The 60,948-nt window shown below is 43.2% G+C and overlaps 1 protein-coding gene and 1 pseudogene across 3 annotated transcripts; one reads left to right on the forward strand and one right to left on the reverse strand.

Moving 5' to 3' along the window:
- Positions 1 to 4,618: 4,618 nt before the first annotated feature.
- LOC119054349 (40S ribosomal protein S15a-like) lies at positions 4,619 to 5,022 on the forward strand (annotated as a pseudogene).
- A 25,393-nt stretch (positions 5,023 to 30,415) lies between these two features.
- Positions 30,416 to 60,104, reverse strand: MRPL22 (mitochondrial ribosomal protein L22). 3 transcript variants are annotated; one of them, XM_037152273.2, is made up of 7 exons: positions 60,039 to 60,104; positions 59,915 to 59,957; positions 46,636 to 46,771; positions 39,932 to 39,997; positions 39,078 to 39,155; positions 37,442 to 37,511; positions 30,416 to 30,708 (listed from the first exon to the last, which is right to left on the reverse strand). In XM_037152273.2, exons 1-7 carry the CDS (start codon positions 60,064 to 60,066, stop codon positions 30,497 to 30,499), a joined length of 633 nt encoding a protein of 210 aa, XP_037008168.1. In that variant the 5' UTR covers positions 60,067 to 60,104; the 3' UTR covers positions 30,416 to 30,496. The 3 variants fall into 3 exon arrangements, with proteins under 3 accessions (XP_037008168.1, XP_037008169.1, XP_037008170.1); XM_037152274.2 differs by lacking the exons at positions 59,915 to 59,957; positions 60,039 to 60,104 and adding an exon at positions 59,958 to 60,017; XM_037152275.2 differs by lacking the exons at positions 59,915 to 59,957; positions 60,039 to 60,104 and adding an exon at positions 56,583 to 56,665.
- Between the last annotated feature and the right edge of the window lie 844 nt (positions 60,105 to 60,948).

A 60,948-nucleotide genomic window follows, 5' to 3' on the forward strand; every position in this document is an offset into this window, starting at 1 on the left:
ATTTATTTTGTTCATGGAGGAGGAGACAAGATTTTACTGCAACAAAGCCAGTAACAAAGAAGATTTACCTTAGATCCGAGTCTTGGGCAGAATCGGTGCTGGAGAAGGATGCAGGAGCAAGGAGAGAAAGCGGCCCTCTTCGCCCCAGGTCCCCCTGCCTCTTGCTCCTGCTGCAAAGTCGGAGTCAGGAGCTAAATGATCTCCGAGGTTTCCTAGAGCTACAAGACCTCCTCTCATTCCCCCGCCGCCCCCCACACCAGTACTCAAGTCATGCAGACCTCGATTCCAGTCCCAGCTCCACGAGCCTCCCTCATCTGTAAGGTGAGGGTGGTATTCATACCTCCTTCATAAACACCCTGAATCCCAACATGTCTCACTCCCTCCACTCTAGGGCCCCACTCAAGCCCAAATCCCTGAAATAACCCCCTAATCTCCTTTCCTCCATTGCTCCCGCTAGCCACACCCACTACCCGGCAGGCGCAGCGGCCGTATAAAATGCAAAATACTCGTAAGTCTTGTAACTGTCTTGCTCAAAATGCTTCAGTAGCCTCTCACCTGTACTACAGTTTAAAAATCTCCGTTGTGGTCTTCAAGGCCCTCCCTTGCCTGCTTCCCTTACACCCTCCCTCTTGATTCCTCCACACCAACCATGTGGGCCTTCTATTTCCGGAAACGTTTCACAGTGAGGATGGTAGATGCCATTGAATGAGCATGTGTACTGTGTGGTCGTCGCATTCAAAATGACTGAGCGAGTAGAGCAACGAATCCGTACCAAATTTTGCACTAAGTTTGAACATACCTCCATGGAAACTATCTGGATGATTCAGAGGGCCTCAGCTATGGACGACTGGTGAATGGCAGCTTCATCACAACAACATGCCTGTTCACGCATCACATCTCATGCAGAGTTTTTTGGTGAAACATCAAATCAACCAGGTGACTCAGCTCCCTACAGCCCAGATTTGGTGCCCTGTGACTTCCCTCTTTTCCCCAAAAGCACCTTTGAAAGGGAAGAGATTTCATGATGAGATTCAGGAAAATATGAAGGGTCAGTTGATGGCAATAGGGAGAATTGTATGAGGTCCCAAGGTGTCTACCTTGAAGGGGACTGAGGTATCATTGTCTTATGTATGATGTTTCTTGTATTTTCTTCAATAAATGTCTCTATTTTTCATATTACCTGGCTGGATATCTTCTGCGCAGACCTCATACGTCATATAGATGGTGCTTCATAAATACTAGTAGAATGAATGAACGAATGAATGAGACCACGTAAGTTTTGGCCAAGACTACTAATTGTTCTCCATATCCACCATCCCCTCCTTCCTTTCAGTAATTAAAACCACAGGGTGTAGTTGGACACATTACTACCCACCTGAAGGCTCAGTTTTCCAGACTCTCTTGCAGCTACACGTGCCAATTTGACTAGGTTTGGGCCAACTAAGGTTGCCAGATAAGACACAGAATGCCAAGTTTACAGAATGTCAGATAAACAACCAATTTTTAGTATAGTATACCCAAAATTAAAATTCCTTTAATTGTTTTAGTATAAGTATGCCCCATTCAGAAGAAAAAACTATTGGATTTTGTTTACATGCGCAGAGTGAAGCATAGTCACAGTGTGGAATTAAACAAAAACCAGTAAGATTTTTGGTTCTCCCAACTTTGGTTCCCAGCTCCCTGGAGACACTCTGGAGTTCCGTAACTCACAGCTTTGAGCTCTTGAAATAATCTCGCGTCTGGAAACTCAGGGAGAAGAGGAGGAACCCAGAGTCCCTCCGCACGGGGGCTGCCACTGGTCAGCCGCGGGGCAGGGAGAAGTCCCACGATCTCTGTGGAAAGTCCTTCCTCCACACCCGCCACGCTGCCGCCTGGAGCCCGCCTGCCCACACCTTCACATGGCTGGCCCTCGCCCTTCCTGGGGTCTCTGCTCCAATGCCATCTCTTCAGAGGGGTCTCCCATGACCACTCCATCTAAAAGAGAAGCCCCCGTCACCCTCCATCCCCTGGCTGGCATTGTTTTTCTCTATGGCAACTGCCGTGTCCTACTTGTTGTTGTGTCTACTGGCCCATGTTCTGCCTTCCTACATGAAAGGTCAGCTCCAGGAGGACAGGGAATCGTGTCTGGTGTTCACTGCTCTACCACCAGCATCTCAAACGATGCCCAGCAGTGAATAGGTTCTGGATAAATATTTTTAATAAATGAATAAAAGCTAGATATAGACATGGATATAGAATAGATATGAATATACAGATAGATATATTGGTGTCACCAACAAGTCAGACAGGCTTTACCAATGACTTTCTTCCACAGTGACAAGTGACAGGACCTCTATATGCATTATGAGGCTGATGTTTTGCTAGAGAAAAAGCCTTTTAGCACAAGGCTTGACTCTCAGGTGACAAGGAAACCTATGCCAGGTAAGTGTAATGCTTCTACAGAATGTCAGGACTAAAGGGATCTGAAGTCCAAGCCCCTGCTGAGAAAACAGGGCCCAGGGAGGTGACGGGGGTCATGTTACAGCAGCAACTGATGCTGCAAAGCACTTGTTAGTGCAGGAAACACCTTTTGTTCACAGCCTTTTCTCTCATCTGATCCTCACAATTCCACTGGACAAGTGGTGGTAATACTGATAGCATTATAATTATATTGAAATGTAATCTATTAGCCTCCTGAACTGTGCTCTTAAAAGTGGCTAAGCTCTGGCTGCTGTGGCTCAGTGGATTGAGCCCTGACCTGCAAACCAAAAAGTCTCTGGTTCGATTCCCAGTCAGGGCACAGGCCTGGATTATGGGCCAGGTCACCAGGTGGGGGCATGCGAGAGGCAACGGACTCATGATTCTTTGGCACATTAATGCTTCTCTCCCTTTCTTTCTCCCTCCCTTCTTCTCTCTCTAAAAATAAATAAAATCTTTTTAAAAAACAGTTAAGATGGTAACTTTTATGTGTATTTTATCACAATTAAAAATAAAAATTTCATATACATAAAATCTGTGGCTAATATTCCCATATTTAACAGCCACTACTCTATTTTACACAGGAACCAAATAAAGCTCAGAGAAGCTGTCACTCACGGAGAAGGTGGCCTCAACATCGAGACTCCTGAGACCCGCTCTGGGCCTGCTCCCCAGGGAGAGGGCACCTTCACCCCACAAGCCTGCCAACAGCCAAGTCCAGCTACAAGATCAGTGTCCCGAGTTTTCCAAGCAGTCCCCTAATAAGCCTAATCCAGCACAGCTGCTCCAGCAGCCTGGCTGCAGAGACCTGCCTTTTCCTTGACACTGTGCCGAGGGGTAGCTGCTCCAACCAGACGACAGTGCAGTACAGACCATGTGTCATTTACACTCACTTTGGTGACAATTAATTTGCTTGGGGATCAAGGGTGTTCAGTGGTTAGATTAACACACAAAGAAAAACTAAATGAAAGCTTTGCTGGATAGAGCAATCTTGGTTGTAGGTCTTTAGATTTCATGACTTGAAATATTTCTTTCCAGCCCCTTCTTGCCTGTAAGGTCTCTTTTGAGAAATCATCTGACAGTCTGATGGGGACTCCTTTGTAGGTGACTGTCCCCTTAGCTCTTGCTGCTTCTAGGATTCTCTCCTTCATTTTAATCTTGGCTAATGTAATGATGATGTGCCTTGGTGTGTTCCTTCTTGGGTCCAACTTCTTTGGGACTCTCTGAGCTTCCTGGATTTCCTGGAAGTCTATTTCCTTTGCCAGATCGGGGAAATTCTCCTTTATTATTTGTTCAAATAAGTTTTCCACTGGTGGCTGTTCCTTTCCCCCTTCTGGTACCCCTATAATTCAGATGTTGGAGCGTTTAAAGATGTCCTGGAGGTTCCCAAGACTCTCCTCATTTTTTTGAATTCTTGCTTCTTCACTCTTTTCTGTCCAGCAAAACTTTCATTTAGAATGGAAGGACAGATAAAGTGCTTCTCAGATAAGATCAAATTCAAGGAGTTCATCATCACCAAGCCCTTATTATATGAAATGTTAAAGGGACTTATCTAATAAAAAGAAGTTAAAAAAACATGAACAGTGAAAGAACAGCAAACTCACAGTTATTAACAACCACACCTAAAACAAAAGCAAACTAAGTGGACAGCTATATCAGGAGCGGAAACATAGAAATGGAGATCACAAGGAGGGTTAGCAACAGGGGAGTGGGAGGAGGAGAAGGGGGGAGAAGGTACAGAAAATAAGTATCATAGACAGTAGATAGAAAATAGATGGGGGGGGGCAAGAATAGTATGGGAAATATAGAATCTAAAGAACTTGGCAATTAGTTTCTCTCCCTCTCTCCTTCTCTTCCCCTCAATAAATAAATAAAATCTTTTAAAAAATTATTTAAAAAAAATAAAGAACTTGAGACACATGGTCATAAACTAAAGGTGGGTAATGGTGGGGATGGGGGGGTAGGGTGGAGGGGAATGAAGGAGGGAATAGAACAACTGTAATGGCATAATCAATTTTAAAAAATTTAAAAAATTTTTTAAAAACAACAACAAAAAAAGAAAAACTAAACATTCGTGTCCTTTATCTCTTCGTTTCTCGACAGGTTAAGACCTATCAGTGACTACATGATATTCTCATTGAGCCTCTTCCCACCATCTGCCCATGCCGCCATAATGGTGCGCGTGAATGTCCTGGCTGCTGCTCTCAAGAGTATCAACAATGCTGGAAAGAGAGGCCAACGCCAGGTTCTCATCAGCCCATGCTCCAGAGTCGTCGTCCAGTTTCTAACTGTGATGATGAAGCATGGCTGCACAGGCGAATTTGAAAGTATTGGTGACCACAGAGCTAGGAAAATCACTGTGATCCTCACAGGCAGGTGGAACAAGCGTGGAGTGATCAGCCCCAGATTTGGTGTGCAACTCAAAGACCTAGAAAAATGGCAGAACAACTGGCTTCCATCCCGTCAGTTTGGTTTCATTGTACTGACGACCTCAGCGGGCATCATGGACCATGAGGAAGCAAGACGGAAACACACAGGGGGAGAATCCTGGGATTCTTTTTCTAGGGATGTAATACATATGTGCAAATAAAATGCCTCAATGGGAAAAAAAGATATTCTTATTGACAGTGTTTATCTATTCGACTTGCCTCCAAATTACACTTGAGAAACAAGAACATACCACAGTATTTTTGTACAGAAGTGGTGACCACAAGGGCTGGATATTAAAGAAAAACTTCCTGGCTTGAGATCCTAGTACAGCAACAACTCGGTACAATGTGACACGAAGAATCTGGCCCAAAGGGGTCAGAGCTCAGTAAAGCCCTCTGGGAAAAATGCATCTGGGTTCCTGAGTCCCTGTTTAATAGTAACACTGTGCTGGGGATGCAGAAGGGTTTGGTCTCCTGCACCACCTTTGCGCAAATGCCCAAAGCACTGTTCCGAGAAAGAGTCGGAGACCTGATTAGAAGAGTTCCAGTCATAGCATGGAGCAAATTACAATTTCCCTTCCTTGTCCTCCACCAGCTTCCCCACTTCACTTAGGCCATGCCTATCTCGATCAGTGGGCTGCCCAGGGTTACTTCAATATCAGGCTTCTCGGGGTAGGGCAGCATAAAGGTTAACTTTAGAACAGAGACCTGCGTTGGAATCTTAGCTCCATCATTTGCCACTTGTATGATCTTGGGAAGTTACCCAACATCCCTGGTCTTGTTTTCTTATCTCAAAAAAAAAAAAAAAAGGTGGGGGGATAATAATACCGCCTACCTCATACAACTGTTGTGTGAATTAAATGAGATATGTGCCAAGCAGTGACTTGTGCAGTGCTTGGTGCAAGCGCTCAATCAATGGGCCATTTCTAAACACCCACAATGCCTGCCTCGGCATTAATTACACAATACACTTCCACTTAGTGGTTATCTCCAGGTGATAGAATGGGTGATCTTTTAGTTGTTTTTATTGTATTTTATTAATAGTAGGAAGTGTTTATCGAGCACATATTATGTGCGAGGCCCTGTTGCAAGTGTCTTCTGTGTCTTATAATCCTCATGGAGTCCAATCATTCCACGGGTGGGAGGGGCGGGAACACCCAGGTCGGGTGGCTCTGGCACTTGCCCCTCTTAGCGGCTCTCGGCTCACTGCCTCTGCCAAGGAGTAGCTGTTACTTAAAACAATTTAAGATGCTAACTACATGCTTGTTGAGTGACTGTCAACTCCCATCCTAATCTGTAACAACCTCAAGATTGGGGAATTGAAACATCTTTTAATTCAGACTGAAATTTTTATTGAGAGCAGGGTGTTAGGCACTGGGCTGGACACTGGGAAATGCAATAGAAGTGGTGCCTCCCTTCCGGGTCTCGTAGATGTGGAAGGTGAATTAGCATCGCTCGTGGCTCACATTTGTTTAGTGCGCACCATGTGCTAAAAGCTTTATCTCATTTAGTCCTCAGAGCAAATCGATGAGATGGGTACAATGAATATCCCATTGTGCCAGTGAGAAAACAAAGTCTTCAAATGGTAATACCTTGCTCAGGCTTCCAAAAAAGCAGCAGCTGTACAGGCCAAGTGCCACGTGCTGCCACGGGAATGATTTCTGTCCCTTTCCTTTCTCCACTGTCTTAAAAAGCCGGTCACCTGCTAAGTGCTGGCAACACTCCTGGCAAAGTGAATACCAACTTTTGAATACACTCCCATCACTAAACACCAGTGCGTTTACCAGACAGTAAACTCTACACGCACACACTCACAGAGCCAGTGAGCTCTGAAGACTCCCTCTCCGAGTTTGCGACCTCTCCTCACATCTTCCCCACCAGCGGCCAGCACTTGGAGATGGCCTGAAGCCCAGAAGACACCGCTGCCTTCCTGTTCTCGCTTGCTAATTCTCAACTGCACCATGTTCTATATTACATCTGATTTATGGCCTAACAGGGCTCAGTCTAGCCCACAACCTTGACCTTGTAAAATGCACAGGGGAGTGGGGGGAGAATTTACTAATGACGGTGCTCATCTTAATGCACTGTAGGGAATTTTTTAAGTGGAAAAAGCTCAAGAAGCAGGGATACTGCAAACAGCCAATTAGGAATAACAATTGTGGGACGGCCCACTGCAGTTGATCTTCCAGCTCCTTGGGTTTCATCTAATTAAATCTTTCATTTCCACCAGGCAGCGTGCAATGCAAGCCTGTGTCTGCCTTTGTCAGCAGGAGATAATCAATAGGAGAAATGTGGATGCATTTCAGCATTTATTAGCAGCTCAATTGGAAATTGTTTTATTTTAATAACATCCTTGCCTTCTTTCTGTTCAGGGTAAATCGACAGCTTTGATGAATAAGAGACAACAGAAAACTGGTTTATATTATCCCATTAAGAGTAAAGAAATCAGAGAATGAAAGGGAGCTGTGAGAGAAATTGAAAAACACTTTAAAGCTGCATTTTCTTTGTTCAAACAAAACAAAAATGCCTTCCATTCGCTTTAAAAGATCATCAAACCTATCTGATTTCAGCTAGATATATCTTCCAAGGCCATACCAATAAATTCCCTCTTTTGGAGGTTTTCCACCACTTCTATTTGCAGCTCATACTTAGTTAATCTTGGTTAATTTCCACTGGAGCCGCAATATGGAATAGAGAGAACCAGGTACGAGATGAAGTTTGTTCACCAGAAGTGAACTCCAACGCCCAAACGCTCACAACCCCATAGGGTAGGCATGCTGGCGGAGGCTGGACACCTAAAGAACAAACACAGGACACACCGATAAGGCACTTACAAGAACCCACTCTGGGATTTCCACTGACCTGCGGGCCAGAGAGACCTCTCTTTGGAAATCCTGCCTGGTAGAGCTGAGCATTTAGTTGACAGCACCATGGGATTATCTCTTATCCAAAAATCAGACTGTTTTGCCCCAGTGCGATACCACTTCACACCCATCAGGTTGGCAATTATCAACTAAATAAATGAGAAGTGTTGGTGAGTATGTGGAAAAACTGGGACCCTGGGCACTGGGGGGTTGGGGGGAGGGTGGGATATAAAATGATACAGCCATGGTGGAAAACAGTCTGATGGTCCTTCATAAAACTAAACATGGAATTACCATATAACCCAGCAATTCCACTTCTGGGCACATCATACCCAAAAGAAGTATAAGCAGGGGCTTGAACAAATATTTGTACCCCAAGTTCATAACAATTATTCACAACAGCCAAAATGTGGAAGCGACACAATGTCCATCAATGGATGAATGAATTTTAAAAAGGGGTGTGTACAAACAATGAAACGCGCTTCAGCCTTTGAAAGGAAACCAACGCGTGCGTGAATGAACTCTGCAGACACCGAAGGTGCTGAGTGAAATAAGCCAGCCGGATTAGCTGAGGTACCTAGCCGGAGCAGTCACATTCACGGAGACGGGAAGTCAAGTGGTGGCTGCAGGAGCTGGGGCAGGGGGAAGCGTAGCGTGAGCATCTAATGGGCACAGAGCTTCAGATGGGAAAGATGAAGAAGTTCTGGAGGTGGATGGCGGTGATGGTGGCGCGGCGATCTGAGTGTATGTACCACCACACAAGCGTACATTTTAAAATGGCTAAAACAGTCAATTTTATGTTATATATGTTTGACACACACACAAATCTGAGTATTTCAACCCCCAGGTATGGTTACCCACTGGTATTTCCCATCCGAGCACACAGTGCATCCATTCATCCAGCAGCCCAAGCCAGACACCCGGCACCAGCCCTGACACCTGCCCACTTCAGAGACCCCCACTCCCAAACGAATGCCCAGTCCACTTCCTCCCAGGCCCTGCCCTCTTCTCTTACCTGAATTCTCAAAGGACCTCCTATTTAGTTTCCCCAGTCAGCTCAGGACACACACCCCCCCCCCCCGAGGCCATTCACCTCCAACAACCAAACCAGCTTTTACAGACACGAACCAGGTCCTGTTTTTCCCTGGCTTCAAAGCCTCCCCTTGCCCTTAGACTCAGACCTGGACTCCTCCCCAAGCCTACCTGTCCTGCAGCCAGAGGACCTCTCTAACTTCCCCTGGGCCATGTTCTCCCTCACTCTGTCCTTCCTCTAGCTCCTCAAATTAACTAGGTTCCATCCCCACGCAGGGCCTTTCCCCACAGCACCCCTTTCCCTGGAACATTCTCCCCTCGTTGCTGGCTGGGCTAAAGACTCCTTTACCATCAGGCCTCAGCACAAGTGGCACTTCCTTGAGGGCCCTTCTCGGATGCCACATTGCGAAGAGTCCCTCGGCTCTGTCTGGAGCACTCTCTTCTTTGTCTCCGGGGCACTCTTCACACTTCTGTGTCTGTGGATCCGCCCAACCCGAACCAGGAGACTGTCAGATCCCTGAGGTCGGTGCCTTGGTCAATATTCCCAGCGCTGAGGTCCAATACCTGGCCCAGGGTAGGTACTCATTTGTCTCAGGAATGAATAAGGAAAGGGATGCATGTTCTTTTAGGTCACAGAAACACTGACCTGCACCCAGACGGCCTCCACCTTTTCTGTTCTCAGGCGCCGGGGCTCTGATACCTCGCGGGGACCTGATGCCTGCTGCACCCACGCACCAGCTCACAACCACTCGGTGTTGGGCCTACCCACCCAAGGTCCCCCTGCAAAGGGCCTGGCTTTCCCTGAGACAGGAATAAGAGTGACGCTTTGTCAAAGACAAGGCGCTGTAATTGATTGAGTTGTTTCCTGAGATGATATAAATCCACTGACAAATGCCACAGCGCTGTTCAATCTCCTTGGTTTTCAACGCCATGCACCCTGCTGCGTGAGGAACAAATTCCTTGCAACAACCTGCGAGCGGCGACGTGGCTGGAATACAGAATTAGGTCTGCTGTTGCCAGGCTCCCCGGAGTGGTCCTGACCCCTTACCTCCGCAGCAGTGATGAAGCGGGGCTCCCTTGTGGTTCTTCCCCCTTCAGCAAACCGTCTTCCCGGAGGTCACGCTCCAACAAACGGTAACTCAGGTAATGACCAGTGCTACAGTGATTATTATTGTTATTATGGACTCTATTTTACTCTCATTTAATTAGTAATTATTTTAAATTACATGGCTGAAGAACTGCTACAATGGGTATTTCCTGGCAGTCAAGGGCTATTTCTCCAACCTTGCAGACATACGGGCAATTTTGAGTTCGGTGGTTAGAAACTGTAGTGGCGAATGCCTCTCGATGCCATATGGCACAGGCGGCAAACACAAGGCCCGCAGGCAGAATCTGGCCCTCCACCACCTTGTTTTATGCAGCCCAGCACCTTGTTTCTACCCGGTGGCAGCACCAAGCTCCTTGCCCCTAGTTAAGGGGAAGTTACATTTATACAGTCCTAAAATTACATTCCACCCTTTGAAGGCAACTGCGAGGCTGATGTGACCCCCACTGAAAATGAGTTAAACACCCCTGCCATACGGTGTCATCTAAGCTTAGTATCTTTTTACAAGTCTCACTTCTATCACCACTGAAGAGAAACACAGAACGCTATTTTCTCTCTCGACAGAGCTTCCCCACCAGCGTGTCCGTGAGTAACTGCGTGGAGGAACCCACCACCTCCCAGCACAGGCGGACCAGTTAGTTCCCTTCCGTGCACCGCAAAGAGGCTCACGGTGGCGGTGGACTCTTCATTGGCTCTACCCTGCGCACATCTTCTGTTGGGTGGCACCTAACAAATCTGGCACCAAACCCGGGTGAAATTGCAAACCTGTGTGGCCGGTGGGCACACATGCAGCAGCCTGGATAGCACCCTTTTATGTGTTTCAGTATTTTAGGAGTAGCCTCATTTCTACATTTAGGAGTAGCCTGCCTGATTTCTGCAAATGAATATGCTCTCTTCAGATCGCTGAACCCAGGGGACAGATAAGGAAGCGCTCAGTGCCAGACAATGACGACAGAATGTCAAAAGGACACAGGGACCCACTTGAAGCAGCTCCCACTGACCAAATCTGGGAGATTTTGCACATTAAAATAAATAGCGATCATAACAGATTACAATCGCTCAGTACTCAGTATCAGTAACCCATACTAATGGAAACAAATAAATGAGAAAGAAGAGAAAGCTCTTCTTTCTAGTAGAAAGAAAACTAATAAATGTAGGAATGATGGCAGTATGAGAAGTCACCCTTAGTCGACATTACAGTAGCAATTCAGCCAGTGGATGAATACAGCAGTAAAACAACAGTGGACGTTAAACTCTAGTAGGTGAACAGTTAACAAGGAGAGAGATATTTACATAGTCTTATCTATCTCCTCCCAAGACACTATTAATTACAAAAGGACTCCACAGTCACTTTACAGTAGAGACACCTGGCCCACCCCAACATAAGTGCCCCAGATTACAAACACTAGTAACCAAACACACATCATGTGCCACCACGTGGGGTGCGATGAAAAAATAAAAACACAGCATCCGGGACTTCCTGGCCGCAGTGTGCGTAACCTGAGTCTGTCCATGAGGAGAGAGATCAAGACCAAACTAAGGAAGGTTCTACAACATGGCTGGCCTACAACTGTCCACCGTGTCCAGGTCCACTATGTCCAGGCCACAAAACACCGACTCAGCAGCTCTACTTCTGTGCAAATACTCCAAAGAGGTTACAGCAAGGATGCAGGTACCTGTACACTCGTGTTCATAGATGCATCATTCACAGCAGCCAAGAGGTGGGGGCAACCCAAGTATCCAATGATGGCTGGATAGATAAACAAAACGTGGAATATACACACAATGGAACCTTACTCAGCCTTAAAAAAATTAAAAAATAAAACCCTCTGGCACATGCTATATGGATGAACCTTGAAGATACTCTGCTAAGTTAAATAAGCCAGTCACAAGAAAGGACAAATATTGCACGATTCTACTTGTATGAGGTACCCAGTGGTCACACTCACAGAAACAAAAAGTAGAATGCTGGTGGCCAGGGGCCGGGGTGAGGGAGAAATGGGGAGATGCTGTTTGAGTACAGAGTTTCACCCGGGGAAATGGAAAGCTCTGGAGATGGATGGTGGTGATGGTTGTACAAAGTGAATGTAATTAACGCCGCAGAGGTACACACTTAGAAATGGCTACAAAGGCTAAGCGTCATGTTGTATGTATTTTACCACTGTAAAGACAGGAATTCAAGCTTTCAAGTCAAACCTGGAACAGGGAGAAGGAGGTAATCTTTGGAGGTGATAAGTTAATGGCACTGATAGTGATGACAGTTTTATAGGTGTATTCTTATCTCCAAACGCATCAAGTTGTACATCAAATACCTACAGCTTTTTGGATGTCAATCATATCTCAATATAGCAGCTTAAACAAACCTCAGTTCCTATTGTGACTCTGCCACTTACTAGCTGTGTAACCCTGGGCAAATTACTTAATTTCTTTGAAACTCTGGTTTCTCATTTATAAAATAGAGACCATATTCAAGCTGAGGAGGAAGATAATATATTTAGCATATTACCTGGCACACTGTAGGCACTTGAAAAAATTAGCAAGACTATCAACACTTAGAGACATAAAATAACATACTGTGTGTGTTCAGAAAACTATAGCTAGTTTGGTATGGTTGGCGTATGTGGTGATTAGCAGTGACGCTAGAATGAAAACCAGGTCTTTTATGCCAAAATAAAGAGTTTAAACTTTGTCCTGAAGCTTGTGGAAGGTCACTGGAAGTTGTGAACAGTAGGGGAAATGTTAGAGAAGGTTGCAGAGAGAGGAGGGAAGAAAACACTAAGCTTCGGTTTTAGGGACTTAGACGTCTGTATATTTCACTCAGTAATGGGCTTTCTCCTCCCCATTAACACAGATAATTAACACCATAGGGAAACAAATCATTAAAGGGAATGCCACATTTAACACTCTTACTTTGCGCCCAACACTCAGAAGAGGGAACTGGATATAAGGTAACTAGTTGGCTGCACACCACAGTCAAGTTACATCCAAAAGAAACTCCAGAACGATGCTCTCTCCTCATCTCCCACTTGACTCACTGCATGGAGGGTACAGGGGCTTCTCGTGCTTCTGTGACTTAACCAAAGCTTCCCACTGCGTTCTCCATCTGTCCCCTGCCTGGTGCCAAGCTCTCTTCAGACCCTGAACAGCTGTGATGAGCAGGGCTGGGTCGGAAGAGTTTTGCTCAGAGTACGACCTGCACCACAAGGCTGGCCTGCGTCACACCACCTCATCTCGTTTAGGTTCTAATGTGGTCGTTTGCACCACCATCGGGGAACGCCATTCTCGGTAGCTGCTCCCCACTGATTTTTCTTTGCATCTATAAAGCTTCAGCTCTTATGTGAAATCTCAAGGTGATGAAAAGAGGCCAAAAGCGCATATTTCTCCTAGGAAAGCTGCATTCTTGATCTGGTTCTGCTCGGTCCCCTAAATGAGATTTATTTTTTATTTTACTAGGGGTTTTTTTCTGATTGCATAGGTAATACACATTCCACCTAGACAATAGTAAAAGTATAGAAAAACACAAAAATTAAAAATAAAAATTGCCCATAATCTTAAAATATTAGTATATATCCTACAGGGTCTTGTTTTCCCAGTTTTCTTTCTATGCATATCTGAGTTACTCACTTTTAAATTGTGCTCATGTTGTACACACTTAAAAACTTACCTGTTAAAAATTAGCTATTTCTACATACCAGAAAATATTCTTAGCACTCCACATGCTCGGTGACTAAGTGTACTGTCAACATATCCCTACTATGTCATTCAAATGATAAAAACCTGTTTCCATGGCTGCACAGCACAGCATCCCATCGCGTGCACCAGGACCGTGGTGGCCAACGTATGGGCTGTTCCCCGAACAAGCTGTGGGCCTGGTGCAGGGTGGAGTCTGCCTGGGGAAAGAGGAAGCACCCTTTCCAAGTTACACGGTGCTGCCGTTTTGGCTAGCGAATGCTCAGCATACAAAGGTAGCATAACCTAGCCAGCTTCCTGTCGTGAGAATGCTTTATTTCCAAATATCACGATTGCACAAAGATATTTGTGCACATCTTGTTAAATCAAAGAAGAGACCGTTTGTGAGGCTCTCATTAATGTTGCTGAACTTGCTCCCCTACAACTTCCCGATACCGGAGGTTTCCATTGCTTTTAATCCCGGACAAGTGAATGTGTGACAAGTGCACACCTCTAATGGGCAACTATTTGATGACTAGACAGAATGAGTATTTTTAAATGCTTTTTAGTAACACGTATTTCTTCCCTTAAAAATGGCCTACCCATATTCCTTGCCTGTTTTAGTATTGGGCTATTATTGGTTTTATTGATTTCAAGGGCTCTTTGTATTTAAAGAATGTTGACCCTTTATCTGCCATACATCTTAACAATATTTCCCCCAATTGCATATTGTATTTCAGTTCTGCTTTGATGTTTTAAAACCTGTACGTCATTTTTAACTTAGGAGTAGTCAAATCTGTCCACCTTCTCCCTCTATGGTTCCTGCCTTTACTTTGATATGTGCATGTCACATGGAATTCACCCATAGTTGTTTACATTCTTTATTAAACATCTTACCCTTTGACCTCAGTTCTTTTAAAGTGGCCTTGGTTTATAAGGCTCAGAGTCTGTTAACTGTGCTACATCAGGTGGCTGCTTTGGCTGAGCGCTCTGGACAGGAAGTGGGGACTTGGACGAGGAAAGGGCAGAGACTCATCTTTACCAAAGAACTTAGCCTTTCTGTGCCTAAACTGTGGGTGTAAAATGCAGGAAATTGCATTTGCATTCCAGTTTTACCTCTTTCTTTCTATTGGTCCTTATACGGAGGGCTGCACGGTTGATGGATAACAATAAAACGGATGTCCATATAATTGCCCTCCATATTACAGAGACAGAAAGAGAGGAAGACAGGCAGAGGGCAAAGGTGAAGAAGGGGCTGGGGAGGGAGGGGCTCCTGCAGTAGGCCCCTCCCCAGGGACACACCTCTCCTACCTCCTAGTAACCACCACCCTGACTTCCATGTTGCCTTTATGCTTTTATCTCCTACACATTCATCACCTCTATTTCCTGTGTATTTCTAAGTTTTTAATGGCTTTATTTTTTTCATTCATGCCTATTATCCATTTGCAATCTATCTTCCTATATGATGTAAGGAATCAAAAGTTATTTTTCCCCAAATGGCTTACCAATGATTTCAGCGCTATTTATAGCACCAAACTGTCTTTCTGAGCCTTTTTATTTAAATTTTTGGTCAGGTATTTTGAGATGCAATTCATCCTTTTAAGAGTGTAATTCTATAAATTCTGACAAGCACATCCAGTCATGTAGTTACCCACCACAACCAGACAAAGAATTTCCATCACTCCCAAAAGTCCCCGTGGGCCCTTTTGTAGTCGATTCTCCATTCCCACCTACCACCCCTGGCAACCTATACATAATTGTGCATTTTCCTGGTCATGCAGTACACAGTCTTTGGAGTCTGGCTTCTCTCACTCAGCATCGTGCTTCTGAGATCCACCCATGCCATAGTCGGACACTCACCCTTTCTGCTGGTGAGCAGCATTCTGCTGTGTGCAGGCACCATGATTTATAGAGTCACTCTTGCACCCCAAGCATAATGCTAGCTGCAGGTTTTCGTAGATGTCCTTTATCAGATTCAGGAAGTTCCAGTTTGCTGAGAGTTTGTTGGGGTTTTTTTTCTTAATATAAATGGATGTCCAATTATATCAAATGGTTTCCACTCACCTATTGAGCAGCTGCCCTGGGAGTAATAGCCTTTGCCACCCTAGAGACTTGAGGCTTTACTCTGCCGTCCAGGGGACAGTGCCCAGGACAGGGGCACCCACTGATCACTTTCAGGTCTGTGGGCCACGGAGTGTGCTGCCCTACCTCTAGCAGCTTAAGGCTTTTGATTTCTAAGCGGGAAGAATGCAGGGATTCCATGGCATCTTGGGTGCCCCACCACCATTGGTTGCCACCCCCCTTGCCTGTACTCACAAGTGGGCTGGTGAGAGCCTGTCTCCTGCCGTCCCAATAGTTCTGTGAGCACCTCCTAGTAGGAGTCTGAGGGTTGGGGGGACTGTGCAGCTGACCGTGAACTCTTTTTCTATCTCAGCTATTCCAGATCCCACATACGGATTTGGCTGGTGAGCTACAGTTTAGCTGACTTCTTCCTACCCATGTGGAGAATGGTGGGACCTCTGCTTGCTGCGCTCCGCTGGAGGGGAGACAGTCTGTGTAGCCCATCTCTCCTCTGGGGATCCCATCTCTCTTCGGAGTTAGATCACTCGGTTGCCTCACACTCATCTTTCTCATGGGCTCGAGAAAAGCAATGATTTTGTAGTTTATCATCTGCTCATTGTTAGGACAGGAACTATGTACTTAGCAGCTTTCCACATCCTAAGAAGAACCCTAAGAGCATTTCAGCTCCACCTTTATCCTATATCAAATGTATACTTGAACCTGTGCAGGGCTATTTTTATTCTTCCACAGGAATCATGCTGCTTTGATAATAAATCTTTCTTTCTGGCAGTGTAAGTCACCCCTCAATCTTTGAGAAATTCCTCAGCCTTTTATTAAGCTTCCCAGGTGACCTTAGAATTATATTGTCTAGTTAAAAAAAATACTTTTGACATTTTTATTAGAATCGAAATGGCTGAATTATTGAGTTGCGCCATCCAAGGATGTGGTATGCCTTACCACTGGTTTAAATCTTCAAGTTCCCCAATAAAGTTTTGCAGCTTTATTTATATGGGTCTTCCATACATTTCTTATGTCAAGTTTATCCCTAGCTATTTTATATCTTACTATTTTAATGCCTTTTTAAAATTGTATTTTCTGATCATTGTTAACTTAAGCATGTTTTGCATGCTGATTTTGTAACCAAGAGCTTTATTGAGCTCTCCTTTCCTGTAATAATTTTCCAGTTGATTTTCTTGGGTACCCAGATACACAATTATATGCAAGTGATAATCTGTCTCCTGCTTGCCAAAGATTTCTCTCTCGTTCCAGTTTGTCTTGCTGTGCTCACTGAACTCTGAGGACATTTGAAACGGCCATGAATGGGAGGCGTACCTGACTTCGGTGGGGACATCGGAGCGGTGCCAGCGAGTGTGACAATGCTTGAGGCCGATGCAACAAACCCGCGTACTGGACAAGCACTCCAATCCCCTTTTAGCTTGTACATGAGAAATGAAATAGCAGCCCCTAACGTTCAGAAACTGGCCAGGCACTTGCAGCTAGGCCGTGTTGTTCCTCATGCCGGACACACACCAACTCACAGAACGCTCATTCAGACAAGGTCACTCTGAGACCCTGATTAAGTGAGGTCAGGCAAGCCCACACCATGAGCTTGTTTGAGTGCAGACAAAAATAGGGTCACTGTGCCACCCAAAAACACCAAGCATTCCCCTCTCTTGGGAAAAATGAGTGACTGTTGCTTCTTTACCAGTTATGACTTTTTCCTCACCCTTGTTGGCCTTCCCAACATATGGTATTTACTGAGATACTCAATCACGGAATTCTCACCCCCCGCCCCACACTTTTGGACAGCATCCAGCCTACAGCAAATCCTTGCCTCCTTGGACGCTCCACAGATCAACCCATCAAAACCCAGATCCTGTAACAGGCGCAGACACCCTCTTGTTAAGACAATCCATAGTTCCCGGTGGCGGGTGTTCTCCCTCCGTGCAGCGGCAAACCCGATTTGTTCAACTACAGTCATGCTCGAGTGCTCGCTTCGGCGGCACATATACAGTCGTGCTCGTGGTGGTCTGTGGCTGTGGGAAACTGACGCGCTTCGAGAGTCTAGAAAACTAAAAAGTCCATTTCTAGATTCCCTTATAGCTCAGGTTCAGTCATACGAGCTTTCTGCCAATCATTTCTACCTATGCAAGGGTCAGATGAGGAAAAGAACAACATGAGGAGGCTATCACGGTTTGGGAGAGTATACAAGTAGATGCTAGCAAGCACAGCACAGAGGGATCTGGCCGTCTGGAGCAGCTAAGGTGGAACCCCAGTATCAAGCCCAGAGCATCGTGGTGGTCTTTCCATCAGAACGGTCCTGTATTAGTGAACAATTTTTATTTTTAGCTGTGTCATCCTGGCTGCACTGTTCTGGCTATGTAGCTCTAAAATCTAGTTCTTGGGCCCACTTGGAAGTCCTTTCCTTGATCTAACATTTTTAAATAATTCCCTTCCGCTTAAATTATCATATTTTGTACTGTAGAACACACACCCACATTTTTGTGTGCATTATACACAGGATTAAGTGATCATTATACCCATGTATAACGTGCATCCTTCTTTTTCCCTCAAAAATGTGGGCAAAAAGTACGCATTATACACAGCAAAATGTGGCCTTACAAGATGTTGTGACGAGAATCTTACTGCCTTAGTGTGGAGTCTTAGACGGAGGCACCACGGCAACAGGTAATGGGATGCCAACATGATGTAAGAGCGTCACTTCCAACTCTCAAATATTATTTAAGCTCATCTTCTGGCCACTTCTAACTCAGAACCACGTAGACAAGGGGATGCTGTGAAGTGTAGTTCCGAGTGAACCAAGTGGGCTATAGAATGATCTGGCACATTCCTCCACAGGATTCTTAAATTTTTCTGTATTTTTATGCCCTTTAAACATAACTATTGTATTTTTTAGTTTAATGTTTATTGTAATTTTTTTCCCATTACCATTTGGTCCCTTTATAACTCCTCCCCCCAGCAATCACCACACTGTGGTCCACGTCCATGAGTCCTTTTTGCTCAGTCCCTCGGCCCCCTGAACTCCCCCGCCTCAGCTGTCATCTGCTCTCCATCTATGAGTCTGTCCCCATTTCCCTTGTTAGTTCAGTGTGTTCATCAGATTCCACATATGAGTGAGGTCATATGGTATTTCTTAATTGGGCTCATAGGATCTGTCCATTTCAATTTATTTTCCAAAGAACCATGAGTTAGAAGTGTTCTGTTTTCAAGCAGATTATGCTTAAAGTTACTTACAGAATAAATTTCTGGTTTTAGGACAGTATAATTTTTAAAATTGGTCTATATAATTATTTGGGAGAATCTCTGAGATCTTTTTCATGATAAGCCTGGAATCAATCTTAGAAATTCTTACAGCCATTTGAAAAGCATAGGTATTCTCTGTCAGATAACTTGAAGTATTTATCACAGCTATTATACCATGTCAAAAACCCACTTCAAATCTCAATGACCTAAACAATAGAAACATTCTTCTTCGTGAGTCTACAGGTCAGTGTGTGGTAATTTTTCCTGTCTCCACAGGGCTCATTCATGCCTGGGTAGCTTGGGCTGGGTAGGCAGCTGTGCTGATGTAGGCGGGCTCCCATATCTTCAGTGGTTGGCTGGCTGTAAGCTGTGGGCACAGAGCTCTCATCCCCCTCCACAGCCTCTCGTCCCCCAGCAGGTTACCTGGGGCTTATTTACGATGTAGAAGCAGAGGTCCAAGAAAGAGGACGCAAGCAAGGCCTAGGCTGAAAACCTGCAAGCTGTTACTTCTGCCACATTCTAGAGGCTAAAAAAGTCACAAAGTCGACCCAAATTCAGGAAGTCAAAACAGACTCCACCTCTTAACTAGAAGAACTAGAAAGTTGTATTGCACAAAGCATACAAAGAGTGAAGACAGATAAACACATTTAAATCAGAATTTCTTACCCTGGGACCCAGTATGGATAGTTGGAAGTTATAGATGGCCCTCCGGAGGTTTAGAAATCTTCCCAAATTGACTGTAGAATGTGCTCCTCCATATGTGCAGAACAACTTTTAGGTTCACTTAAATCTCTTTCCCTTAAATTCCACTTTGTTTGATATTGATATTACTATCCCTTACTTCACAGAATGGACTTTTTACAAGTCTCCTTGAGCCATAAGTGAAAATAATAATTCAAAGATGGCAGTGGAGGCAGACATGACTCACCTCTTTGTACAACCACATCAAAATTACAACTAAAATACAGAACAACCATCATTCAGAACTATTAGAAATCAAATTGTGTGGTGGTCTGACAACTAAGAAACTACATGCATCCTGACTGAACTAGCAGGCTGGCAGCGTATCTGAGACTCCATCAACCTGACACTCTTTCCCCAGCCCTGGAGATCCCCTAAGACTCCACCCAAACCAACTTTGCTTTTTCCATGTGAATGGCTGGTCTTGGCTTGTGCCTCACAACTTCCTAAATCCTATCACACAAGCAAAAGCTGGCCTCAGTGAGCCCCAGGCCTGGCACCAGCAGTACCCAGCCTAGATTCACAGCTTGGCTTCCCCCGGGAATCTCCAAGACCGGCATAAGAAGCAGCCATCTCAGACTGCTTTATAGCTCAGGCAGGGTGTCCTGGGGCAGAATACAGGTCAGGCTGACCTTGGCCTGTACCGAATGGGAAACCCCAGGGCCAGCTACAGACCACACTGGAGCACCACCACCTGCCCCTGCACAGCTGATTCTCCACAGAGGATGGAGGTTGGCGGTCAGCGGTCCCAGCTAATCCTTGCAGCTAACTGGCCTGGGTAAATCCCTCCCAATCATCTACCAACAGCAACCAAAGTTCAACTACAAGAGTGTGTACTCAACCCACACGAAGAGCACACCTCAAGTACCCAGCTTGGGTGATAGGGGAGGCTATGCCACTGGACCCTATAGGACACCTACTACATTAGACCACATTACCAAGACATAAAGTCAAAGCTGCTCTATCTAATCACAGAAACAAATACAGGGAGGCTGCCAAAATGAGGAGACAAAGAAACATGGCCCAAATGTAAGAACAGATCAAAACTCCAGAAAGAGAACTAAAAATGCAGATAAGCACTCTATCAGATGAAAAACTCAAAACAATGGTTATAAGGATCCTCAAGGAACTTAATGAGGACCTCAACAGTGTAAAAAAGATCCAGTCAGAAATGAAGGATACACTAAGTGAAATAAAGAACAATTTCCAGGGGACTTCCGCCAAGATGGAGACGTAGGTGGAGGAACCACCTCACCTCTGTGCACAACCAAATCTAAGAACAACTATTTTTAACAGCAGTCACAACCAAGCCACACAGAAAATCGACAATACGGAGTCCAAAGGACAACTAGATACTCAGCTGTACCGGTACGAGGAGCGAGGCCAGCATCGGAGCAGGTTAGCAAGAAAAAATTCCCGGGGTGGTGCGCACAGGCAACCGAGGGCGCTGATCGCTAGCGAGCTGGCTGCCGGAGCGCACAGGGAAGAGGCGCGGTGGGTCTGTCGGTCGCGCGCATTTACGTGCGGAGAAACCAGTGAGAAGGGAAGCCGGCGCGGGGCAGCAGGCTCGCACAATTCCGATCGGATAAACAAGTCCCAGGCGTGTGGAGTGACTGGATGCGCTGGGCGAGCGGAGAGGACCGCCATTGCTCCCTCTCTGACCACGCCCCCACACACAGCGTCACAAACCAGCGACCTGGGTCTCCCCGTCCTGGTAAACAACTAAGGCTTCGCTCCGTTCACTTAACAGCACGAATAGACCAAAAATGGCTCTAGGACAACTCAGAGCCCCAGAACCAATAGACCTAAGTGATGAAGAAATAGCCAGTCTTTCAGATGCACAGTTCAAAACACTGGTTATCAGGATCCTTACAGAACTGGTTGATTTTAGTCACAAATTAGAGAAACATATGGAAGCTAAACTAATTGAAATGAATGGTGATACAAAGGATACCAATAGTAATGGAAAGAAAATTGGGACTCAAATCAAGGGGAGTGGACCAGAAGGAAGAAAAAAATGATCAAACAGAAAGGAATGAAGAAATAAGAATTCAGAAAAATGAGGAGAAGCTTAGGAACCTCCAGGACATCTTTAAACGTTCCAACATCCGAATTATAGGGGTACCAGAAGGGGGAAAGGCACAGCCACCAGTGGAAAACTTATTTGAACAAATAATAAAGGAGAATTTCCCCAAGATGGCAAAGGAAATAGACTTCCAAGAAATCCAGGAAGCTCAGAGAGTCCCAAAGAAGTTGGACTCAAGAAGGAACACACCAAGGCACATCATAATTACATTAGCCAAGATTAAAATGAAGGAGAGAATCCTAGAAGCAGCAAGAGCTAAGGGGACAGTCACCTACAAAGGAGTTCCCATCAGACTGTCAGCTGATTTCTCAAAAGAGACCTTACAGGCAAGAAGGGGCTGGAAAGAGGTATTCCAAGTCATGAAAACCAAAGATCTACAACCAAGATTGCTCTACCCAGCAAAATTTTCATTTAGAATGGAAGGACAGATAAAGTGCTTCTCAGATAAGACCAAATTCAAGGAGTTCATCATCACCAAGCCCTTATTATATGAAATGTTAAAGGGACTTACCTAAGAAAAAGAAGATAAAAAAGATGAACAATGAAAGGACAGCAAACTCACAGTTATTAACAACCACACCTAAAACAAAAGCAAACTAAGAGGACAGCTAGATCAGGAGCAGAACCATAGAAATGAAGATCTCATGGAGGGTTAGCAACAGGGGAGTGGGAGGAGGGGAAGGGGGGAGAAGGTACAGAAAATAAGTAGCATAGACAGTAGATAGAAAATAGATAGGGGGAGGGTAAGAATAGTAGGGGGAATACAGAATCTAAAGAATTTGAGACACGTGTTCATGAACTAAAGGGGGAAATGGTGGGGGAGGGGTATGCAGGGTGGAGGGGAATGGAGGGGGGAATAGAGCAAATGTAATGGCATAATCAATTAAAAAAAGTTAAAAAAAAAAAAGAACAATTTCCAGGGATACAATAGTAGAGTGGATAAAGCTGATAATCAAATCAATACTACAGAACATAAGGAAGCAAAAAGCAAGCAATCAGAACAACAAGAAGAAAAAAAGAATCCAAAAAATGAGGACAGTATAAGCAACCTCTGGTACAACTTCGAGAGGTCCAACATTCACATCATAGGGGTACCAGAAGGAGAAAATAAAGAGCAAGAAATTGGAAGTCTATTTGAAAAAATAATGAAAGAAAATTTCCCTAATTTGGTGAAGGAAACAGACATGCAAGTCCAGGAAGCACAGAGAGTCGCAAACAAGATGGATGCAAAGAGGCCCACTCCAAGGCACCTCAAATTAAAATGCCAAAGGTTAAAGATAAAGAGAGAATCTTAAAAGCAGCAAGATAAAAGAAGTTAGTTACCTACAGGGGAGTTCCCATAAGACTGTCAGGTGATTTCTCAAAAGAAAGGCTAGAAGAGATTGGCATTGACACTCTTGCAGGCTAGAAGGGATTGGCAAGAAATACTCAGTCATGAAAAGCAGGGACCTGCAGCCAAGAGTACTCTATCCAGCAAAGCTACCATTTAGAATCAAAAGACAGATAAAAAGCTTCTAGATAAGAAGAAACTAAAGGAGTTCATCATCACCAAACCATTATTGTATGAAATGTTAAAGGGACTTCTTTAAGAAAAAGATGAAAACTATGAACAATAAAACGGCAAAAAATATAAATCTATCAACAACTAAATCTAAAACACAAACTAAGCAACCAAGAAGAACAGAGACAGAATCACAGATACGGAGAGAATGCTTTGATGGTTGCCAGATGGGAGAGGTGTGTGGGAGAATGGGTGAAGAGGTGAGGGATTAAGTACAAATAGGTAGTCACAGAATAGCCATGGGGGTATAAAGTATAGTATAGGAAAAGGAGTAGCTGAAGAACTTATTCGCATGACCCATGGGCATGAACAATGAGGGAGTGGGGGGACGGAGAGGGGCAAAGGGGGAAATCAGGACAACTTTAATAGCATAATTAACAGAATATAAAAATAATTCATTCAAGTTTCCATTGGATGAACAAAATATTTTACTTCAGTGGACAAGTATGTTTCATTTACCAATATTTCTTCTCTCCCATCCAACATATCTGTAATTCTATGATATATCCTCCATTATATATTAACAGAATTTACAGTAGGCTTGTTTGACTTAAGAATAAGGCTAAATAAACTCTCGTGTAGAGATCTTACCCTAGAGAGTTACTTCAGAGACAGAGGCTTAAGAAGAGATGCCCATTCCTAGAAGTATTAATAGTATCACCCCTGCAACTTTCTCCTGCTTTGGGATCTGTCTGGAGGCTCACCTACTGCAAAAATATTTCCTGTTTTAAACACACGCATGTGAAGAACCCTGCTTCAATAACTAAAATTGTTATTCCAACCTCTGTATTAAAATGAAATGCATGGAAAAACTAGTTTTTTAATCACTTACAGAAAAATACGCCCATTTTATTCTGTGATGTTTGCAGTACACTTGACACGTCTTTCCCCTTGGGCTTACTGGGAACCTTGTAAAGTTTGACAGGTCGAAGTCAGCTCCCAAAAGAGCACATTCCCAAAGTGCTAAGACATGACTTCAAAATGCTAATCAACAGTATTTCTGGTCCAGCTTGTTTGGGGCTCTCTGAGCCTCCTGGACTTCCTGGAGGTTTATTTCCTTTGCCAGATTGGGGAAGTTCTCCTTCATTGTTTGTTCAATATGGAAATTGCTCAATAAATTATGAATAGAACTATCACATGATCAACTAATTTTATTTCTGGACAATTATATGAAGAATATGAAAAAACTGAACTTCCATCAAGATGAAGGCGTAGGTGGAAACACTGTGCCTTCTCGCACAACCAAGTTTAAAAACGACAGAGTTTTAGCAACAAAAACACAGCCAAAACACAAAAAATTGAACTATACAGAAGTCCGACAACATACAGAAATCTGACAACAACGAACCATTCAGCCAGACTGGTAAGAAGGGCGGAGCAAGCAGCGAAGCGGGTCAGGCAGGAAATATCCCCTGACCCAGACCCACACCCAGGTAGTCCCAGGCGGACCCAGTGAGAGTGCAAGGTGGCAGGCTGACCACGGTCACACATTCGAGTGCAGATAAACCAGCAAAGGAGCGAGCAGTGAGACAGACAGCGCAGAACCCTGCAGCAGCAGAGCAGACCGCCATTGCCCCTCTTTGACGCCGCCACCACATAAAATGTCACAACCCAGTGACTGAGTTGCCCCTCCCTGGTGAACATCCAAGGCTCCACTCCTCGTACATAACAGGTATAAACAGACCAAAACGTGGCTCAAGAAGAACTCAAAGCCCTAGAGCCCATAACTCTAAGTAACCAAGAAATAGCCAACCTATCAGATGCACAGTTCAAAACACTGGTGATCAGGATGCTCACAGAACTGGTCGATTTTAGTCACAAATTAGAGAAATGAAAGAAGGCTAAACTAATTGAAATGAAGGGAATTGCACAGGAAACCAATAATGATGGAAAGGAAACTGGGACTCAAATCAAGGGACTGAACCAGAAAGAAGAAAAAAATGACCAAACAGAAAAATATTAAGAAACAAGAATTCACAATCGTGGGGGGTTCGTCGCAGCGGAAGGGCAAGCAGGAGTCGGGCCGCAGGTTTACCTGGGCCCCGGGAGGGGTCGGGCTTCCAGGAAGAGCACCGGCGCTGGAGAGGATTGGCTGTACTCTGGCCCTCACCCTCTATAGTCTGATCCGTAGCTTTCTAGGAAAAGCGCGGGCAACTCTGGAGACTCCAGGGACCGGAGCCTAACACCCGGGAATTCACACATGAGATTGAGGCGCGGCTGACGCGTGTCAACAACTGAGAGAGCTGTACACTCTAAAACTCTTCTGGACTTCCGCCAAGATGGAGGTATAGGTGGATGTGCCGTGCCTTCTCACACAACCAAGTTTAGGGACAACTAAATATTAGCAACAGAAATCACAGCCAGAACACGGAAAATTGAACTTTTCGGAAGTCCGTTAACAACAAATTCTTCAGCCTGACCGGTAGGGGCGAAACCAGCGGCTGGTGGAGCGGGGTAGCACAGGAAGACTCGGTCAGACGGGCTCAGGCGCGGAATCCAGACGCGCGGAATCCAGGCGCAGGGTTGGACCTAGTGAGCGACCGAGCGAGTGACCAGGCGAGCGACCTCGGAGGAGACATCGGGGAAGCGGTGCTGCGTGTTGACTGTGGTCGCCTATTTGTGCGCGAGCGGACAGGCGAGGGAGTGGGCGGTTGGACCGGGCCCCAGCGTCCCCGCGGCAAGCGGCAGTAGAGGGCGCCGCCATTTCCCCGCTCTGACCACGCCCCCACATACAGCGTCACAACCCAGCGACCTGGGAGTCCAAGGCACCGCTTCTCACACTTAAAGGCCCAGAACAGACCAAAAATGTCGCAAGTTCTCAAAGTTCCTGAGCCCACAGACCTAAGTGATGAAGAAATAGCAAAACTCTCAGACGCACAGTTTAAAACACTGGTCATCAGGATCCTCACAGAACTGGTTGATTATAGCCACAAATTAGAGAAACATATGAAGGCGAAACTAATTGAAATGAATGGAATTGCACAGGAAACCAATAGCGATGAAAAGGAAACTGGGACTCAAATCAATGGAGTGGACCAGAAGAAAGCAAATAATGGCCAAACAGAAAAGAGTCAGGAAGCAAGAATTCAAAGAAATGAGGAGAGTCTTAGGAACCTCCAGGACATCTTTAAACGCTCCAATATCCAAATTATAGGGGTACCAGAAAGGGGAAAGGCACAGCCACCAGTGGAAAACTTATTTGCACAGGTAGTGGGGGAGAATTTCCCCAATCTGGCGGGGGAGGTGGACATCCAGGAGGTCCAGGAGGCTCGGGGAGTACCAAAGAAGTTGGACCCAAGAAGGAACACACCAAGGCACATCATAATTACATTAGCCAAAATTAAAATGAAGGAGAGAATCCTAGAAGCAGCAAGAGCTAAGGGGACAGTCACCTACAAATGAGTCCCCATCAGACTGTCAGCAGATTTCTCAAAAGAGACCTTACAGGCAAGAAGGGGCTGGAAAGAGGTATTCCAAGTCATGAAAACCAAAGACCTACAACCAAGATTGCTCTATCCAATAAAGCTTTCATTTAGAATGGAAGGACAGATAAAGTGCTTCTCAGATAAGATCAAATTCAAGGAGTTCATCATCATCAAGCTCTTATTATATGAAATGTTAAAGGGACTTATCTAAGAAAAAGAAGATAAAAATATGAACAGTGAAAGGACAGCAAACTCACAGTTATTAAGAACGACAGCAAACTAAGAGGACAGCTAGATCAGGAGTGGAACCATAGAAATGGAGATCACGTGGAAGGTTAGCAACGGGAGAGTGGGAGGAGGAGAAGGGGGAGAAGGTACAGAAAATAAGTAGCATAGACGGTAGGCAGAAAATAGATAGGGGGGAGGGCAACAATAATAGGGGAAATATAGAATCTAAAGAACTTGAGACATGTGGTCATAAACTAAAGGGGGGAAATGGAGGGGGAGGGGTGTGCAGGGTGGAGGGGAATGAAGGGGGGAAATAGAACTGTAATGGCATAATCAATAAAATATATTTAAAAAAGAAAAAAAAAAGAGCACATTTCCCATCCGTATCACGCATCCCATATACATCTTAACTCTTGGAAGGTTGAAGTGGTCCTAACGTTTATACTGTTAAAAACAAAACCCAAGCTGGCATCCTGTTAACACAACTCTGCACTACTCCATACGACATTTGTCCTTTTTACCCTTTCCCTTCATTCTATCTCTTTAAAGACATATTCCACCCCCCCAAATAAAAACAGTAACAATGTTTCAGGGTGCCCTGGTATCTGCTCCCGTAGCCCTGTCCCTCTACTTTCCTAACATTCAGCACAACAGACACTTGCAGTCACTGATTTACAGTCTGTCTTTCCCATCCTAGCGTGAGCTCCACGGAGCCGGGGCTGTTCTCCTTCCACTGCCTGCATCCTCACCGCCAGGCATATAATGGCTGCCAAATAAATTATGTTGAATAGGAAAACAAAAACAAAAGCTAACCTTTTTATAAATTCCATCATATGCTGAAAGTCAGGACAGTGGTTACCTTTGGGGAAGAGAGGAGGGCAGTGTTGGGAGGGGCACCAAGGGGCTTCATGGTTGCTATTGTGCTCTATTTCTTCAGCGGGCTACGCGGCACGTTCACCAGGTGGTCATTCACTGAGCCACGTACTTTCGATTGGTGCACTTTCTCAAGGCGCTTCACTCCAACAAAAAGGTTTAGGTCTACCACAATTCTCTGACAAAGAAAGAAGGAAATACAAACGCTCAGAGATCATCATTATACTTTTAAAACATTCGTTTAAGAATAATTAATAAACATGAGTCTCTAACCATGTAAAGTTAAACTTTAAACGTGGGGACCAAAAATGCTCCGACGTGTTGGAAAGTGCACTCTCAGCCGTGGACACTAACCAGATGGACGTACTCTGCACCAGGCACAATGGGATTCGCGAACCGAGGTATACCGACATGCTAGAACAGTGCTGTGTATACACTGCTACATGTTAGCTCTCATTACACTTTTTAACATACCAGAAGCAGTTCCAAATGACGGCTTTGGCTTAGATCACAAGCAGGCTTTCATCATTAAAATTCAAGACCTGTTTTGTCCTTAACTTTTTCAGAATAGTTTTAATATCCTGGCTGAAGGATGTTAAATGAGTAACTTCATTTACATAATTCATAGCTATGGAGTCCACGTCACCGCCTGGCTTTAGTCACACCCAAGCAAGTCAAAGCTCCAAGCCAGGCTAAGAATCATGCGGCATCTGCACGAAAAACAGCAGAGAGACCCTCTGGCCCAGGATTCGCCAGCATGCACATGACCAAGGCACATGTTAAAAGTCCAAGTTCCCCTGGCTGGTGTAGCTCAGTGGATAGAGCACAGGCCTGCGAATCAAAGGATCACGGTTTGATTCCCAGTCAGGGCACATGCCTGGGTTGCAGGCTGCTTCCCTGCAGGCCAGTTCCCAGCAGGGGACGCACGAAAGGCAACCATACATTGATGTTTCTCCCCCTCTCTCCTTCCCTTCCCCTCTAAAGATAAATAAATATATGCAGTAAATGTTTAAAAAAAAAAAAGTCCAAGTTCCCTGGGATCCCACACCAGGTGCTGATTCTCTTGGTCTGAGAGTAGGGCCCAGGAATTTGAACTTTTAGCAAGTTATTCACGTGATTCTGGAGGAGGCAGTCTACAGAGAACACCGAGCTTCCTGTGTACAGATAAATGAAATGGAGGCCAGGGAAGGAAGGGACCTGCCAGTCCTTTCTCGTTACTGAGTGTGCCAGGACTGGACAGAAGGTCTCCTTTACCACTTGTGTTTTCCCATGATTCAATGCTCTAATAGCTTAGGGCCCCGGAATGAATCTGTCCTAAACCTTGGTGGCTTATTGCACTGAGCCCTCTACCTGTTTACCCATGCATGGGATGGGGTTCAATGAGGACACACAAAAACCCATCCACGTATTCATTAGCTACGCAGTATTTTAGAAACCTAGTTGAAATCATAGCTCCAATATCTACAAAGCTCTGTGAACCTGAGATAGTTATTTGAATTTTGTGTGCTTTGGCTTCTTCCTTTATAAAGTGGCAAAACAATACTATGTTTGCAAGATGTTGTGAAGATAATGTAAAATAATACTAGCACAGAGTTTGGCAAATAATGAGTTTCCAGTAAATAGCTATGATTAACGTCAATTTAAAACGGAGCACTAAAAAATTCTTCATTTGACTAGAAGAGCGTTCTCAAAGTGTGATCCCCTACAACAGAATCATGTGGAAGTGCTTGTTTAAAACACAGATTTCTGGAACTAGACCTAGTGAATCAGAATCACTGGGGCAAAACCTAGAAGTCTGCACCCAGACTATTCTTCTGCACACAAAAATTTGAGAAACAATGAACCATGACTGTGGACAGAGTAGCTTCTTATCAATGAAAACAAGAGTGTCAGGGGGAACCCCACTGAACACCCTCAATTTTCTGTTAACAAGAGGTAAATGGGCACCACCTGCTGCCTTATTTTTAGAATGCAGCCCTGAGGTGTTGTTCAATTCCTCTTAGTAACTGATTCATTCTGAAAAATTATTCAATCCTGAACACAATATCCACACAGTAGAAAATATTGCTAAAATATTATTAGAAGGAGACATGAAAACAGCCTTTATTAATAACTAGAGTAAAACTTTCTGAGTTAAAGGGTTTTTGGAGTTTTAGATTAAATATATCTAATAAACTCCTGTAATTTCAGGCTACTGCTAAAACAGTCAAGGAAAACCAACCCCCTCAGCCACTGGCCTACACCAACGGTGACAGGAAAACCAGACCCAGAGAATGCCCTGACATCTGCACGAGACAACACGCAGCCGTGCTCACCTCCAACACTGCCTCCCCCGCTCCCAAGGGAAAACCTAGGGAAATTGGGAGAAGCTTTCCTGTCCTATTCGCTACTCATGTCCAGTAGCAACACTTCCACCTGCAGGACACCAGTTAAAAAGTTAACATCCCTTCTAAAAGTACTCAAAAACGCCTAGTGAACTATAGTCTGTTACTAAGTTTAAGGCTGATCTGCCCTTCCAGATTGCAAATGAATAAAACATTCCTAGAAGCTTGGAGAGATGGGCAACCTTACAAAAAACTAGCCGTTGTACTTCATATTTCAATAATTCAATGACAAGTCATAAAAAGCATGTGTCTTTAATTATTGTTTGATTTTAGGAAATAAATGGCAAGCTCTATACACCGTGGAGGCGGAGCCCCCATCACAGAGTGTGAATGATGGTCCGGTTCCGCAGCTCCTGGATGTACTCTTGGGCGTGGCTGACTGCAGTCTTTGGCGCCTCGCGGGGAGGCGGGGGGCCTTCCACCAGCTTCACAAAGTAATGGCAGTACACCTTCTCCATGATCCCAAAGTAACCTCTGCCATGGTATCGAATGCGTTTCAGGTACTGGCCTCGCCCTGAGGTGGACTCAGCTAGACAGGGAAGAAAAAGAGAATTGTAGGAAATGACTGTACTCACAAGGCTACAGAGCTCGATCCATTTAGTACTTTGTCCTTCCCCTGACTCGACTCTAAGACCACATGAGCTCTCTGGCTGGCTAGGGCAGGCCTGTCTCAAAACACGGGTCCCCTGAGTACCTACTGTGGACCAGGCTTTGTTCTAGGTGTTAGAGAAACGAGAGTGAACCAGACTAGCATGGACCCTGCCTCCAAGCCGGGCACATTGCAGAGGAGAGAAAACAAACATGTCATTTCAGTTAGTGACAGGGACTATGACTAAAATACAAGTGATGTGACAGATTGATGGGGTGCAGGGGGCAATTTCAGAATGAGGGGGGTGACAAGGGGCATCCTTGAGGAGGGCACATTGGAGCTAAGACCAGATCGAATCATCCATGCAAAGATGTAGGGGCAAGGTGTCAGGGCAGAGGGAACAGCAAGCACAAAGGCCCAGTGGTGGGAACGTGCATGGCTGTCTCAGGGACAGAGAGAGGACCATCCTGTTGAAGCACAGGGAGCAAAGCAAAGAGTGGTACAAACGGGAAAGAGACCAGAAATGCAGGCAAAATTACACAGAGCCCTGTGGAGTGAGGTAAGGAGTTCTGATTTTATTCTAATCGTGATGAGGAGCCCCTGGAATCAATGGCTCACAAATGTTGGTCCCTGAGCTGGCTCTATCAAATGAACCTAGGGAATGTACTTTAAATGCTGATGCTAAGAGCCCATCCCCAGACACTCTAATCTGGTACAAGTGAGGTGGGCTGTGGAAATTACATTCCAAGTGACCACCACCACTCCCCCACCCCCACTCCGGTTCCCAGACAGTTTTAGGAACTCCGGCCTCGCAACCACCCCTCACCACCCACTCCCTCCCCATTCTGCATGACTGGGTAAAATGTGAAGAAATCTGGTTCAGAAGAAGAATCTGTTCACCCACAGTAAATCGGAGTACTAACCACCTTTGGCTATTTTCTGAATTTATTTATATTTATTGCTTTAGTTAATTTAATAAGCCTTTTGAAAGGCAAACTCTATAGACTACCCACCAGGTGAGTCCACTGCAGCACTGTCCACGTGCACAGTCTTACTGCACCATCACTGCACACACACGGGGGCCGCACCCAAGTGCGCCCCAGACAGCCCACTGCAACCTGCCCCCAGGACGGCCTCAGCGGGGGGGCCCTCACTCTGCCAAAGGGGCAGCTAAGGATCAGGGAATTAGGAAAACTGCCGAGGGTCTCAGTAAGATAAGGAAAGCCACTGCCCCTATATCAACTTCATCCACAGGGCACTAGCGAAATGAGTTTAAGAATTTCCAAGGTAGTCAAAAGGTACAAGCCTTCAGTTACAAACAAGGGAAGTCAAGGGGATGTAATGCATCACATGGCAGCTACAGTTAATAATACTGTATTGCATTTCAAAGTTACCCAGTGATGGGGGGGGCTGGGATGGGAGAAAAAGACAAAAAACTGTACTTGAAAAATAACTAAATAAAATTATTTTAAAAAAAAAACAAAGTTACCCAATGAATAGATCTTACCAGTTCTCAAAATATGAAAAAAAAAGTCTGTATCTATGCATGGTGATGGATGTCAATCAGACTTGGTGATCATTTCCCGATATATACAGATAGCAAATTATGTCATGCTGCTGAAACTAATATAATGCTGTATGCCAATGACACCTCAATAAAAAAAATTTATTTAAATTTCCAAAGAGAAAGCAGCATTACACAAATCACTTTATAATTATAATGAAGTGTCAGAGGTTCCCTGGACCCGCTCAGGAGGAAACTTACCAATGAGAACGGTGATGCTGGGAAGAATGTGGGAAACTCCTACAGAGCATTTTGCAAGAATGATGATGGCTGCTTCTACCCGCAACTGCTGCCCTACCCAGTGTGATCGCCAATCTCCGAACGCTCTCAGAAAAGGAACACCACTCCGGTGAGAGAAGTTTCCACACCAGCTAACAGTGCGACACTCCACAACATATCAAAACACCATGATCAGCACTGTCAGGTCTACACTGACTACCATCTTCCTTCCATCTTCCCCCAAACACCAAAGAGTAGAGGCTCATTACCTGCTAAATGCCAGTCATGAGTGCATCCTCAGGCCATAAAATATCATCTGTCTATCTTTATGGCACATAATGCCATCATTTTTTTATGTCAAAGCAAAAATATAAATTCTTCTGGAACACCAGGATGGTGTAATATACTCTAATGTGAGAACACAACACAGTCTCTCTGCAGCCTGATTGAAATCAGGACTTGGAATGTAGATTCCAAATTGGTTTTTGGTCTCCCCTCCTCAAGTTTTTTCTCCACTAATTTTGCACATTAGGGGTTTCAAAGTGCATTTGTATGGAACCATTTCAGTTAAAATGAAACAATCCATAGAAGCCCACTGTCAGGTGGGTCTGTTCCTGCTGAAATATGGTTGGGGACAGATTCAAAACTGTGCCATTCATTCACCCAACAAATATTTCTGAGCTCCTACTGGGTGCCAGGCTCCATCCTGGGCTCCAAGGATGTAATAATGAACAAGATCTCAAGCAGCCTTTCTGTTTGAACCGGCCCCACCCCCGGAGGCCACACAGCACAACCTCAAAACCATTGCTTACAGTTAAAGCACTGACTTACTAACATAAAGCTCTTAACCAAAAACCTTCTGTGCTTCTCCTTTGATATGACTTTACCCAAATGCCACAGGCTGCCATGTTCACCTCCCTGGCACCTAGGCCCACGCCACCCTTTGGATTCTATCTGTTCTCGGTAGAACCCTCTCTTCCTTCACACTATTCCACTCAGCGTACCACCCAGCTATGGCCCCTTCCAAACCATGCACCTTTGCTCACGGGGTCACCTCATTGCGACAGTCATCTTTTCTCCTGAACACTCTTTCAGATCCCCCAGAGCCTCTCTTCAACAGTCCAGTTTCCGAATCCATACAGACCTCCTCTTCTCTACACCAATTCCATTTATCTCTATTACTCTTTTTGGTCCCAAACCATGTAAGTGTTCATGTTTCCCCTTCTTCAACCAAACTTCTACTCCTTTTGTATTGCCCCAAAAGTTCAGGCTGCACAAGACATAGAAATGACTTTAAAATATATCCTCTGCTAATTAAGATCATGTTTTCAATACAGACATCTCTGGTAAGTTTGCTCAAATTCTAAAATAAGTTTCAAAGTTTTCTAAGAACATATAGTACTAAGAGTGCACGTGGTTTTATTCCAACTCAGAAGAACAATTCATGCATCCCTCCAAAGGGCTACTACTGCCAAAGAACAAAACATGTGCTAAACATTTGAAATGAAAGACATACCAACACCTAACTGGGTGCACAGTGTACCCACGAAAAGCACTCAAAAACCTTTTGAATGAAAGAAACATTAAGACATCTCAAAAATGAGAGCAACCTTCTAAAGGTAATGCCCAATAGAAAACATGGATTTAAAGTAATGTCAATATTTCTATTACTAGTATTTAGGGAAATGAGAACCTTGAGGGTCTAACATTAGTAACCCTCCCACCCCGCCTCATCACTCTCAGCCCAGAAGACTAATTTACAAAGTCAGTCAATCAGTTTCTCTAGTGAGTCACTCTAGATGCTGTGAATCACCAAGCAGTGACATTTTATTAGTCCACGTCCACTTGTTAAGGCTATTCACAGTGTCATTTGTCATCATTATAAGTTTGAAAGGGAAATGAACTTTCAAAGTCTGTGGTCATGCAACACCAGGTATTAGCTTTAGACTGATGACAGGCACTTGAAGGAATTACTGTATAATGAGAACATATGCTACCAAAGAGCACTTCTTTAAAATACCTATGCTTGCTTATTTCAGGTGCCAGAAAGAGCCACTGCTGAGATGAAATGGTAGCCGACAAGTAACCAGTCTTTCAAAATCTTAAAAGAAGTCTATGGAATAAATTGTCTAGACCTTTTCCAAGAACACGACACCATTTTACAGTTACCTACATTTTACAGGTTAGAATCACTAGGGTACATACCCAGGCCTCTCCCTAGGGTTTCAGATCCAGTGAGTCTGTGATAAGGCCCTGAAATCTGTATTTTTACTTTTATTTTTAATATTTTATTTATTTATTTTTAGAAAGAGGGGAAGGGAAGGAGAAAGAGAGAAAGAGAAACATCAATGTGTGGTTGCCTCTCATGTTGTCCCCTAATGGGGGGACCCTAATGGGGACCTGGCCCACAACCCAGGTGTGTGCCCTGACTAGGAACCGAACTGACAACCCTTTGGTTCATAGGCCAGTGCTCAATTCACTGAACCACACCAGCTAGGGATGGAATCTATATTTTTAACAAGAACCTCAAATGATTCTCATCAGGGAAGTTTGGCAAAACAAGGATAAAATGTCTGCTACCTCACAGTAAGATACCTCATCTTCCTAAGCATACTCATCTCCTTTTCACCCATAATGAAATCAGGAAATAAAATACTTAGCAGAAGAGTTTTTAAATCATAAGACAAATCCAAACTACCTGCCCAACTTAAGAAAAAAGATTTTTGCCCTGGTTGGTGTGGCTCAGTGGACTGAGCGTCAGCCTGCAAACCGAAAGGTCACTAATTGGAATCCCAGTCAGGGCACATGCCTGGGTTGCGGGCAGTCCCCGTAACCGGGGCCTGCAAGAAGCAAGCAGTTGATGTTTCACGCATCAGTGTTTCTCTCCCTCACTTTCTCCCCCCCCCCGTTCCCTGCTCTCTAAAAATAAATAATAAATCAAATATTTTATTTATTTATTTATCTTTTAGAGGGGAAGAGAAGGAGTAAGGGGGAGAAATATAAATGGTTGCTTCTCATGTGTCCCCTGCTGGGAACTGGCCTGCAACTCAGGCATGTGCCCTAACTGGGAATCAAACTGTGATTCTTTGGCTCATGGGCTGGTGCTCAATCCACTGAGCTACACCAGCCAGAGCCAGATTTTTTTTTTTAAAGAGAGATTTTCACACAGAACTACGTGAAAAGAGAGTGCAGGTGAGGCACAGATTTTTCAGCAGAAATGTACATAAGGAAACCAATAAATTAAAGGCCTACACAGGATTGGTTAAGTTTATTTTTGCTAAATGGCAACAATGGATGTTGCTCATTTATTTAGGAGGACAGGATTAAGCTCCTCACCTTATCTCTCTCTACTTCAATTATTAAAGTGGACTTAAAGACAAATTCTATTTCATTTGTGTCTGAATTCCATTACAAAGTGTTCTCTATCAGCTAAAACGCCCAAACATTCCTAAGAAATGGAATAAAATTAATTAAGTTTGACTTGTTATTCAGCCACAGCACAGGAAAGGTCACCCGGAGGCCTGGAGGACACACGCTTGCTCCGCATCTACTTTGTCTCTTCCAGCCACTCTGGGCTCTCCCAGGGTTACTGACTCTGCTGCTCCCAGAAGAGAATGCCTACGATTAACTACTACGGCCCTGTGTCTTCTGAGTTGCCATGCTGATTTCCTTCTGCATGCACGCATGTACCAGAAAATATCTAGTTATACAAGTTTCAGCTTCAAAATAAGATATTTCAATTGCAAAGCTCATTTGAATTTCCCAAGTTGCTGTGGTTGCAGCATCGATTCCAGGTGAGCTGAGGTAAGATCTCCACTGAAAGAGAGTAAGTGTCTCCACTACACAGCAGTTATGTCACGAAGCAGGACGCGGACATTTTTTTTACTCTAATTATTGAGAACTTGTAAGGTACAACTAATTTCACCCATAATGATTCAGCCTTTTTCCCTCTATTCGATTAATAGCTCCCTATATCTTGAATTTACAGTATCTCTGGATAAAATAATCCTTCTTTATGAAGGCCTGGCAGATGGAAAAACTTTGCTTCGACATCAACATCTTTGTTTGATTACAAAACTGCTGAGGTTAGGAGTAATTGCTGCTGACGTGGGAGAAAAGCATTAACTCCAACGACTGTTCCACTTTGCTGTGGGGAAGGGAGGGGCAAGAGAGTTCTGTAATAGATGCTGATGTCTTTCTGGAAAAAGAGCTGTGTGAAGGTATGCTACAAAAAAAATCTCTTATATTCTGTACAAACGCTTCCCAAAGCACTCTGCTCACACGAGTGTAATTTGACGTGGAACGAGCACACAGAAGCAGAGACGGTGCTTCAGGATGGAACACCAGAGGGCGACAAACGCGTCTGGGTCATCCGAGCCTTGCAAGACTCATGAACTTGATGTTCATAGTTCAGTGGATGTTCCACTCTGGTAACTGCAAGGTTAACTTACAGGGCACCTTTGTAGATAAGGCAATGAGCTCGGCACATTATAAAAAAAGATTTAAGTCCACCTATGATCCTTTTATTTACCTTCTTCAGGTTGAGAAATAATTCATTTAAAACAAAATTGGTTATGTTCTCTCAGTTTTATTATGATTAAAGGACCACTCTGTATAACATCTCGGTATCTATTATTCAATAATTATGGGCAGTAGGCTTCGTAGCCTCAGTTTCATTAGAGAACAGGTAATAATAAGGCAGTAAGGCTGTCACCATTTACAACAGATTAATATAAGCATGCTGTAAGGCTGAAGAATAAGCTATTACCAGCAATTTTCACTGGCAAACCCAGTCCTAAGTAATTAGATAACAAAGACTGTTTCTAGATAAAGAACTTGGCATTGCTGCTAGAGGAAATTGTCCAACACTAAAAAATGTAAAGATCTTACCTATGTATAAATTGGATCTGAATTCCACATTGTGGTCTCTCACTGCCATCTCTTGTGCTTCTAAAAGAATCTTAAACAAGGAAAAGAAAGGCATTTACATGGCTGACCCTGAACTAAAATGGAATTAAATTTCTCATTTCTTGTTACCTCTATATGACTGCTAATCACATGCCTCCATTTTATAGTCAATTTTAAAAAGAGTATCAAATGATAATGGCACTAAAGAAAATGGATACGTAAGTTTGCCTCCCTCAGATGAGAACTGCAAATGCAAGGAACACAGCCCGTCCAGCTAAGTTTGTGATGACGTGTGCGCTGTGAGGGAGGAGACAGCAGTCCTTGTGGCAGCGCCCTTGGTAATGAATGTCATGTCTCTGAGTCCAAGACTGGCCAAAAAGTTCAAGAAGCTCAAGAGCTAAATGTTATTGAAAATACTTAAACTTCAAATCTACCATAACCATTAACAACATCAGACAAGAAGAGAAAATAATACTAAAAATTTCCTTTAAGAATTATTAAACTCCATACATGTTTTGAATTCAGTCACTTTCCTCCAAAGCACATTTTAAAAAATAGGACAACTGTTGTCAGAAATAAGAGAAACCAGATCTTTCACTCCTTTAAAGGTAAAAGAGCTCAGAACAACCTGGGTACATAACAGATGCTTAGTAATTGCATTCTGAATTGAATTAAATATAGTCATTACAATGGAACTTCTTAGAAGCCTGAATCCATCGATCTTAACCATTCACTTACTAAACTAAAAGATAAGATCTGGCTTTAGGTGAGAGATTTAACTTAGGGATAGCGAATAATGCTGATATCCCTAGATGTCTTCAAGTCAGCTTTTCGAAACAAGAGCTAATGCAATTACCGTCAGCACATTTATACATAGAATCAGCTACGTTTAGAGCTGGGTCTTCAAAGATCATCCAATCCAATCCCACCTAGTTTATCAATTAAAATAAAAAAAAACAGGACCAGACACATGATGTGTCTTGCCGATGGTCACAACAGAAATATCAGAGCAACAACCAGACTCCAGGGCTCTCTAGTCTCACACTCTTTCCACTCAACTAGTTAGAAAATCATCAACTCTCAGCTGTGGAATTGACCCAAGAAAAGTATCCTAAAAAATATACTGTCCTGACCAACGCGGCTCAGTTGGCTGAGTATCATCCTGCAAAGTGAAAGGTTGCAGGTTTGATTCCCCATCAGGGCACATGCCTGGGTTGTGGGCCAGGTCCCCAGGTGGGGACATACAAGAGGCAACCAATCGATATTTCTCTCTCACGCTGACTTTTCTCTCCCTGTCTTTCTCCTTCCCTTCCCCTCTATCTAATAATAAATACATAAACTCTTTTTTAAATAAATAATATTTCAAACCCCAAACCATTAAAAATAAAATGTATCACTATCACTTCAAATGTAATTGTCCGGTGCAAATAAAAATATCTCAGGAAAAAAATGCTTAAAGCACACCACATCCCAAAGGTATGAGAACATTAATAAAACTGAGCACCTAAATCTGTATTCTACAGCCTATGCATTAACACCCAGAAATTCAGAATTGAGGTTGAGCCTAACACCCACAAGCTAACTATGTATGCACCCCTTGCACCAAATGTGAATTTACCTCTTTAATTATCTGGGCTCCTTTCTTATCACTGAATTCCAATTGAGCCAAAGCCTGGTCAATGGACATTCCTCGAATCTAGAGTTAAAGGGTGGCAGACAAGAAAAAATAAATTAGTTTACAAAGTCAATGTTCTCTTTTCAATGAAAAGGCCTTACATAACCTAACTTCTAAACATAGCTAAGTAGTTGTAAGTCAATTATATCCCAATGAAACTGGGAAAAAATTTTATTAAAATAGTTAACTAAATGCAGGCAGAAGAAAAGTTTGAGAAGGGATGCCATCCTCGTTAAGTCGTAATCAAGCTTAAACATGTTCACCATAAAACCTAGATTGTTAGGAGTTCAATAAAATTAAGAGAGCACGGACATGGCAGAGAGAGGTCACGGCTGGCAAGGAGCACGCTGAGCTCTGGAGCCAGCCCTTTCTCCTGCGGGATAAATGCATCACGTGCATATTTGCTATGCTTGTCTCCACTCATCCCTACATTTCATTAAAAAAAACAAAAAAAACTAACTTAGCAACAGTTTTGAAACAGGCTGAATCAACTGTTACAGGTGAGTGAACCTGCTTTCTGGATTCTCTTGCTACAGCCAAATTCCTGATGCCTTTGTTCTAAATATCTACATATCCAATGTGACACAGTTTCTAGAAGAAAGGTAAAAATTAAGCAAAATTACTCATCTCTGGGCAATCGTCTTTGGATTACCTACTAATTGTCTGAACATGCAGTTATATTCCTCACTTTTTAGAGAAACTGTGGCAAATTTTTTTGATTTTTCAAATCCTGGGGAGGGAGTCATAGCTTAGCTTCTTTTCCTAAGTATTACAGGGTAATGGTCATTTTAGCTTACCAATTTTGCCAAATACCACATCTTGTCTCTGCTGTACTTTATTTGTCTCCGACAATGATAGATTTCCTGCCAGACAGAAAAAAACCTCAGCAAGTTTATATCAACAAAATAGTATCCTAAAGTTTTGACTAAAGGATACTTTGTTAATAAAGTTTTGACTTTCTATGCCCAATAAAAATGCTGCCATAAGAAATAAAAACTTTATTGAGATTCTGCAGACTTCTTTTCCCTAAACAAAGTTATATATTTTCCAAAGTCTCACTATGATAAAAAAATTACTAAGGAAAAAATAGAACCTATAAAATTGCTAGTTTGTGCCAATATTTGCTATATTTTTACCCAGAGAAATGGTAAAAGATTTAAGTGAAAATAATTTTTAAAGACATGTAGTTGGTGAACAGAACAAAAGTAAAGGTACAAGATAAAAAGAGTTCACTGTCAGTGAAGAGAACAACTGAAATGGAGAAAACAACCATCTTCATAGGAAAGCCCATATTCTGGGCACTCGGTCAAGAGCCTGGGTACTAGACTGCCTGGGTTGGAATACTAGTTCCACCACTTACAACTCCAGGGTCCCAGCTACTTAACCTCTCTCTGCCTAAATTTCTTCTTTGAAATAAAGGTAACAGTACCTACCTTCAGAACTATGAATAAGGACTAAATAAAATAGCCTACATTAAAAAAGCATCTTACATTGCCTAGCACATGTTAAAACCTTAGTAAATGTTTTAGCTTTTGTTACCTTCTATTTACCATGGTAGGTATATCCTATTTAATTTTTTTTAAATCAATCACCCATAAACAATGTATAGTTTACAAAGCAATTATCAAGCCCGTTACTTCATTTGATCTGACACATCGAGTTGGGAGGGTAAACATTTTACAATCCTTTTACGAAGTGGAAATCGGAGAAATCAAGGGACTCGGCTGAGACTGCAAAGCTTGTGAGGGGCAGAGCTGGGACAGAGGCACCCGTGCCCTGTAGGAGGTACGTGAGTGTTCCTGCCGCAAGGTCTGGCGGGGCACATCTCTGGAGTCCCCCTCTGACTCCAAAACCCACCTCCTTTCCATTCCCACACGCTATTAAATAACCCACACAGTAAATGAGGGAAAGTTAAACTAGAATATAACGTGCGAAACAGTTACTCAAATGAAATACAATTAGGTCTAAATTATGAAACATATGATCCAGTAACTACATACTGCCACTTTGAAAGAATCAGAAAACATTTAAGGCACGCAATAGCAAGGACACCTCAGAATTTTCTAGCATTCTGACTCCCACAGGAAATTTTCAAATGCCTTAGAAACAGCAGTTTTCTCCAGTGGCCACCTTTTAATCTGTAGCAGATTTCATCTGAGCTGCAATAGAAGCTGACAGGCTGAAAACTGTAGCAGTACCCTAATTACATTTTCAGCAGTAAAGTGTCCTGGGGAGCACTGGCGAGGAAAGAAGAACTGTCATGGCTGATAATATTAATCTGCAAAAATTAATACACTAAAAAAAACCTTTTATATAAAAACCTTTCAATTCTTGGTATCCCACGGTGGCCTATCTTCAAACCTGAATTGCATATGATTATCTTCAAATTGTGTAACAAGGATACTATAATCATGGCAAGAGCATGGGAAAAAAGGAACTCAAGAGTTTACAAAAAAGAGGAAAGTTATTCAATCACCCTCTTCTAAAACTAAAAAGCTCAACATTTACTTTAGGCAGGTACAATGCCTAAGGACACTTTCTGAAGGGAAACCAAAGTCTCAGTAAATAAGCCTCGCATGGTAAATAAAGCGCCAAAGCTGGAGGTCAGAAGGCCTGGTTAAATACCACTGATAGCAACTAACCATATAGCACATGAGGTACAGTCAGGGTATAATGCACAAAACAGCTAACCAACAAAGTAAAAGTAAGTCTAAGTCACGAAACATCAAAGCCAGGACCTTCTAAAGAAGTTAATTTATTCTTAAATGCATATAATTCAAATGACAAAAAAAGTGTTACCGAATAAAAGTCCCTGCAAGAACTTTATGGGAAGCCACATTAATAAGGAATAAGCAAGACTTTTTATCAATATTTTAATTAATCCATGAATTGAAAATATGGCTGTTAAGGAAATAGTTATTCAAACAGTTTTGATGTGCAGTGAGGAGCAAAAGTAGGTTCACAGTTCGTATGGAAAATAAAACAATAATAAATAAATACAAGAATAACTGTTTCATATACTCAACTGTAAACCTACTTTTGCCTCATGCTGTAGTCTCATTACACTTTTTTTATTTACCATAGCCTTTTTCTCAAAGACACTACAATAGCAAAAACTCAAGCCCCAATTTAAAAATATGAGTATTTATAAAAGAAGTGTATTAATTTCTGTCTTATTTTCTTTACCATGATGAAATTGCATATAAGTTAAGTCTACACAGGAAACTATATTATTTGGGAATTTGTGCCAGCTAAAGTAGACAGGTAGTCTTAAAAATAACGAGAGTGGCCTAAAACATGCCTAAACTGGTGATGTTCACTTTAACTTATGCCCCTAAGATGTACTTGGTACCCATCCACTATTACTTGTTCAACTACGTATACCGATGCTGAAGATCAGAGGGAGGCAGAATGGAAAACATTATCTGGCCCACTGTTAAGTTAGAAATAAAGCCAATGTTTAAAACGTCTGCAGTGAGCAGACTGGCAAATCCAAGGGCAACGCACGTGATGGCCCAATGCATGAACTATGTGGCTAGATGAGCAAATTATTTTCTGTTAATAATGTGGGTATTTATGAAGGGCAATAATATTTTAGTCATAATAGGTATTAGTGAAACACCAGTGTCAATTTACGAAATACTATAAAGTCAGAAAATGTTAAGGTATTTTCCAAAAGTCCCCAAAAGGATTACTCACTAAAACAAAATCTGTGCAAAATAGAATATCAAATTAGGTTTCTCAAAGTGCCTATATAAAATCAAGCCAAATGTCTTCACACAGGCACTTGCATAATAATGAGGAAAAACGATACAAAAAGAGTTAATCAGGGACTTCCAGCGAACATGGAGGCGTAGGTAGACACACTGTGCCTCCTCGCACAACCAAAATAAGGACAACAACAATTTAAAAACAGCCAGTACTGACAGAAAATTGAACTGTATGGAAGTTCAGCAACCAAGAAGTTAAAGTAGACACATTCATCCAGACCAGTAGGAGGGACAAAGACTCTTCTTCGCCAGAGTCTGTCCCAGGCAGCTGGGACAGAGAGGGGTCGAAGCAAAGCAGTGGCTGGCGGACCCAGGGAAGCAAGGCGGCGAGCAGACCCAGCAAGGATGGCAGACGGGTGCAGCACACGAGGTGACTGGTGGACCAGGAGGTCCCACATTCGCCCACAGATAAACCAGGCGAAACTGGGGAACACGACGAACCATGCAACCCAGGGTCCCAGCACCAGGAAATAAAGCCTCAAAACACCAATTGAAAACACCTGTGCAGGTTGAGGTGCTGGGAGAGACTCCCAGCCTCACCAGAGAGTTCATTGGAGAGACCCACAGGGTCCTAGAACATGCACAAGCCCAACCACCCAGGAATCAGCACCAGAAGGGCCCAGTTTACTTGGGGGAAGTGGCAGAGGGGACTGAGGTCCAACAGAGAGCAGAGCAAGTGCCATTGTTCCCTCTCGGACCTCACCCCCACATACAGCAATCACAACTCAGCAACTGGGTTGCCCTGCCCTGGTGAACACCTAAGGTCCCGCCCCTCACTATGTAACAGGCATAACAAGATTTTTAAAAAGGCCCAAACGAAAGAACAGATTGAAGCTCCAGAACAAATACAACTAAGCAACAAAGCAACAGCCAACCTATCAGATGTACAGTTCAAAGCACTGGTGATCAGGATGCTCACAGGATTGGTTGAATTTGGTCACAAATTAGATGAAAAAATTAAGGCTACACTAAGTGAAATGAAAAAAATGCACAGGGAACCAACAGTGATGGGAAGAAAACTGGGACCCAAATCAATGGAGTGGACCAGAAGGAAGAAAGAAACATCCAATCAGAAAAGAATGAAGAAACAAGAATTCAAAAAAATGAGGACAGGCTTAGGAACCTCCAGGACATCTTTAAACCTTCCAACATCCGAATTATTGGGGTTCCAGAAGGAGAAGTAAAAGAGAAACAAGTGGAAAACTTATTTGAACAAATAATAAAGGAGAACTTCCCCAATCTGGCAAAGGAAATAGACTTCCAGGAAATCCAGGAAACTCAGAGTCCCACACAATTTGTTCCAAGGAGGAACACACCAAAGCACATCATTATTACATTACTCAAGATTAAAATGAAGGAGGGAATCCTAGAAGCAGCAAGAAATAAGGGGACAGTCACCTACAAAGGAGTTCCCATCAGACTGTCAGCTGATTTCTCAAGAGAGACCTTGCAGGTAATAAGGGGCTGGAAAGAAGTATTCCAAGTCATGAAAGGCAAGGACCTCCATCCAAGGTTGCTCTATCCATACTCTGGTTTCTCTTCAGATCGTATAAATCTTTCACCTTTTACCAGAATTGCTCTATCCAGCAAAGCTTTCATTTAGAATGGAAGGGCAGATAAAGTGCTTCTCAGATAAGGTCAAGTTAAAGGAGTTCATCATCACTAAGCCCTTAGTATATGAAATGTTAAAGGGACTTATCTAAGAAAAAAAAGATAAAAAACATGTATAGTAAAATGACAGCAAATTCACAATTATTAACAACCACACCTAAAACAAAAACAAACTAAGCAAACAACTAGAACAGGAACAGAACCACAGAAATGGAGATCACATGCAAGGATAGCAACAGAGGAGTGAGAGGGAGAGAGGGGGGGAAAAGGTATGGAGGACAAGTAGTATAGATGGTAGGTAGAAAATAGACAGCAGGAGGGCAGGAGTAGTGTGGGAAATGTAAAAGCTAAAGAACTTATGACACATGGAGATGAACTACAGGCAGGGAAAAGTGGGTGGGAGGGGTGTGCAGGGTGGAGGGGAATGAAGGGGGGAAATGGGACAACTGTAATAGCAAAATCAATAAAATATATTTTAAAAAATAAAAGCTATTTTGAAAAAGATAAATTAAAAAAAGAACACAATTGCTGCCAATAAATCAATTAATTAATTAACTCCCTTAAATGAGAAAAGAAAAAAAACACAGAACTGTACTAATTCAGACCAATACCTAGAGAGCAAGTGAATCTTAATAAAATTTATGTTGTCAAGCTCATATAAAAACTAAGAAAATGAAAATACTTGGATGATATTGATTAGCCAAGAGACTTCAATCCCAAAGGCCTTTAAAAGATGTGTACTAAACTGTATGATTTATCATTAACACAGTAATTCTATTTCTAAAGTACTTAGCACAGTTTATTTTCTTAAGGATTCAAATGTTCCCATCTTGTCTATGCTATTACTACTTGCTTAAACTTTTTAACAGATGTAAACATATTCAACAGAAAATTCACATTAACCTGGAAATTGGGCGTATCCCAAACAAGAGCAATCACAAGCAATTGAAGAGGGTAAAAGAATTCTGAGCAGCTAAAAATAAGACAAAGCTTGATTAAATTCAAACCTTAGGTTCAAAGGTTTGTGAATGACCAAGTGTGTCTATATTCAAATATAAAACATTGGAAAACTGTATCTCATTTAAATGCTGGCCAATGGTTTATAAGTCATTCATGCCAACTCCTCACGCTCCATTACCAAGAATTCACTAGGAAGCCCTGCCTGGTGTGGTTGACTGATTTGGGCACTGCCCTGCAAACCAAAGGTTGCTGGTTGGGTTCCAGTCAGAACACAGGCCTGGATTGCAGGTCAGGCCCCCAGGTGGGGGCGTGCAAGAGGCAACCAACTAATGTTTCTCTCAAGCACTGATGCTCCTCTCCCTCTCTTTCTCCCTATCTTTCCCTCTCTCTAAAAATAAGTAAATAAAATCTTTTTTAAAAGATTTTATTTATTTATCTTTAGAGGGGAAGAGAAGGAGAGAGGGAGCGAAATAACAATGTATGGTTGCCTCTTGTGCATCCCCTGCTGGGAAATGGCCTGCAACCCAGGCATGTGCCCTGACTGGGAATCAAACTGAGATCCTTTGGTTTGCAGGCCCGTGCTCAATCCACTGAGCTATACCACCCAGGGCTAAAATCTTTTTAAAAAATTCATTAGGAAGCCTCTTGGAATCAAAAATCAGGAAGCCTCAAACTATTAGCTCAGTTTTAGAGTCCATCTAGGAAGTCAAGGAAGGCAGACGAATACAATCTTTTTAAACTTACAAAGAGATAAACCTAGTATATTTTCTTTATCCATTAAAGAAATGGCAAATCATGCCAATTTGATAAGTGATAAATCATGCCAATAGCTGTATATTTTTTCTTTTCTTAACATGGAATAATAAATCATTGGTAGCCACATAAGAGTGAGAATTCTTCATCAGAATTTAGAAATTGGCCCTGGCAAGTGTGGCTCAGTTGGTTGGATGTCATCCTGCAAAGCAAAAGGTCACAGGTTTGATTCCTGGTCAAGACACTTGCCTGGTTTGCAGGTTCAGTCCCCAGTCAGGGCATATGCAGAAGGCAACCAAACAATTGTTTCTCTCCCTCTCTTTCTCCCTCCCTTTTCCCCATCTCTAGAATCAAGAAAAGAAAAAAAGTATTTTTTAATTTAGAGATTAGTTCTACCCCAAACTTACTGCTGGTCTCCGAGGTTCTCCAGGCAGCTGTGGAGGATAAACAATTTTATTCTTCTTCTCCCATCTTCGAGAAACGTCAAGAGGAGCACTTGTGTGGATGTGTGACTGGGGTAAAACACTCTGAGATGAGAGAAGCCTGTAAAACAACAGATACTTAGAATCTTTTTGCAGAGTATCTTCTCAACCACCTCAGCTTCATTTTGACAGAAACTACTTAAGGATCACAAGTGGAAACATTCCAGATATATTCACTAATAGGGCTGCTTTTACATAAAATAGCACAAAGAGCTAGTTTATTGAAGGCTAAGAGTGAAAAGTTAATAACTTGTATAAGTCAAATAATAAATATTTACCCAAGATCTCTTGCTCTCACTAGCCAATAAATATTTTTTCTTTTTTTTTTTAAGACTTTATTTATTCATCTTTAGAGGGGGAAGAGAAGGGAAGGAGAGAGGGAGAAAAATATCAGTCTCACATGACATATGGTTGCCTCTCGTGCATTCCCTGCTGGGAACTGGCCCGCAACCCAGGCATGTGCCCTGACTGGGAATTGAACCTCAATCCCTTGGTGCACAGGCCCATGCTCAATCCACCAAGCTACACCAGCCAGGGCATTATTGACTGTATTATAAGTCAGCCCAGCTCAAAAGCAGATTTAAAGAAGATATAATGGATCCCTGACCTCACATGTGGATTTCCTCAACTTTGTTGGGTAAGAAGACAAAGCATCCTTTTAAAATCCTTAAGAAATTAATGGATAAAGCCACCATGATGTGTCTCCCAATGGAAGAACATACCACCTACTATCCATGAAATAGTCTTTCCACAAAAAATGAACCTGAACTGATCAAGCCTCTAGATTCAATACAGGACATACAGAGACAGGAGAACATATCAAACATCACCAGGAGAATGCACTCAGCAAAATACAGGATTTACAAAACTCTACAAGACAAAAACCCATTTTCTTCAACAAACTAGAAGCGGAGGGGTAGGGAGAGAGAACTGAACAAAGAACCAACAAATTAAGAGACTTAGGAGAAATAATGCATTTTGATGTGTAAACTATTATCAGTGGTTAAATAGCTACTTAACCATAGGAAATTTGAATGTTACATGGACATCTGATTCTTCTCTACGAGATCTGCAGTGAAATATTTATGGATGATATAACACAGGGGCTGGAATTTGTTTCAGAATAAGAAGCTGTGGATACAACAAGATGAGCCAGGTGTTAACAATTGTTGATGTTGAGCGCTGGGTTCATGGGGGTTCACCACATTGTCTGCTCTTGTATCCATCTGGATATACCCAGGTAACACAACAAACGTCCGTGCTCCCCCACTGCCCATAGTCAGAACCTGAAGTCCTGACCAAGACACAGAAGGCCTTTCCTAATCTAACCCCAACCAGGCCTTTTTGCTCATTCACTGTATGAGCTAGCCACAAAGACACTATTCCCTGAATACGGCTTTGCTTTTGTCCCTTTACACTTTTGCTAACAGTTTTCTCCTCCCTCATTGTCTCCTGAATGAAATGCTTCCCCTGTTTAAAGTCCTACCTCAAATGTCACCTCAGTGTGAAACATCACCTAGTCCTCCTCCCAGACAACCGGTCCCTCAGCTGTCTCAGTCCCTGTTCTTGGCAGCCACACAGCAGCAAGCTGGACCACCGCACTGTAATAAATTGGCTACAGTCCGGTGAGTGCTACGAGGGTACGGATCTGAGCATCGTAAGGGCACGTGTGACATCCTTCGTGTTCCAGCGCCAATGACAACACCGGCAGATGGACAATGAGTAAATGTCTAACCCAACGTCAGAATTCAAAGTTGTTGTGCGTGGGCCGGTTCTCACATGACATATGCAACTGGATGACACGCCTGCAAGGCCTTGGTCTGTCGCCCTCAAACCATTCGGGCGACAGAACTTTTAAATCAAACCTTCTTCTAGCGGCTCGTTTCTCCCATGCCACCTCAAGCAACCATTTTACATCGTAATACTAAGATCAGCGCCATCTAAGTACCTGACAAATGCAGATGTACCTTTCCCATCGGCATTTAAATTCCGGTGTTTTCAATGAAAAGCACAAAACTAGAGCGCATGATGTCAAAAGGCAGGATTTCCTACTGAAACTGTAAGCCAGGGGACGAGGACAGGGACCATGGAGTCGAGCAGACCTGGATCTGAATTCTAACTCTAATTTACTAAGTGAATGATCTTAGGGAAGTCACATGACTTTCCAGATCTTTTCTCAACTGTAGAAGGAGTAATAACAGTAATCACGTCACAGATTTCTTCAGAAGCTCAAATGAGATGCTGGAAGTTATATACTTAATCTGACACTTAGTAGGATTCAATAAATTTTACATATTCTATTCAGAATGAGGAGACTAGTATTTCATTGTGTTGTAGGTAGATGAATAATTAATGTGCCATATCCTACAGTGTCTGAAAGATGATAAACACTGATGTGTAGTCTTAATTTTATTTATTTTTAAATGTTTACTGATTTGAGAGAGAGAACAAGACAGTGAGAAAGAGAAACTTCGATGTGAGAGACATCGATGACTGGTGACCTCCCACACACTCCCCAACCAGGGACCAAACCCGCTACCTAGCTACATGCCCCGACGGGAACTGAACCCCCAGCCTTTTGGTGTATGGGATAATGCTCCAAGCAATCGAGCCACATGGCCAGAGCACTAATATTAATCTTAAATTAGGCCCTCTAAAGAGTTAATCTCTCCTGTTCTCAAAAAAAAAAAAAAATCCCGTGAACTGTAAACTTTGTATTACATAATTTCAAGTCTTCTCATGTTTACAGCCATGTTCACGTAGGTCTCCACACAGCAGTAATCAACTTTAGGTGCACTAAGTCCATTACCTCTCTAGGACTCCGTTTGTCTGTGAAAAGAGGAACCGAACTACATCGTCTCCAGGGTCTCTTGCAATCCACTCCCATCTCTACTCCAACAGACACGGGAAAGGTCATCTGAATGACCAAGTACATATTTCTCATAAATCCCAGTATCATGATCCCCCATATCTAGCGCAGTCTCAATCCTCAATATACTCAATGAATTGATTATGATGCTTAATAAATTAATCGCACTTTGAATAAATAATGACAAAGTTTTATGGGTACCTACAGTACTGTCAGGGCTCAAATGTTCATTAAATGAATAATCAAGTAAATACGAAACTACTATAACCAAAGTAAATTATTACTCCAAGTTGGGTACTTAATTCAGAGGATTGGCTATGGGAAAGAAGTGTGGGGTAGATGGCAGGGGGCAAAAAGGAAAAAAAATTGGGACAATTGTAATAGAATACACAATTTTAAAATCCAAAGTTCTCATGTGCCCTCTCCTGGCCAGATCTTAGAATAACACTAAATTTAAAAATACAAAATGCATCAAAGTAAAATTGAAAATACAACTAAATTCAAAACTCGAGACTTTTATGACATCTTTTTATGTGAGAAAGCTTATGAAAAGGGTCACTTGAGAAAACAAACTCAAGAAAAGGAAGTTGGTGGAATTTTTTAAAATGTGGCATGGATTATTGCTATTGGTTTTTTTTGATATATTTTATTGATTACGCTACTACAGTTGTCCCATTTCCCCCCTTCATTCCCCTCTACCCTGCACACCCCTCCCACCCACTTTTCCCTGCCTGTAGTTCATCTCCATGTGTCATAAGTTCTTTAGCTTTTACATTTCCCACACTACTCCTGCCCTCCTGCTGTCTATTTTCTACCTACCATCTATACTACTTGTCCTCCATATCTTTTCCCCCACTCCTCTGTTGCTATCCTTGCATGTGATCTGCATTTCTGTGGTTCTGTTCCTGTTCTAGTTGTTTGCTTAGTTTGTTTTTGTTTTAGGTGTGGTTGTTAATAATTGTGAGTTTGCTGTCATTTTACTATACATGTTTTTTATCTTCTTTTTCTTAGATGAGTCCCTTTAACATTTCATATAATAAAGGCTTGGTGATGATGAACTCCTTTAACTTGACCTTATCTGAGAAGCACTTTATCTGCCCTTCCATTCTAAATGAAAGCTTTGCTGGATAGAGCAATTTTGGTAAAAGGTGAAAGATTTATACGATCTGAAGAGAAACCAGAGTATGGATAGAGCAACCTTGGATGGAGGTCCTTGCCTTTCATGACTTGGAATACTTCTTTCCAGCCCCTTATTACCTGCAAGGTCTCTCTTGAGAAATCAGCTGACAGTCTGATGGGAACTCCTTTGTAGGTGACTGTCCCCTTATCTCTTGCTGCTTCTAGGATTCTCTCCTTCATTTTAATCTTGGCTAATATAATTATGATGTGCTTTGGTGTGTTCCTCCTTGGGTTCAACTTCTTTGGGCCTCTCTGAGCTTCCTGGATTTCCTGGAAGTCTATTTCCTTTGCCAGATTGGGGAAGTTCTCCTTTATTGTTTGTTCAAATAAGTTTTCCACTTGTTGCTCTTTTACTTCTCCTTCTAGTACCCCTGTAATTCAGGGTGTTGGAAGGTTTAAAGAGGCTTAAGAATCTCCTGGAGGTTCCTAAGCCTCTCCTCATTTTTTTGAATTCTTGTTTCTTCATTCTTTTCTGATTGGATGTTTCTTTCTTCATCCTGGTCTGCACTATTGATTTGGGTCCTAGTTTTCTTCCCATCACTATTGGTTCCCTGTGCATTTTCCTACATTTCACTTAGCGTAGCCTTAATTTTTTCATCTAATTTGTGACCAAATTTAACCAATCCTGTGAGCATCCTGATCACCAGTGCTTTGAACTGTACATCTGATAGGCTGGCTATCTCTTGGTCACTTAGTTGTATTTGCTATAGAGCTTTGATCTTTTCTTTTGTTGGGCCATTTTTTGCCTTGTTATGCCTGGTATGTATGAGAGGTAGAGCCTTAAGTGTTCACTAGGCAGGGCAACCCAGTTGCTGGGTTGTGATGCTGTATGTGGGGGCGGGGTCAGAGAGGGAACAATGGCACTTGCTCCACCCTCAAGCTCTGCTTGCTCCGCTCTGAGGGGACTGTTGGACCTCAGTCCCCTCCGCCACTTCCCCCAAGCAAACTGGACCTTTCTGGTGCTGGTTTCCAGGTGGGTGGGCTTGTGCATGTTCTAGGACCCTGTGGGTCTCTCCTACAAACTCTCCTGTGAGGCTGGTAGTCTCTCCCTGTGCCTCAACCCCCACAGGTGTTTTCAATGGTGTTTTGAGGCTTTATTTCCCAGCACTGGCACCCCGGGTTACGCGGTCTGTCTTGCTCCCCAATTTTGCCTGGTTTATCTACATGCAAATGTGGGACCGCCACCCAGTCAGCCCCTCTCTGCTCGGCCGCCAGCCTCAGCCCGACCTACTGGTCTGGATGAATGTGTCTATTTTAACTCCTTGGCTATCCAACTTCCATACAGTTCAATTTTCTGTCAGTTCTGGTTGTTATTTTGTTTCTAAATTGTTGTTGTCCTTATTTTGGTTGTGCAAGGAGGCACAGTGTGTCTACCTATGCCTCCATCTTGGCCAGAAGTCTGTTTTCCAACAAACATTAAATTTTAAGTCTGCTTAGAGCTCCAGTTTACTATTAGCATTCTGAAGACTCAAAATAAATCTTTTTTTTAAAGCACTGAAAGTCACTTACCATCAATTTTTATCATTTTGAAATTCAAGTGTCATCACTAATAACAGCCTTTCATTTACTAGGAATCTCACATTCCATTAACTTCACTTTGTAAAGTGAGTGAACGTGAGGAACCGTGTACTTTTCAGAGCACTTGTACGTACAATGTACACACAGGTGGCCCGCAGTAAGTGAAGCCACCAGAGCTCACGCAGAACGCGGGTGGTAGACTGAAACTAGCGTATGAAGCGTTTCCTTGCTCTCATTATTCCAGTGTTTCCTATCTACCAGTACTTGAGAATTAAGTCTGAATTAAGCACTTTTTGCTTTCTACCCATAGCCTATAGGCATTGAAAAGTAGTAGATATAAGCCAAACTTTAGAATTAAGAGTTAATTCAGATAAGATAGAGACTGAAACTTCATAAAGTCACAATTGAAAGAAAGAACTAATACTACTTATTACTCAAAGTTCATTTTGAAATTCAGAACAAAGTATACTCAAGTCCCAAGTGAAGATAATACTGGCCTCAGGCTCAATCTTGAGAATATCCTGCTATTATATTCATCCAGATAAAAAACTCTTTGTTCCAAATTTACTTCTGATAACATTAAATTAATCCCACACTTGAGACTGAATTAAAGGACAGCCTCCATTTTGCCTCATTTAAAATTGAAAACGAGGCTGATGTGATATGCATATTCTGATAACTCAATATAAGAGTTATTTTGTGAAAGTCAAGGACAATCAAACAAGGAAACAGTTTTGCAAACAAAAAAAGTTAAATCCCAGCAACTTTGGACAATGATATGCTCAGTGTCTCAACCTCTGCACTACTGACATTTGGGGCTGGATTACTCTTCGTGGTGGAAGGCTGTCCTGTGCTTTGCAGAATGTTTAGTAGCATCCCTCACCTCTACAAACCAGATGCTAGTAACAAATGCTGCATCAGTTGTGAAAAATAAAACTAACTCCAGATGCTGCCAAATGTCCCCTGGGTGGCAAAATTGCCACCAGTTATTAGCTAAAGTGACAGTAAAAAAAAGACAAAAATAAAAAACAGCACTAGTGTTTGCAAAACAGGAAACCTGTTTTCAGGACAGAAAGGTTCCCGTTACTGCATCATATATGTGTGGGTGGGTAGGAAGCCAGATTTTCTCACTATGTAAGCTAAGGTTGACTCAATGGATAAATTTTACACTTTCATTCATATACCCTGCCTGGCATTCCTATTACATTTCCTGTATCCGATTCCTCTCCTTGCCCCTACAAACTAATATCATACCTCTTCTTGCTAGTCAAACCTCCATACCTCCGCCCTCACCCTCAGTATCAATGGAGAACCAAGTTTATTTAGCTAAGAAAATCAAACAAGCTCCTACCACCTAATCCATACACCTACCAGCATCCATGCCCATACTTCCTTACTATCTTCTCCTGTTACTATGCATGAACAGTTTATGCCCTGGCTAGGACCACTCTCATCCCTTGCTCTCTAGATCCCGTTCCCACCCACCTACTCAAGTATATTGCTCTGGCAATTCTGATTTCCCTCTCACCTCAGCAATGTTTTTCTCTCTACTGGATCACGCCCACTGGCAAACAAATATACTCCAACATCTCCCAACTTAATACCAACCCTCCCCTAACCAGGTCCTCTAGCTACTGCCATAAAACTCTATTGTGTGCTGCACTAACCTAGTGTGCACTCATTGCACAGCAGGCATTGCTGCACCTCACACATCACAAACAGATGCTTACATTTTGCTGGGATGTCCCAGTGCAGCGACTCCTGGACTGAGGATCATGAAATCACAAACACAACTATGACTGTAATGTGCATTTTTCTGGGAAGATGCTCTGTGGCTTTCCTCATATTCTCAAAGGGGCCTGTGATCCAAATTTAAGAACCACTGTTTTAAAAAGCAAGAAATCACAACCCTTTGTATCACAGAGTAAGATTTAATTAAGAGAGCACAAAATCAAAGTGGTTGTCAAATTTGTTGGTCATGGCAATCAGCACATTGAAAGCAAAGAAGAATAAAAACTGAAGAAAAGAGACTCCCGGCCAAGATGGAGGCGTAGGTGGAAACTCTGTGCCTCCTCACCCAACCAAGTTTAAAGACAACAAAGTTTTAGTAACAAAACACAACCAAAACACAGAAAATTGAACTGTACAGAAGTCCAACAACAACAAACCATTCATCCAGTCAGGTAAGAGGGGCGGAGTCAGCGGCTGGTGGAGCGGAGTTGGGCAGGCAAATGCGACCTGACTGACCCAGGAGCGCAGGCGGCAGCTGGCGGATCCCAGGTGTGGGGTGGCAACCATCAGACCCAGTGAGGGCACAAGGCGGCTGGCTAACCACAGTCACACATTCACGTGCAGATAAACCAGGTGAGGGAGCAAGCAGTGAGACAGACCGCACAGGCTAGGGCCCCAGCACTGGGAGTTAAAGCCTGAAAGCACCAATTGGAGAAACTTTTGGGTTCGAGGTACTGGGAGAAATTCCCAGGCTCACGGAGAGTTTGCTGGAAAGACCCACAGGGTCCTGGAGGGTGCACAGGCCCACACACCCGGGAGCCGGCACTAGGGGGGCCCAGTTTGCTTGTGGGAAGCAGCAGAGGGGACCAAAATCCGAGAGAGAGCCGAACAAACGCCACTGCCGCTCTCTGACCCCACCCCCACATACAGTGTCACAACCCAGCAACTGGGTCACCCCACCCTGATGAACACCTAAGGCTCCGCCCCTCATACCTAACAGGTGCGAACAGACCAAAATATTATGGCTCAAGCAGAAAAAGAGCTCAAAGCCCCAGAGCCAATACTTTTAAGCGACCAAGAAATAGCCAACCTATCAGATGCATAGTTCAAAATACTGCTGATCAGGATGCTCACAGAACTGGTTGATTTTAGTCACAAATTAGAGGAACAAATGAAGGCTTAACTAATTGAAAAGAATGGAAATGCACAGGAAACCAAAAGTGATGGAAAGGAAACTGGAACTCAAATCAATCGATGGACCAGAAGGAAGAAAAAAATGACCAAACAGAAAAGAATGAAGAAACAAGAATTCAAAAAAATGAGGACAGGCTTAGAAACCCCCAGGACATCTTTAAACATTCCAACATCCGAATTATAGGGGTGCCAGAAGGGGAAGAGGAAAAGCAAGAAGTAGACACCTTATCTGAACAAATAATAAAGGAGAACTTCCCCAATCTAGCAAAGAAAATAGACTTCTAGGAAGTCCAGGAAGCTTAGAGAGTCCCAAAGAAGGTGGACCCAGGAAGGAACACACCAAGGCAAATCATAATCACATTAGCCAAGATTAAAATGAAGGAGAGAATTCTAGAAGCAGCAAGAGGTAAGGGGACAGTCACCTACAAAGGAGTTCCCATCGGACTGCCAGCTGATTTCTCAAAAGAGACTTTACGGGCAAGAAGGGGCTGGAAAGAAGTATTCCAAGTCATGAAATCCAAAGACCTACATCCAAGATTGCTCTGTCCAGCAAAGCTTTCATTTAGAATGGAAGGGCAGATAAAGTGCTTCTCAGATAAGGTCAAATTCAAGGAGTTCATCATCACCAAGCCCTTATTATATGAAATGTTAAAGGGACTTATCTAAAGAAAAGAAGATAGCCCTGGCTGGTATAGCTCAGTGGATTGAGCACGGGCCTGCGAACCAAAAAAATCGCGGTTCGATTCCCAGTCAGGGCACATGCCTGGGTTGCAGGCCAGTTCCTAGCAGGGGCCAGTCCCCAGCAGGGGACACATGAAAGGCAACCATACATTGATATTTCTCTCCCTCTCTCTTTCCCTTCCCTTCTAAGGATAAATAAATTTTAAAAATTTTTTAAAAAAGAAAGAAAATTAAAAACATGAACAGTGAAAGGACAGCAAACTCAGTTATTAACAACCACACCTAAAACAAAAGCAAACTAAGAGGACAGCTAAAACAGGAGCAGAACCACAGAAACGAAGATCACATGGAGGGTTAGCAACAGGGGAGTGGGAGGAGGAGGAGAAGGGGGGAGAAGGTACAGAGAATAAGTAGCATAGATGGTAGGTAGAAAATAGACAGGGGGGAGGGCAAGAATAGTATGGAAAATATGGAATCTAAAGAACTTGTGACATATGAACATAAACTAAAGGGGGGGAATGGTGGGGGAGGGGTGTGCAGGGTGGAGGGGAATGAAGGGGGGAATGGGACAACTGTAATGGCATAATCAATAAAATATATTTTTAAAAAACTGAAGATTTTACCCCTTACTTTGGAAAAGTCTCTTAAGAGTGCCTTAACTAAATAGAAAAGTAGGCTAATTTATGTTTCAGTTTCTTACCTTCTTGCCAACTGTTATATAAAAGTGGGGCAATAGAGCCTTGGCTGGTGCGGCTCAGTGGATTGAGCACTGGCCTGCAAACTAAAGGGTCGCTGGTTCAGTTCCTTGTTAGGGCACATGCCTGGGTAGTGGGCCGAGTTCCTAGCAGGGGGCTGCGAGAGAGGTAATCACACATTGATGCTTCTCTACCTCTCTCCCTCCCTCCCCCTTCTAAAAAAGTAAAGAAAATCTTTTGAAAAAGAAAGTGGGGCAACAGATAAAATATATATCCTCACCTAAGAATTCAAGTGGTTAATGATTGGTTCCAGCATAAAAACGTGATTCCGCGGAAAGAGCTTCATGGCACTCCCATCCCCACTGCACGTCCACCACGCCAGGCACTGTACTAGACACCTCACTACTAATCCTCTTCTAACTCTCACAACCACCCTACAGCGTAGATATCACCCTCATGTTGTGAGCTGAGGACACTGAGCCTCGGAGATGTTAAGCAAAATGTTTAGGAACATCTGTCCTTGGCAAAAACCACCTCTGACTTCTGCAGCCCAGTGTTTATTTGAAGATGGAGATCACATGGCTGTCGTAATTTTCCCACCAAACTGCTAATTCATGACATTGCCAGCTTGAATTTTCTCGTGGAGATTTTTAAACTATGGACATCACAGTCACTAGTGCCTTCAAGCTTTTACACTAGCCCTTCGTTTCCAAACCACAGAAATGTACTCTTCACTCTATTTGAACTTATGTACCCTCTTCCCAAAGAACTCCCCAGAGAAACCCCTTCTGGGCCATTTACTCTGTCCCTCCCATGGTGTGAGAGAACACTATTTGAAGCCAGAGAACTTTTTTGTTTAAATCCTAGCTTACTACGTATTAACTATGCAACATTTAGTAAGGCACAAAATTTCTCAATGCATCCATCAGTAAAATGGGAGACTTGGAATTCAAAGGTTAGAAACTACCAGTCTGCTACCAGATAGAGAAAAAAAGTTTTATATGGTCAGCAGCATTTTTCTTAACCCAGTTCAAACCCTTTACATGAGGAACACACTCTAAATTTCTACTGCTACAGGCCCTACCACACTCTCTCATTTTACATAGCCCATTTCTCCCAGGTCATTCACTTCTAGCACCTGTATGCAATTAGTTTCCAGTTACTGAATTAGATGATCTCTAAGATTTTACAGTTATCATGAGCATACCTTTCTACTTAGTTTTCATGTGATCATATCCCTGTTAGAAAGTCCAGAACAAAGATTCATAAAATTACATAATTTCAGAACTAGAAAGAGTCTTAAGAGATTATCTAGAAAAAAAATCCAACCATCCTTTAGGACACAGATGAAGACTGAAGCCAAACTGCTTAAGTTACTTAGCTCAGAGCTTCTCAATTTAAATCAGTCAGGACAATTCAAATTAACAACCATTAACTAAATCTTTATTCAAGACCCTATGCTGGAGCTACAAAGAGAAACAAGAACTGACCCTACCTATCCAGGGTTCACAGCTAGTCAGGGGCACTGACACACACACACACAGGAAGCGACTCTTCAAGGCACACATGGCAAAAGGAAAGAGAAATCAATCTCATTCATTTTTAGTGAGACCTGAGAAAACCTCCTGAAGGTGAAACATTTGAACAGGGATTTAAATAACGAGCAGGACTGCTGTTATATAGACAGGAAGTGAGGGCACAGCATGAAAAGCCAAGAAGCAAGTAACTGCACAACATAAGCAGAAGAAAGTAAGCTCATCAGCGTGGCTGGGGTACAGTGACAGAAAGTAGCCTAAGAAAGCAAAGTGTAGCCCTAGCTGGTGTGGCTCGGTGGACTGAGAGCAGGCCTGCAAACCAGAGGATCAAGGTTGAATTCCCAGTCAGGGCACAGGCCTAGATTGCAGGCCAGTTCCTGGCAGGGGACCTGCGAGAGGCAACCATACATTGTTATTTCTCTCCCTCTCTCCTTCCCTTCCCCTCTAAAGATAAATAAATAAATAATATTTTTAAAAAAGAAAGCCAAGTGTAGACAAATCCTTACCACTATACCTCCTATCTTCATTAACATACCTCGTCATCCCTTTTAACCAATGACTTAGGACAAAGCTAAAAAAAATGAGAAACTGAATGTTTATTGATTTTAGAGAGAGAGGAAGTGGAAGGAGAAACCCACATGCCCCCCAACTAGGGCCAGAAACTGCTACCTAGGTATGTGCCCAACTGGGAATCAAACTCTCAACTTTTTGGTGTGCAGGGCAATGCTCCAACCAACTGAGCCACACTGGCAAGGGCTCAATAATAATTTATAATGATAAAAACAGTAATAGCAACTAGCACCTAGTGTGGGATTATTATACGCCATGCACTCTACCAAACATTTCATATGCATCATCACATTTAATCCTCACTTTAAAAAACCTATTAGGTAGGTACTAATACTCCTCTCATCACCTATTAGAAATGAAACTTAAAAAGGGTAACTTTCTCCCAAAAGTTGAAACAGATTTGCACCCAACTTTATCTGTCTCCAAAGCCTATATAAACCAAAATGAAGGCTAAGAAATGCACCAATCAGAAAATTTGCAATCGATTATCAACCTCCAAATATCAGTCACTGTGCTGCAAAAGGACAATAAGGGAGCTGAAAAGGCTTCTCTCCAGCCCTGACCCAACTGCATCCCATAACCTTAAACAATGCTCTTGTCTTGAGGTCAAAGAACAGTCTAGAGAGTACAGTATAAAGCTTCAAAACTTCCTAACTGGGGAACCTTAGGGGAACATAACTGGGAAACTTATTTTACTTTTGAGAGCTCCAAGTTCCTTGTCTGAAAAGGGAGTACAGCGGTTCGAACACTACATGTTATGAGAATGAGATAACGCTCAGAAAGTGATTAACACTGTACCAGGCACGTTGTAAGCTGTGGCTGTCTATAACAGTCCCTGCTCGTGTGGAAACGGTACTACAGCTGTAACCAGGGAAGCTGGACGCCGCGACAGGACTGGGAGACTCTATCCGTGTCCAGGAAGCTCAGAAGAGACTGTTTAGAACACACATGACGATATCCCTTGCTAAAAAGTAAAAAAAAAAAAAAAAAAACCACCAAAGCCAACCTCCCCCCCCCCCCCCCCCAAAACCCGTAACGTAAAAACAGAAAGGGAACAGGTAATCCTGACCCCCTGAGGGCTTTGCAATTAGGCGGCATAATGATGGGGTGACAGCGGAGTGCTGTCCCCTCCATAGCCCCAGAGCCTAGAGCACAGTCCGGCAGCGAGGCTCTTAGTAATTGACAGACTGGTAAGAAACCTTGCGCCCTTCCGCAACTCTGAGGCGACTTACCCCAAGGCCAGCTTCCCCCGCAGATTCTGCACCCATAACGCACCTGCAAGAGCAACACAGGCGTCAACTCAAGACTCCCACCTCCACTCCTTTCTATCGCCCCTGAACCACAAGAAATCCTCACCCAAGCGTTCTACAGTGGCCGCCGCCATCTTTCTCCCACCCTCTACGGAAGCCTACGAGCTCAATCCCGCCCTGGACGAGACGCACGCGTGATTCCCCGCTCCACCTCCCCCGCAGAAAACGCTGCAGTCCCAGTACCCGCGATGTTGTCATGGAGACCACGATTAGGCGCCCGGCGCTTCAGTTGCGATCAGCCCAGCCTAGTTTGGGAATGAATGACTTAACAAAGGCTGAAAACTATGACTTTCCGGAAATTCATCCGGATCCAGAAAAATTGCTAAGCCTTACCTCACAAATGGTCTTGAAAGGATTAGGACAAGAGGGACCGTGAACAGGCCACCGAACCTGGGTGGGCCTCAGTTTTCTAGCCAGTAAAATACAATCATTATCCCTAGAGCAGGTTTGTTTTAATATCACTAGAGACCATGTGGAAAGCTCTTTTATAAAACAAACAGTTCAACTATAAAGTAGGAGGTCCTAACCCTATTAATCTCCAAGTTGACCTACAAGAGGTAAAAAGTTAATAACCATCTGGCACTTGCTACCATGTATGTCCAGCCGGTGTTTCACTAAATCTCAGTATTCCTCACAGCAATCCTACAAGGCATGGATTATCATCTCCCTCCTTCAAAGGAAGATTTAAAGTAGGTTAAAACCAGTAGTCAGTCTGGGGCTGCATGCCTCCAAATTTACTGCCAACTAACTACACGTTTGGCGTCTCTGTGTTAGGATGGGTGTCTCAGGTTTCATCTGCTACAGCGCAGGAGTGCCGGATACCCACGCAAACACGCACTGCAGGTGTAGGAGAGTGTAAGTGCGGAAATCTGAGCGTTTTCGCGTAGATTGAAAGGGAACTTCCATTCTTTCTCCCCCACAGCACTTAGCACTTACTGTTTCACAGAGGTGGCGCT

The sequence above is a fragment of the Artibeus jamaicensis genome, unplaced genomic scaffold, assembly GCF_021234435.1.
Source record: "Artibeus jamaicensis isolate MK-2021 breed Jamaican fruit bat unplaced genomic scaffold, CSHL_Jam_final contig_432, whole genome shotgun sequence".
NCBI lineage: Eukaryota > Metazoa > Chordata > Mammalia > Chiroptera > Phyllostomidae > Artibeus > Artibeus jamaicensis.

Excerpts from the sequence above, each read along its gene's own strand:
- MRPL22 (XM_037152273.2), bottom strand. The coding sequence starts at position 60,066 with ATGGCGGCGGCCACTGTAGAACGCTTGG. Across the intron at positions 37,512-39,077 it reads GAGCCCAGATAATTAAAGAG|ATTCTTTTAGAAGCACAAGA; the intron begins GTAAATTCACAT and ends TCCTTGTTTAAG. Across the intron at positions 30,709-37,441 it reads CAGATCCAATTTATACATAG|CTGAGTCCACCTCAGGGCGA; the intron begins GTAAGATCTTTA and ends TTCCCTGTCTAG.